General features: G+C 55.5%; 1 long non-coding RNA gene across 1 annotated transcript; it reads right to left on the bottom strand.

Moving 5' to 3' along the window:
* Positions 1–36,837: 36,837 nt before the first annotated feature.
* On the bottom strand, positions 36,838–39,216 carry LOC147826030 (uncharacterized). The gene is made up of 3 exons (XR_015439780.1): positions 38,952–39,216; positions 37,783–37,994; positions 36,838–37,018 (listed from the first exon to the last, which is right to left on the bottom strand). It is a non-coding gene; the product is annotated as an uncharacterized LOC147826030 (long non-coding RNA).
* Positions 39,217–70,415: the final 31,199 nt, after the last annotated feature.

Raw genomic sequence — 70,415 nt, 5'->3', positions numbered from 1 at the left:
ATGGAGATTGCACTGAATCTGCTTTTGGCAGTATGACCATTTTAACAGTATTAATTCTCCCAGTTTACAAAAATGGGATTCTTTCCATCTTCTAGTGTCTTTCCCACTTTCTTACTTTCGTGTTTTATAATTTTCATTGTAGAGGTCTTTCCTGTCCTCGGTTAAGTTTATTCTTGGATATTTTATTTTATTTTTTTGAGGCTGCTGTAAATGCCATTGTTTTCCTGATTTCATTCTTAGTGAGATCATTATTGGTATATAGGAAAGCTACCAATTTTTGTATGTTAATTTTGTATCTTGCTACTTTGCTGCATTTATTCTAAGAGATTCTAGTGGACTCTTTAGGGTTTTCTAAGTATAGACTCATCATCTGCAAATAGGGATAATTTAACTTCTTTTTTCTGTTTGCATTCCTTTTTCTTTCTTTCTCTTGGCTGATTGCTCTGGCTAAAGTTTCCAGGACTATATTGAATAAGTGTAGTGAGAATAGACACCTTTATTTCATTCCCTATTTTAGAGAAAATTCCTTCAGTTTTTCGGCATCTAATATGATATTAGTTATGGGTTTGTTACATATAGCCTTTATTATGTTGAGTTATCCTATTCTTATACCTATTTTACTCAGGGCTTTTATCATGCAGAGATACTGAATACTGTCAGAGACTTATGCTTCTTTTGAGATGCTAATGAGATCTTTTCCTTGATGCCATTTATGTGATGAATTACATTTATTGATTTGTATGTTGAACCAAACTTGCATCCCCAGAAGGACATTGACTCGATTATGGTGTATGATGTTTTTAATGTGATGTTGAATTTGACTTGCAAATATTTTTGCATTTACGTTCATCAAAGTTATTAGCCTATAGGTTTCTTTCCTCTTTTGTTGTGTACATATCAGGTTTTGGTAGGAGGGTAGAATGAGTTTGGAAGGGTTCTTCCTCTTCTGTTTGAGGAACATATGTATTAGTTCTTTAAAAGTCTGGTAAATTTCAGCAGTGAATCCGTTCAGCCCTGGACTTTTCTTTGGCACAGAGCTGTTTATTACTGCTTTAATCTCATTGCTTATTATTGCTCTATTTAGGGTTTTTTATAATCCTTTGGTTCAATTTTGGCGGTCATATGTGTGTAGAAATTCCTCCATTTCTTCTAGATTTTCCAATTTATTGTCATATAATTTTTCAAAATGTTTCCTAGCAATCTTATGGGCTTCAGAGGTATCTGTTATAATACTCCATTTTATGTCTCTAATTTTGTTGCTTTGTGTCTTCTCTTTCATTTGGTTAGTTTGTCTGAGGGTTCATCAAGTGTGTTTATCTTTTCAAAGAACCAATTCTTTGTTTTACTGATCCCATGTATTGCTCTTTTAGTCTCTATTTTATTTATGTCTGCCCTGATTTTATTATTTCCTTTCTTCTACTGACTTTGGGTTTAGTTTATTCTTGTCTTTCTAAGGCCTTGAGATGCATCACTAGATTATTTAATTTCAGATATCTGTTTTTCTGGCCCTGTATCTTCTGACTTTAGTAAATGCACTCACTTAATAACTCTCTCACTGCTTCATAGGTTGGAAAATCTAAGCTCGAGTGGCCAGATGGTGTCTGCTGAAAGCTCCTTTCTGCTTTGCAGATGTGCCTTGTCACTGTGCTCCCAGAATTCCCCTTTGATCTTTCCCCAGGTAGGTTTTTTTGGTATGGTTGTTTATTTATATATTTTATAGAGTTTATAGTTGCTATCAGTGAAGGGTTAGCTTATTAAGAGCTGAATGCTTCCATTCTGGAGGTGGAACTCTGGGTATCATTTAAACCTTTTCACTTCTTATTTGTTATTTATATTTGAAATACTACAGATTATTCATTTTTCAAGTGCATTTCCGGGAATCTTACTAAATGAATTTACTAGTTTAAAAACTTATCTGAAGACTAGTTTGGATTTTATATGTATACCTGTAAGATTTGTAAAAACAGTTAATATTGTTTATTTCTTTGTACACATTAATCATTTTTTTTCTGACTTTACTTTCTTCACTAGAAAGTGCGGTGTTGATTAGAAATTACAACAGATTTTCATGTCTTGTTCTTATATGTAGGACTTCATCATCAACTGGGGTGTTTGCTGAATTACTTTGTTTATTATTTACTTATTTTTTGGTACCTGACTTTCTATCTTTCCTTCATTTTCTTCACTATTATGTCTATAACATTTATTCCATTTTTGTGACTCCAAGCTATTAATATATTCAATGCTCACCATCAATGCTTTCTTAAGTTTCCCAGGCATCTATTGGTAAATTATAATTCACCCTCCAGTTGTTTCTTCAAGAAGCTTTGTGGGAAGCATTCTCCTTGAGTTCTCGAACTGCTTGTTTCCAAATTCATGGTCAAAACTGTCTCCAGCCTTTAGCATTTAAGAGAGTTGTGTTCATATCTATCATAGAGTCCCAGTTCCTTCCTGGAGGGTACTGTAAATACTTCTCTATGTCTTCTGATATTGATGTAGCTGTGCAGAAATATGAAACTAGCTTGGTTTATTTGTTTTATTCTACTAAGGAATTTGATCATTTTACCGGCCAAAGATAGTCTTCTTATTTTTCTTTCATTAGGTCTTAGTCCATTTGTGGTGCTATAAAAAAAATACTACAGACAGTAGTATTTGTAAAAATCAGAAACTCTCTCTCACAGCTGTGTAGGCTGGAAAATATAAGATCAAGCTGCCAGACTTACTTTCTACTGAGGGCTCCATTCTGCTTCCAAGATGGTACCTCATTGCTTTGTCCTCATGTAGTGGAAGGTAAAAAGGAAAATGGAGACAAAAGCTGTCTCCTCATATAGCAGAGAGTGGACTAGCAAAAGTGCCTGAGCTAGTTCTTAGGTCCCTTCTTTAAGGCACTCATCTATTCATGAGGCCTCAGGACTTACCCACTTCCCCTCCTCTTAATGCCACACAATAGGGATTAAATTTCAAATCATGAATTTTGGAGACTGCACATGCAAACCAGAGCTGATCTTTAAAACACGCCTTGTATTCATCTGTTTTCTATGGCTATAACAGAGCACATGAGGTGGGTGACTTACAGAGAAATGAGATTTATTTAGTTCACATATGGAAATTCAAGGGCCTGGTGTTATCATCTGCTCAGCTCTAGTGAGGGCCTTCTGGCTACATCACAGTGTGACAGATGGCAGGACAGGACTGTGTGTGTATGAGGGAGAGAGGACATTCTGAGAGAGAAAGCAAGGAGATTTGGGGGCCGGGTCTGATATTTTTATAACAGCTTGCTCTCATGGGACCTGACTAGGGTCCCTCTCAAGCTGCACTGATCCCTTTCACACCACTTGATCATGACCATACTGGGACCAAACTTCCAGCACATGAACTTTTGGAGGTCAGACCACAACCAAACCATAGCATGTCTCTCTGTCATCTTGCTTCCCTGTCTTGTGAAATCCTATAATACGTGCATTGAATCTTCTTTGTCTCATACATTGCCATCTTGCTCTTTAATGATTTAGAATGCTGTCATTAATCTTTTTAAATTTTTGCTCTAATTTCTATCCTCTGTATGATTTTCTGTATTTTCTTCAATATCCCTTTTCTTGTTCTTCAACTTTATTTCTGTAATGTTTTATTTTTCTCTGAATTCTGCCACCTCACATTTTCTTTCTTCCTACTATCTTGGCTGTGAAAACTTGTGTTTCTGTTTTATGGTCTGTATCATAGAGTTAAACGATTTTTTTTTAAAAAAAGAAAACACTTTAAACACTTATGGTGGAATCTCTGGTTTCAGTTTTCAACTGCTCCACTAGTGAGCATTCTCCTGTCATGGTGAATCCTCCCTTGATGCTCTTGCCCATATTTAGAACAGCATCCCTGTGCCATTGCCATTTTTGTTTCTCTGCTTTGCTAACCATCCATTGAGTTGGTTCTCCTGGGCCAGCCCTCTGGAGGAAGCTGCTCTGAGGGGAAGGGCTCAGTGAAGACTTCCAGCCTATAAAATACAGAGGCTCGCTTCTTTCCTGCTGCTGCCAAGGTGGGCAGCATCCTGCAAATACAGTTAGTCTGAGTCAGGATGCATGCCACTCTACCTTCTTTGCATTTCTGTGTCAGATTGCATCAAGATAGACATTTGAAGCCACCATAGCCTCTTCTGCTTCTGCCCTGTCCATACTTGTTGCAAGCAACTCCTTTTGTTTCAGAGTGAGCCCTGTCTTCTACCAGAGGTGCATTCTTCTGGGACCCCTAAGCCCTGCCATTCTGTCCTCACCCCACTCAGAGCCACTTGTCTGTATTTTCTTCTCAAGACTGCTGCATAACCTTGCTGCCCCTTCCTATCCCTTTTGTCCATTTTCAAAGTTTTTCAGGTTATACTTATCTTCTAATTTTTCTGAAAGTACAATGAAAAGGACTCCCCTAGTTGTTTCTACATGATTTCTAAGTGACATAAATTCTGATCATCACATCTGATTTCACACCCAAAAACCACAATTCAAACTTCTCAGGCAAATCTGAAAAGATTTCAAAGACTACACAGACCTCCTATGGGGACTCAGTACTGCTTTATTTTTTTCAGTCAAAGCCAACAATCACTTCTCCTGAAAGAAATTTTAGGGGTCATCTTGGTTTTAGGAATTTATGTTAGAGCATTTTATCTTTTAAAAACAGTACATATTTGGGGTAGGAGAAATGGAGAAGTGTTGGTCAAAGGGTCTGTCATAATTTCAATAATAAAGAGAGACTCTCCAAACATAATGAGTTTATTCAAGGATGGACAGTGTGGTGGGAACATGTGATATTGTTTAGGGAGTTTGAGGCAAGGGAAGCTGTAAAACAAAATGAGGACTGAATACATTTCTTGGAATCCTTGCCCACAAATATCATTGACACAGGTGGCACCAATTTAGGGTGAAACAGGCAATTACTGGACAGCCATTCTCCAAAGCCTGTTCTGTCCCAGACTGTGGACCTGGCAGAGTCTGTTTGTGACCTTCTCATTGTCAGAGAGTGGTACATGAGATCCTCTCCTTCCCAACCTCCTGGCTTGCTTTGTTTGTTTGTTCGTTTATTATTTTGCAGTGGTCTGGCATATACACCAGTCAACTGCTCTACTACTGAGCTATACCCTCAGCCTTATTTTACCTGTTTATTTATTTTTTACAGTTGACACAAGTGTCTCCATTTTGATTCTGACAAATTCCACAGGCACAAACTTTCTGTTATAAGGTGAATAATTGCTGTGGATCTCATGTATACCATGAGGACTTGTGGTACCATACTGAGCTGTTTATTTGAAATTTGCTAAGAAAGTAGATCCTAACTGCCTAACTGTCCTTACAATGTGAGCGCGAGTGCGCACGCGCACACACACACACACACACATACACACTAAAATGGTGGATGTGCTGAGTAATTTGTGGCAAATATATATCAAATGGTCACATTGCAAACCTTGGCTATAGACCATTGTGATTCATCAGTTATATTCCAATAATGCTAAGGAAACTACATCTTATGATGACTTATTGTTATGGTTTCTATTTAGAGGTCTCCCAAAGCCTCATGCACTCGTAGGTGGGGCTTTTGCAAGGTGTCTGGATCAGGGGCCATGATGCTCATCAGTGGTTTAGTCCACGATGAGTTTATAGCTCACTGTGCTGTTGGGAGGCAAAGCCTGCTCAGAGGATGGGGGTCATTGGGGTCTGGCCTGGGAGGGTCTGTCTCCCCCTCCTCACTTGATCGCTCTCTGCTTCCCACGGCCACGCCATAAGCAGTTCTCTCCCATGCCCCTCTGCCATGCTGTCCTGCCTTGGAACCAGGTGATGATGGACTGAAACCGCTACAAACTGAGCTAAAAAAAATCTCCCCTCCTTACAGGTGTGGGTGACTGGCGCTGTGCCTCAGCAGTGAGAAAGTAGCCAAGACATTTATTAAGTTCAAATGATGCATACAAGCCCCTGCAGTGGAATAAACTAAGCTGGCAAATACCACAGATCTCTCTTTTAACAAAGTGATGTGAGCTGGGTCTTTCTTATTTCATTTCCTGCTGCCTGGTTTTACAATATTTGTATAAAAGCTGTGAGGAAGAAAGCATCTTTTATTGATGCTGACACTTCCCAGGGAAGAAGTGGGCAAGGCCATCCTTCCTTGTCAGAGAAGCCCAGGCCAGTGTGGATGCTGCCCAGGCCCGCACGGTGTGGGTGTGAAGGACGCCACCCAGAGGAAAGCTGGGTCGGGAGGCTACAGAGCTGTCAGAGGAGCAGAGCCTCTGTTAGGCGGCAGCATTTAGGAGAGGGGCTGCTCCCCAGCCCCAGGGAGCATCCCTTTTTGAGGCAATTACACTCTCTGTCTTTCTCGAGGCTTGCTCTGATAGGAGTGATCCATTCCTGTTACGGTCTAGATGAAAGGCTCTGGGTTAAAATTTTCCTCACAGGAAATTTATTCACACCGTGTTTAGTGGAAGAGGCTGTCGAAAATGTGTCAAGAATACAAAGCTTAGTCAAAAACAGAAACCTGAAATGGAACTTCTAATAATCCTGGGGAAGTGAGGGCCTCCATGGGAGGGAGAGGCGGGCCGTCAGAAGATGCCACTGGGAAATTTCTGTGAAAAAAAATGTCCTTTGTGGGCCTCCCCTCTGAAGAAAGTGTTCTTGGTTGGATGATTTACAAAGGCCTTCTCCATCGCTTATAAGTGGAACTCATACTTTTCAAGAAAAAGAAGGAGGAGGAAGAGGAGAAGTGGCCAAAATGGAAGGCAATTATTCTCTCTGAATAAGTGGTTCTTGGTGACACGTGAGACAGATGATATGAACTCCAAGAGCACTCATGGCAGCAGCTAAGAACATTTGCGCTCTCACCTTGGGGTGGGGGTTGTTGGCATCTGGTGGGTGGAGGCCAGGATGCTGCTTACTTTACACCCTGCAATGCCCGGGAAGGTAAGTTTTGTATTTGGGTGTAAAACTTCGGAGAAGAGCCCCCCCTCAGAACACTGTCTCTCAGGCAAACATTTGCAATTGCTTTTCCATCGTGATTGATTTAGGCAACCAGAGAATTAATTGGTTTCCATGTTCCAACTTGAAGGCAAGCTTCCCTGGACAGATACACATGTCGGGCACAGGGGACAATCGATACTCATTTGTGGAATAAATAAAAGAGGGAAGTGCTGGCTGGGGTGGGGAGAGACAGAGAAGGTGGCAGGGAGCTCAGCATTGGCCTCCCACTGCCCGGGCCCTCATAGTGCTGCCCCGTCCAAGCTGCAGACAGCTGCAGATGGAAGGGTACCCGGATGTGGTCTAGAATGTTCCCCAGAAAGCACCTTGAGGCCTGGGTGCTCACTGATGGGCTTTTATGGAGCTGACTGGGTCATGAGGAATCTAACTTCATCAGTGGGTTTTAATCCACTATGGACATAATTTGCTGGCATTATTGGTTACTGGGGTGATGGAAACGGGAGCTGGGCCTCATTGAAGGAGAGGGTCATGGGGTGACCTGGGGACTGTATTTGGCCTCCTACCCTTTCTCTGGCTCTCCTGCTCTCTCTGCTTCCTGGCTGCCATGAGGTGAGCAGCTTTTCTCCTCCACACCCTTCAGCCATGATGCTCCTGTCTCACCACAGACCTAAAATTAATAGACCCACCTGACCATGGACTGCAACCTTTGAAACCATGAGCCCCAAAAAGCCTTTCCTCCCTAAGTTGTTTGTGTGAGGTATTTTGTCACAGCACCTGAAAGCTGAGTCACACAGGGGTTCTGTTGTTTCCAGCACGGTTGACTGGAGAAGACCCGAGGATCCTGCTGGCCAGGCAGGGAAGAGGGATGATTTCCATAGGAAACAACAAAACTCCTGCCACTCACAGCCCTCAGATGCTTCCAGCCTCAAAGCAGTCATTAAGAATGCTCTTTGGAGCAGCAAGTTTTACCTCTCATTGCAAATAGTCCTTCTATCTGATGTCTTTTTTAAATAACCTGTCTGCTTTCCTTGTAGAAGGTGTCATTGGAAAGAGATAGGGGGTCAGGGGGGTGTGAGTCAGTGCTGAGCACTCGCTGGGCTGCAGGGGGCCTTGGGTGCTGCATCCCCAGCATCACAGTACAAACACAAATGAAACCGACAGTCAGGATGCATGCTGCGATCGTAAAATTCTGTGGGTACGGGGAGCTGGGCCAGAGCACTGGGAGGAGAGAGGAGGACTGGCAGCTAAGGAGTTGGCAGCGGAAGGTCCTGGGCCAGTTGTACATATGCAAGCCTGTGCGAGGCGTGTCTGCACAGGCGTGGGAGATTTCCTCTGGAAAAGCGTTCTCACCTCAGACAGCACCCGTCCAGTTCTGTGGCCTGTCTGGGAGGGAGGGTGGGCGGGTGGTGGCCGCGATGCTGGGGTGGGCCATGACCCTGGGCTGCAGCCGAGGCAGCGCCTGCAGGGACGAGGGCTCCCGCCTGCTCCCCAGCACGCTGCAGCTGCACCCTTCACATAGCGCCAGGCACCTCAGCCTCGGGGAGGACGCGTGGGCTCCGGGAGAGGTGGCGGCACTCTCTTCAGCCCGTCCCTCTTCGGGGCCCATGCCACGCTGCCCAGGGGCCATGGGTGAGCACCAGGCCCAGGGAGGCTGGAGAGCCGGGCATCCTGCATCCGGGCGCGGAGGGCAGGCAGGCTCGTCCCCTGCGAGGAGGGTACAGGTCTCGGGGTCCCTGCCCCTCCTCCCAGGGCTCCACAGCTAGGGAGGGAATCAGTGCCCGACTGGGGCAAGCAACTTCCTCTCCCTACTCGGAAATTACTACTTTCCGGTCCACCATTTGGAAAGTAAAACTCTCCTCATCGGCCTTACAGACATCGGAGGGGGGCGGGTCAGGCGGCAGCTCCGGAGCACCAGGTTCTGGCCCCCCTCGCCAGGCTGCAGGCGGGAGGAGGGCAATCCTGCGGCCAGCGGGGCATTTGCGGGGTGCGCTGAGCGCGCTTGCTGCTCGGGGCACCCCTCGGGGCCAGGACACTTCCAAGAGGGGCTTCCAGAGTCGGACCATGTGGAGCCAGGTGAGGCTGCCTGCCTTCGCTGACCACACAGCCCCACTGCCACCCCCAGCTGGTGGACGCTGCCGCGGCCCACCCAGTTCCCCAGAGGTACTTAACGAAGCTGTACGAGCACCGCCTCCATCCAGTCCATAGCGTTGCTTTCGGGCCAAACAGAATCCTGAACCCAGCAAGCAGAGGCTCCTGTTCGTCCTCCCTGACCCCTGACAACCTCGAGTCTGCTTCCTCTCTCTGGGGATTTGCTTTTCTGGGCATTTCATATAAAAACAAATCACTCAGTGTTGTTTCAACTTGCGAATTTCCCTAAAGGCCAAAGGTGCTGAACATTCTCTGGTGCACTTATTGGCCATTTGTACCTCTTTTGAGGAGCGTGAGTTCATTTCAGTTGACCATGTTTTGATTGGATCTTTTACTCTTTGGGGTTTAAGTTTTTGGGTACTTTATAGGTTCTAAATATTAGCCATCTCACTGAGGAGTAGCTGGCAAATTTTTTTTTTTCCTCTCTGAATTCCATCTTACTCCACTAAGAATGGCTATTATCAAGGACTCAAAACAAAAAACAGAACAGAACAAAACAAAAGAAATCCCCAAAGCTGGTGAGGTTGTGGGGTGGGGGAGAAGGAACCCTACATTGTTGGAAATGGAAAATGGTACCACTGTAGAAATCAGTATGGTGATTCCTCAAAGAACTAATAAAAAAAATTCTATTTGACCCAGCTATTCCCCTTCTAGGCATCTTTCAGAAAGAGTGAAAGACATCATATTTCAGTGATCCATGCACACCGATGTTGATAGCAGCACAATTCACAATGGCTAAATTGTGGAAGTGGCCTATATGTCCATCAACAGGTAAATGGATAAGGAAAATGAGGTGTTTGCATGCAATGGAGTATAAATAAATCTGACGATAAATGAAGGATAAATTTGAGTCATTTGTAGGAGAATGGATCTTGAGGTCATAATGCTAAGTGAAAAAAATCAAACACTGAAGGATAAATATTATGTGGTTTCTTTAATATAAGAAACCAAAAATATAAATAATTTAAAGAGCAAAATAAAAGAGAAATGAGAGGAAATCGGAAGGTAGACTTTGTGGAGATGGGAAAGGGGTCTGGAGAAAGGGAGAGGGGAGGGAGGTGGAGAGAGAGGAATAAAAATGACCAAGATGCAACATGTGCGTGAGCCAGTCACACACGGAGACTGAATACTATGTACGGCAGACATAGACCAATAAAAAAGAAAGAAATCAACCAACCAATGGGTTCCTTCTGTGCCTGGCCTCCTTCATGGAGCTCATTTTTCAGAGCTTAGAACTTGGCTCCTTTCTGAGGCAGCTCATACCCTGTTATACTTTGGGCCTGGATGTCCCCCAGAGCCTCATGTGGTCAGAGGTGGCTGATTCTAGAGTGTGTGGCGCTAGCATTAAGGGAGTGTGATTATAGACCACTACATGTGAGTGAGTGGTTGGCACCACCCTAATCCCTGTCGTCTGGATGGGAGAAAAGAGGCAGAAAGACTCCCGGAAGGTCCCTATTGGCTTTGCTACCTTGTGGGCGCCATGTTGTTTTTACTGTGAGAGGCCTGTTTGCCATCCCTGCCTTGCAACCAGCTGACTATTGCCTGAAACCTCTATGAACTATAAGCCAGATAAATTCCCTTTTAACTTGGGGTATTGGGTATTTTGTCTCAGCAACGGGAGAAAAGTGACTAACACAGACCCGGCCATGTGGACGGACACACTCAGCCACCAACTCTCCCGCTGCGGGCCACATGGGTGTTTCTAGGGTTTGTTGTGAATGAGGCTGCAGTGGACGTCTGTGTATGTTTCTGTTTCAGCACCCATGTTCAGTTCTTTTGGCTTTGGCTTTTTATTTTTTAAACATAGCTGTACTCACTCTACCAGACCCAGTGCTCTGCAGGGAGCGGCCGAGGTCCTTGCTGAGTCCAGAGGAGCCCTGTGGCCCTGAGCTGGGAGGTGGCCGTGGTCCACTGCCTGGGAGAGGCAGAGAGGCGTGGTGTGGGTCACCGGGCCCCGACCTCCCTGAGCCCGTGTCTGTGGGCTGGAAGCACGGGCAGCTCATGAGTGTCAGGGGAGCCAGGGGAGGTGGCTCCTCCCCAGCCACTCTGCAGACCCCACTGCAAAGGGAGCCCAGAGGCTGCTTGAGTGCAGGTCCCTGCGCCCTGGACTGTTTTTGGGGAAGGGTTTTAAGGGTGTTTGGGAGTCTGAAGTGTGGGCCCGCTCAGAGAGCAGTGTCCTGATAAGAAGAGGAATGGAGACCAGCATGCTCTCCCTGCAGGAGCCCAGGAAAATGCCATGAAAGGGCAGCACCCATGTGAGTCCGGCCGGGTGCGGGGACAGAGCTGGGTGGTCGGCTGACACCTGGCTGGCACCTGGGTCTAGAAGGCTGAATCCCACCTTGTAAGCCTCTCGTCTGCATCACTTTGTTACAGCAGCCCGAGGTCATCTTCCAGAAAGGACCTCAGGCATCTGAAAGAGTCCTGGAGGGATTGCCTCAGTTTCCCCACAGACAAGAATGATCTCACCCCTACCCCCAGCACCAGGGCCATGAAAAGTGAGGGTCAAATCCTGTCTTCATTGAACATTTTACATTTTGTTCACCATAGCTATCTGTGCGTTAATTCTGATTTTGTTTTGTTTTGTTTTGAGACAAGGCTTCACTATATAGTCCAGGCTAGCCTTGAACTCACCAGGTAGCCCAGGCTGGCCTTAAACTTGAAGCCATCTTCCAGCCTCAGCCTCACAGAGTTGTGGGATTACGGGCGTGCACCACCACATCCGGCTACTTCTGATTTTTAAAAAACAAGGGCGTTGAGTATTTTGTTAATCTTGGAGATGAGATTTCTGGCTTCCCCCTCCACTTACCCGGTGTCCAAGGCAATCAACTCCTTGGGCTGTCTAGTCCAGGCCTGTCGCTAGGGGTCCCCTTCTCCCCAGCCCTGCAGCCAGACGCGGGCCCTGCAGAGATGCCGGCGCTGTCCGCCAGGTGGTAGGCTTCCCCCGCGGATGGAGCCGGCAGGGGCGCAGGTTCTCCTCGTTCCTACTGGGAGTCAGCCAGAGGGCGCTACCCTCCGAGTGAGCGCCCAGGCCCCTCTGTCTCCGCGCGCGCACTGGCCTTCAGTCTCCTCTGCTTCTCCACCATCCCAGGGCGAGGGGAGCTACTCTGCCCACGTCTTCTCTATGCCTTTGTGCACAGTGGGCAGCGGCCATGTGTCTCCCTGGAGCCCCGGAAAGGCCAAATCTGGGTGCGAAGTCCACGCTCCATTCTGCATGCTGTGTAAGGAAACAAATGCAGAGATCCCCGCCACTGATGTGCCTGTTAGCCTCTCAGGGACACTGGGACGCTCTGCGGGTCCTGAGCTCCCCCTCTGCCTCCCGAAGCAGCAGTGAAGTTGACTGTCCCAATGGACAGTTTATGCATCTGCAGAGCCCCACCCAAGCGCCAGGGACTGGGGACTGTGAGACAGATGGCAGCCCGGGGTGGCCTGATGGGTAAACACGGAGGCACAGGCCGAGGGCTCAGGATGGAAGCAGGTAGGCAGCCTGGCTGTCTCTGGAGTCAGAGCCATATCTGTCATGGTCGGAAGGATGCAGAGGGTGACCTGGAACCAGAAACCCAGGCTGAACTGACAGCACAGGTGGAGGTCCTAAGGTAGGTCCAAAGGCCAGGTGATCGCTGGGTGTGGCCAGCCATGGGCCGGGGAGTTGGAGGGTGAGCTTTGTAGCTTCGGATGCAGCCTGTGCATGCTGCCAGGAGACCTCTGGAGTCACCGCCCGTGTCTTGTCTTTCCTGCTGTCACAGCCACACTGAGGCCAGAAGAGCAGCATCACATCCCGGCTCTGCAGCCACAAGCCGCATGGCCAGGATGAGTTCTCTCCTGTCTCGGTCTCCGCTCCAACCAGGGGGAGCACCGGGTCCCTGTGTGGGCTCAGCAAGTCGCTCAGCACAGCGCCGGACACGGGGGCTCTACTCGGGGTCACGGGGGAAATGAGGACCCCGGGTCTGAGGCTGGCCCAGCCTGAGGGTCCCGCTGCCACCCTCACCAGGGACAGTGAGGACGCCTCCCTCCTCTCCTCTGTTCTTCAGGGGACGCAAAGGGGACCCCGTCATTGTCTGAGCCGCATGGGCGTCCGCTTCCTTGGGACATGGTGTGAAGGTCAGGGCCTGCTCGCTGCTGAAGGCCCCGCGAGCAGCTGGTTCCACCGTCTCAGGGAGGAAGCAGTTGTGCTTTCCCCATTTTGCTAGGAAAACCCCAGGCTTCCTTCGCCGGCTCTGGCAGGTGTCTGTGGCTCATGCTCACCGGCATCCTGTTATCTTTAGGAGAAAGCGAATCCCTTTCTAGCTGAGCTTCACAGGGCTCTTCCTCCTCAGCCCTCAAGGTGCTGCAGTGCAGGGTGGGGACCTGGAGGCAGCAGGGATGAAGGAGGCAGACTCCACGCCCTGCCAGGCCAGGAGACGGCGACAGCAAAAGGTGAGCACCCCAGGGTGGAGGGAAACTGAGGCAGACACAGGGTGGGTGCCCAGCGAGGCTGGGGGCTGTGTCAAGTTACAGGGTGACCTGGGTCTCTGCTCAGGGACATCCAGGTCATCAGGAAGGGGCCAGGCAGGTGGGGAGGGCTCTCAAGTGGTTAGGGGAGCAGGTGGTACAGGTGGGTGTGCAGTGGAGGAGCCACGCCCAGGGGCATCCTGGGGGCTTCCTGCAGCTCCACGCCGTGCCCAGAAGGAGGTTCCGGCCCAGAGCAGCTCACTACTGGCTCAGCCTCCAGCCCGTCATCTCTGGCAGGATAAGAAGACCCCACCCCAGGCCTCTCCTTGAGTTTCCTGAGGCTCCCGGGCTTCTGCCGGGCCAGGGAGCAGGGTGCCCTTGCTTCTGGGCTCAATGCCTCACCCACCGCTGCAGCTCCTCCAGCCCCCTTTCTGAGCCCCGAGTTTTGGCCAGCTCCTCACCCCAGGATTCCTGACCAGCGGCGTCCTTGGCTCAGTGCTGGGGGTGCTGCTAGGCACAGACACACACTGGGCCCATGTGGATTTGTGGGCTCCCCTGACCTCAGAGCCAGGCTGACTCCACCCATTGTGTCTCACTGTCTACTTCCTCCAACAGTCTGGGGCCCCCCAACTGGATGTGCATCACCCCTGCACCCCATCCTGGCACACAGCCTGCATGGCCAAGACAGGCTCCTCTCCCAGGCCGAGCCGCCTTCCTGAGCCTCACTTCGAATGCTGTAGGGAACAGGGGAAGGGGACATTACTAGAACCTCTGCAGTTAAGTCCTAGTCTCCTCCTTCGAGCCACGGCAGTACAAGGCAAATTACAAGAAAGGTAGACAAGTGAGACAGAGAAGAAGCTGAGCTTTGGGTCTGATCAGTGCTGCTCTGGGCGGCAATAAAGGAAAGCGGCCCCCCCCCCCGCACCGCACCGCACCGCACCGCACCGCACCGCACTTTTTATTCAGTACTCAGTACATCGGGAGAAACAAAGTTAACAAATGACTTGCAGAGAGTTCAGTACATCCTGCGTAAATAAGATGTAACAGTCCACGAACAAGGAGGAACTGAGTAGATGTTTGTTCCCCCCAGGATGTTTTCAGCTCCCAGGATGTTTCTTGTCCTGGAGAATCACAGACAGCATCACCGGATCATTGAGGTCTCAGTTGTGACCGGAGGCCAAAATGCAGTTATGTCTCGGAATTCCATAGCTGAGCTGTAGGCAGGAGAGCTAGGCTAACCAAATGATTTTTCCCTAAAATTATGCAGCATTGCTCCCGACAGAATGTGGGCTGAATAAATACGTGGAGGTGACCTGGAGGTGACATGGTCACGACCACACCCACCATGAGTGTCTGCCCATCTGCCCCTTCCCTCAGGGGCTGCACCTGGCCCACGCTCAGCCCAAGTCTGGATCCTGTAGCCCGGGACCCAGAGTTGTGGGCAAGCCTGAAACCGTCCACCAGGGGGCGCTGTGAGCCCGCTGATGGCGGCCAGGGCCGGCGGGAAGGAGAGCCAGGCATGGGGCAGGGCAGTGCGAGGCTTTGGCGGGCACTCAGCCTCCCGGGCCGGGGTCGGGCTCTGTCCCCTCTGTGGCCCATGGCGCTTGGTGGCCACAGGGTTTCTGGGCCCCACAGTGCTGCCTGGGTTGGGGTTTGTCCGGGGTGCAGCCTCTGTGGAAGGGCCCGGCTGGCGCAGGCAGGAAGGTGGGCGGTGGAGAGCGAGGAGCAGAGAGGCGGGGCAGGGGCCTCTCCCCAAGGTCCGAGTCCCCAGGGAGGAGGGAAATGCGGGTGCGGAGTCCACTCGAGGGGAGAGCAGGCGGCCACGGGCAGGTGCTGGCCTGTGAGGGGAGAGACAGGCACAGTAGGGCCCTCCGGGGAACAGTGTGGGGCACCTGGGGTGGGGACGCCGTCACTCTGGGCAGCTCAGTCCCCGCAGAGCTAGGCTCCCGGACCAGCTGGGGGACGGGGACTGGGTCCAGGGGAGCGGTGGGAGAGACAGGAGACAGAGCTGGGGGCAGAGGAGCGGGGAGCCCCGCGTTCTCTAGTGAGGGCTGGGGCGCTGGGTTCCTGTGGCCAGCCCGCCCTGCGTGTGCCCGTGTGCGTCTTCTTCCCTGAGGCCACACTGTGACCGAGGGAGTCCGGTGCCCCTCTGAGGACCCTGATCCCACGTCCCTCCTCACGCAGCCCTCAGCCCCTTCTGTGCCCAACGGGAGACCCTGTGGCCGGGGCCCTCTCCACCCTGCCCAGAGAAACCCGCAGGGCCTCCCACGGCGCTCTTCCCGCCCTCTCCCAGGCCAGGTGGCTTCGAGGGCTGCTGGGCTGCAGCTGAGCAATCGCTTCCCAGTCCACGCGGCTTCTGCCCTGGTCCACTCGCCTTGCCACGCGGGGGTCTCGCCCGCAGTCACAGAGCTCTTGTTACCCGTGAGTCTTGTGCCACTGTCCCAGGATATGAGGGGGCCTCAGTCCATCCACCCCCGCCCGGTCGCGGCTCACATGGGTGCACACAGAGGCTTGCTGACTGCATGGATGAAACAGCTGGCCCACGCTGGTGTGGTCTGCTCCGCTGAGCCTCAGTGTCCCTGTCTGAACATGTTGGGAAAGGCACACGCAGGGCTCCACCCTGAGCCTGCACACAGCTAACAATGTGTGTGGATGACCTTGTTGTGGTTACCATGACTGGAGCCACCTGGGCCAGGTGCTCATGGGGCTGTCACCTCCCCAGGATGGGAGACCACCCAGGGGCACACTGGGAGGGCAGCTCAAGCCCAGGTCAGCATCGCTGTGGACCAAGGGCCTCCCCGAGGGCAGAGACGGGAAGCTGAGGGCCCAGCTGGGGACCCACCACAGCACCCGCCCCGAGTGCCCGCTGCTGTCCCAGGGCCAGAAGTGTGCGGCTCCCGGCAAATTAACTTGGCACTGAGCACACCAGAATGAGATCGCTCCTAGCTTCCCTGCTGGGCTAGACACCTTCCGAGTGGAAGACAGATGCATTTTAATTTGTTCTAACTTAACACAAAAATCCCCCCTTGAGAAATTGGGTCACCAAGCAAAGAATCCCTTAGCTGGCTCAAATCCAGCCCTTCCCCATTCAGCGGCCCTTGTTCTGCCCTGTCATGGCAAAGGCTCCAGGGCTGTCCCCCTGGCCACCTGGTGCCGTGCCCAGAATCCCAGAAGGGATCGGAGCTTGCAGAGCTGCAGAATTTCCCATCCTTGTTGGGGGTCCAGAGGGGGTGCCCCTCCACTCCTCCCCATAGGGAAGATGAAGATGGGGCCCAGGGAGGGCAAGGACCCTGTGCAGGGCCCCCCAGTGCTGAGATGGGCACTGAGGCCCAGCTGAGTCCTTGTGTACTAGGCGGGCTGCCCACCAGGTGCCCGGGTCTCAGTCCTCCAGGCAGATGCAGATGCTCTGGGCTGGGCTCCCTCGCCTGCAAAATGGGGTGACCACCCCTACCTCCCAGGGGTATGTATTGGAGGGCCACGTATCCAGGTGCCAAGGGCACCTGCAGAGGGACTAGGGGTCCACTGTCGCCCTGCCACCTCCTGGATGCCCAGAGCACGCAGGGCCTAAGACTTGGAGCATTGGCTTTCATCAGGTGGGCGTTCTGCTAGCTCCAGTCGGTGTGCAGAGCCCCAGCAGGTATAGCCAGTGAGGGGACATCATCAGCTGCCTCAGTGGGCCTGCAATTGGGGTCAACTTTGCTACCCCATCCTCAACACCCTGGGCTATGCACTTCCGAGGCAGTTGCCTCCCCTCACTGAGCCTCAGTTTCTCCATCTGGAAACTGAGGCGGGGGCGATCTGAAGAACAGTCTTTTGTGGGACGGAAATGAGTGGGAATGCCGGGGAGAGTGAAGGATGTGGGATGTACAGACTCCATCTGGATGCTAGGAAGGAGAGACAGGGAGGCTGGGGCACGGTGACCAGCTGAGCCTGGCCAGCATGGTTCCGGGCAGCCCCGAGTTGGGTGCTTTGGAAAATTTTTGGTGTCTGCATCCTTGAATTCTCCTTGCATTCTTGGAGGAGGGAGGAGATGTACAGGGGCCTCAGAGGGTCCCGGGGATCATGACCTGCCCTGGGCTGCAGGTTTCTTCCCTCTCAAGGACTCTAGGCAGGACCACCCAGGGCTGTGCTGAGTCTGGGAGACACTTCATCAGCAGGGCGGCAGCGCCAGGGCTGGAAACCGCTCAAACCTCCATTTCTATTTCTGATGAGATTTCCCTGGTCAGCGCCTTAATGAAGACAGGGCTGCTGGGGCTCCAGGGATGTGCACACAAGCTTAATTACTCCTGGCTCCTGGCTCTACTTGGAAAACAGTCCTGCTTCTCTGGGCTTGCTATGCTCAGGCTTCCAGCATTGGATCCAAGTCCAAGCTCTGCCTCTGGTCCACTTCCTGTTCTTCTCCACCATACATTATCCCTCTACTCATGTGCTGAGCATGACCTTCTGTCTCTCCATACACCTGCCTGTACATCCCATCATGCATCAGCCTTCTATCCACCCATCTCGTATTCACCCATCCATGCATGCTCTATCCACCCATCCACCCATCCATACAACCATCCATGGACCTAACCCCTCATCTGCACACTTCTCTTGAAGGACTCAAATGTGCCCATCTAGGGCTGAGGGTGGCAGGAAGTGATCCAAAGGGGAAAAGCCAGATACAGTGTCAGTCCTCGCAAAGCCGTCATCTGCAGGGTGACAGACAGGTAGAACGGCCTTGTCCATCAGTGTGGGGCAGGGTGGGGTGTGGGCAGCACAGGGTGAAGGGAGCCACAGGGTCAGCCTGGTGGAGGAGGCGGCTCTCCTTGTAGCACCGAGCAAAGCCAAGGTTCTGGAGGCCTCGTCTCCTAGGCCAAGCCAGTTCTCTCCATGGTGTCCATGATGCGGTGCAGAGACAGCACCAAGAGAAGTCTGCGGCAACCGCCCACACGGGGGTGCTGCCACCAGCCTGCCCACCAGCCATCTGCCTCATGCCTTCCCTCCCCGCATGCCGGAGCCCGTGGGCTGCCTGGCTCTGGCAGTCGCCAGCTGTGCACGTGGGCCCTGGACTCCTGCCCTGGGAAGGGCCGGCACGCTCCTGTCCTGCTGGGGAAGGGCTGCCTGGGAGCTCGAGGGAAACACAGTTCCCCAGTGCTTCTGTCTGCAAGGTGCTTCCCCCGCCGGTGCTGTGTTGGTTCCTGAAACGTCCTGGCTCGATGAAGAGGGGCAGCCAGCTTGGCCCCGGGGCTAAGGACAACCCTCAGCTCAGGGATGGGTGGGACTTGCCCGGGGCACCCAGTGCCTCCTGGCTTCTTCACTCTGTTCCTTGTTCTCCCCAACCTCTGTAGGTATCTGCTCCAGCCGCTCTCAGGGGCTTGCGACAGCAGGCAGCAGAGCTGCTGGCCAGCGTGGCCTGCCCGTATGGTTCCCACACGTGGACACTGCAGGGGAGGCACTCAGCGGTCAGCCCCGGGGACAGGGAGGGGAGGCCCCACCAGGCTTCACGTCCCTGCTGAGGGACACTCCGGGCCCTGGGCAGCCTCCTCCAGCTTGGGGGCCATCTCCCACTCTTGGCCCCCAGCCCTGGGGGTCCCGATGCCCCGGCTCTAAGGGCTGTGTGGGTGGAGAGAGAATGGGCTCAGAGGACTGAGCTGTTAGTTCTGAGACACTGGGGACAGATGGAAGACCCAAATCCTGCGGTGTGACGGAACAGGGTCTCCTCACATGCGTGGACCCCGCGTCTCCACCCAGGGTGACCCGTGAGCTCCCCCTGCTGCTGGGTGTTTGGGGCCTGGTGAGCTGGTGGAGAGAAGGCAGAGTGGGGGAAGCGCTGGTGTGGGGCGTGACTCCCTGTGTCCCCCTGGGGCGGGCAGAGTGACAGCCAGCTGGACAACGAGGCAGGGCACTTACAGAGCGGAGGGCAGATGGGGCAACCCTGGACTCAAGGGCCGTGTTGGGGTGCAGAGGGCTCAGGGCCCTGGGACATCTGTGGGTCATGGGAGGAAGCAGGACAAAGGGTCTTACGAAACATCCCTGTACTCACGATGGAACCGTTTGGTCTTTTTCAAGACGTCTACCTGAAGACCAGGACTGCTAATGGATTGACTTTGGTTGTTGGACGCTGGATCTTGGGCTTGGGCCTGGCAGAGAGGCTGGGCTGTCTTGGACCCTCACGTACTGAACAAATAAAGAACACACAGCCAAGAGAAAGCCTGGGATCTGATGGTGGCCCCAGCGCACTCCAGGAGGTCCTGCCCACCCTGTGCCTGGTCCTGATGCCCACAGAGCTCCCATGGTGCCATCCTTTCCAGACCCATCCCGCCTGCACTCCTGAGGCTCCCCATTCTCGTACCACACTGGCACCTCCTGCCTCTGGTCATGCTGTGTGTCCCTCACTTCCTGTCCTTTGAGCCACAGCCATGCCCTCTGCCTGGAGAAGGCCCCACCTCCACCCCCCTGGGGCTCCTCTCCAGTCCCCTGTGCCAGGCCAGGTGCCCATGGTTATGAGACATCAGGAAGCTGCACCCCGAGTGGGGTGTCCCTTCTTCCCCTCTGGCAGGCCGATGTCCTCTGGGACAGAGCGCAGTCTCTAGCCTCTCCCTTGAGGTCCAGCCTCAGGGAGAAGGGGGGCAGCACTAGCCCTCCCTCCCTGGGGCCAGGGCAGCTAGGTCCGTGCAGGCCGCCTGTAGAGGAGAATACAGGCCCTCTGTTTGGAAGTTATGGTGTCCTAACAAGAAGCAAGCAGAACCTGAAGCCGCCCTGCCAGGGACATATGATATTCACGGGGAATCATCCATCCTTAGCATGTTGCTGGGGTCTTTTCTGGGAGCAGGGCTTTTGTGGTCAGTGCATGCTGAAACCCCTGGTAGTCTTGGTTCCCTCGAGCTCAGGCCTGTCTCCACCAAGTCGTGGGAATTGGAGACATCCTCAGAGCTCTGGGGACACCAGGACGTGGTTTTCACCAGCTGTGGGCGCGAAGATGTCCTCGGGCTCCCTTCTGCAGGCGGTGGACATTGCAAGCGGCCTCCGGCCCTCCCTGCTCCATGTGAGCACTTTCCTGGACAGAACTCACTCGCGCGCCCATCGCTGGTCGTATTTATTTTATTCTTTTGCTTTGAGCTATAAAATGCCTGGAAAATCCTTTCTCAGAAGGTGCTGGCTTCTGCCTCACTTTTTAGTAGTAAAATATGGTGTTTAAACATTTCATAGCCTGGCAGTGAATTTTTTATTAAGGAGACCCGTTGGCTGGAGATTGGTGACTCGACTTGGCTCGGCTCTCCTGGGGCCATGGACGCCAAGGAGCGCAGGAACTGGAGGGGCGTGGCCTGGTCCTGGTGCTGCCACCTGGCAGGAGTGGCTCTGGCACTCGTGGGCGGGGCCTGCCCTTCTGCTGTCCAGTGCAACAGTGGGGTCCAACTGTGAGCGCCCCAGCTGCGGGGAGCAGCCTTTCTCCTCCTACCTGGGCAGACTTCCCCTCCTTCCCACTTGGGGTCCCCTCCTGGGCCCTGACCTGCCAGGCCGCTGGGGCACAGGGTGAATCCATCCCCCTGGGGAGCTCATCCTTCTGATGGCTCCATGCCTGCCTGCCTGGAGCCCCTCGCCCGGTTGTCTCAGAGCTGAGGTCCAGTTGATGCAGGATGCTCTCGAGGGTACCAGGAAGCAAGGACCAGGCTTCCCTGCTAATGGGAGAGAGGCTGAGTTTAAAAGACCAGACCCTGTGGGCGTGGGACCTCCCACTTCGGGCCACCTTCATCTTCCCTTAAAACATGAGTGAGGAGGACAGGAAGGCTGATGGGTTGATGCTACAGTCCAGATGTGGACATCTGGTGGCTCTGGGGCCTCACTCTCTGGGATCATGGCCACTTGGGGTTCCGGGAGGAATCTGGCCCAAAGCTTCAGTGACCCCCCCCCATTAGACAAAATTTGCTGAGAGTATGGTTTTAGCACAGTTGTCATTGGCTGGTGAAGGACAAGGACCCCGAGAGGTGAGCCCCACCTCCTCCAGCTCACTGCCTTGGGGGTTCCAGGCTGTGACATGCAGAGTGGAACCCTGGGGAGCTGGCAGACACCCTGAGTAGGGGAGATGGGCCTGGGGATGGGGCCCACAGGGCAGCATTGGACAGACAGCTGGGCAGAGGGCACACAGGAGCTCAGCGGAGGGCCCGGAGGCTCCATGAGGGGGCTGTCACCGCCCCAGTTCGAGGACAGAAGCAGCCTTCGGAAGGATCAGAGGAAACCATGCTCAGCGCTCCCGCCTCCAGACCTCGACCTTGGCCGCCTGGGGCTCGCTCTGCTCTGAGGGATAACTAAACCAACACGAAGCACATCCTGTTCCCAAATAATGAACCCTAAAAGCAAAGCCATTTCTAAGTTAATTCATCCTCAAACCAAGTCCAAGTGTATTTACGTGGCTAAAAAAAAATTCAGCATCCAACCACCGTGAACTTCACAGTGTTGGGAATTCAATAAAAAATTCAACAAAAGGCAGGAAAACCTGCCCCATAAGGAGAAAAACAATCAATCAGTTGAAGCCATCTGAGAACAACTGCGGCAGTTACGCTTAGCAGACAGCAGTGTTAAATCAGCTGTTAGGACTGCACCTCCCATGTCCAAAAGGCTCCTGGAAAGATTGGACAAATCGGGGAGAGGTGTGGAGACTCAGACCCAAGCCAAAGTCCTGGAGACGAGGACTTTATTCTCGAAGATGAAGATTATGCTGGATGTGACTAAGCACTGCACAAAAACAGACTGATGGACTTGAAGACACAGCAGTTGCAGACCTCCAAAGTGAGACCTGGACCAAAAAGACCTCTAAACTCATTCTTGCGTCCGGGAACCCTGGGACAGAGGGAGCGGGGCAGCTGTCTTCCTGCAGAAATTGCAGCTGGTACAAGCATCCAGACCGGATAAGGCTGCAAACCCTGGCTCCGGGAAGCTTGGCCAACCCCAAGCTTGCAGGTATTTGACGCTGGAAGAAGGACCACCGGAGGCTGCACTGTGAAGATGCTAAAAGACGTCTTTCAGGAAGAAAGGCATGCTCCAAGGAACAAGACCGGCAGGAAAGGTAATCTGTGGACAAATATATGCACACTTCCGCACACTGGTACAAAGTTTTGTTTTTATCATGTAACTCTCTTTACAAACAATAATCGTGCTAACCACCATTTATTGAATGCTTGCGTGTGCCCAGGACTTTATGTATCCTATCATGGTCCATTGTGCAGACCTGATAGACCAGGTATGATTTCTATCCCCATCTCCTGGGCTTACATGACTTGGATGATATAACACACCTTGCCAAGCCCAGAGTTGCAATCAGTTACTTTCCCTCCCTAAACTGTGCTGCTAACCACATTTTGTCCCAAACCTACCCCTCTGTCCTCTATAAACCTGGGTCTCACCTGGCCATGTGTACACTGTGCTCGGAGCTCCGGGGTCGTGGCAGCACAAGGCCAGGTGGCTAATGCCCCTTCCCTTCCAGCCTGGCCTTCTGCAGTATCGCTGGAGCTTGCCTGGATCTCCAGGAGATGAAATATGGGCTGGGGCTGTTGCTACGGCAACTGCTTATCATTTATTGATGGCCTGAGAGTCCACTTGCTCAAACATCCAGGAGGGATTTTGCCTGTGCTGCTCTGCTGCCTACAGGCTCTGGGCCGGGAGTGGGAAGAGTAGGTGGTAGCCGAGGGCCAGAGGGACCTGCATGTTGTCCCTCACTGTCCCCTGTGACACCAGGAGGTATCTTTTCTGCTTCTTCCCCAAGTGCTCAGTCACATGCTGGATGGCTCAAGGCAGCACAGACCCTGGCCTTGGACCATGGCCTGTATGTGGGGCAGCTCCTGATATCCCTCTCGGAGTCCCCCAGGTGTCCCGGCCCCCTTGTGCCCACCTATCTGCCCACAGCTGGCCAGCAGCGTACCCTTGGGTGTTTACAACTCTGTGTTTGTGTGGAAAACTCAGCGGCAAATGCAGGAAGGAATCGAGGAGTCATCACAGCTAGCTGTCAGCACCGCCCTTGTTCAACATAAGCTCTGCCAGCAGATTTCGATAAAAAAGAGACACATGTTATCGTGGTTAAACACACCCATCACAGACTTACCATCCTAACATGTGCAAGTGCACGTCCGGGGTGTGCAGCACACACTGCTACCTACCTCCCAGCCATCGCCACCCCTGTCCATAGAGCTCTCATTCTCGAAACTGAACCCTGTCCCCAGTACATCCGATGCTGCCAGCACCCAGCGCTTCACTTCCTGCCCCAGCCCCCACGCCCACCCCTCTACTTCCTGTCTGTACGAATTTGTTCAATCCAGGGACCTCCCATAAGCGGAATTGTCTTTCTTTTACTGGTTTATTGCACCCAGCACTATGTCCTCAAGGTTCATCCGCGTTGCCTTGGCTGTAAGAATTCCCTTCTTTTAAGACTCATTAATATTTCATGGTATGGATGGACCATGTTTAATTTATAATTTATCCTTCACCGGGCAATGGGTAATGGGATCAATGAAAGGGCGTGGCCAGGTGTGGCTCAGCACTTGCCCAGGGTGCGCCAGGCCCTGAGTTCCATCCCTGGCACCACACACACACACACACACACACACACACACACACACACGCACATGCACAGAGCTGACCACTGTGTGCGTGAGTGTTTGGTTCCTTCCTGCCCAGGACGGCCTCTGGGGCAGCCCTATGTTGCTTGTCCCTGATGATAATCAGCAACAGCTGGTCTGACCCAAAGCCAGGCGCCTCTGTGACCTTCCAGCTGTGTTGGAGGCAGCCTCCTCCATCACACAGTGGGGCTGGGGGCCCCTGGAACTTCGAGAAGTGCGTTTGTGTCCTCTGGAAGTTTCCAGTCTCAGGTTTTAGGTGATAGCAGCAAAAGGGACTGAGGCCGCATGGGTGCAGGAGACCCATCTCTGGGACCTCTGACCTGAGGCAGACACCTAGCATCGTCCTCCTGGGTCACCCGGCCACTCTACCTGGTCCTCCCGGGAGGGGCCTCTCACCGTGCCTGGAGCCCAGCTGCCCTGCAGAATGGCCTGGGGCCTGACCCTTCCTGGCAGCCCTGATTAGAAGTAGGAGAGGTGTCCTCATGTGCTGGGGGGATTGGAGGGATGCATGCTGCAGCCCCAGGGGACTGGGTCAGCCGAGGGGAGTCAGAGTCTCCAGAGAACTGGTAGTTTTTGCAAGGAAAGAGCCCTAAGTCAGGGATGAAGCTGGAACTCTCCATGTCCAGGTGCCATGAACACTGCATCGGGCAGCGTCGGGCAGTGAGCAGAGGTTCTGCTCCTGCTGCCAGGGACGAGCTTGTGGCCTAGTGTGAGCCTTCAAGGAAAGATGGGAATCTCCAGCAGTCTCCACAGAGTGGGTAGGGCCCCTGCTGAGTGGAGCCAAAGGTCAGGGGCTCAGGCTGAGGAGCATACAGCGCCACACTGGCCCCCACACCCACAGGACCTGAGTGCTCCCCAGCCCTGCAGCCTCAAGTGATGATGCTGTGTTCCAGGCAGGGAGGACCTGTGCCTCCCCCGGCCCTGAGCAGCAGCGAAGGCTCAGCCCCCAGTGACCTGGAGGGGTCCTGCCTCCAGGATGACCATGGCTGTGGAGTGGCCCCACCTGACTCTGCTCCTGTCCTCAGGTCCCTGTCACCTCCCCGTGGAGAGGTGGAGTCCCTCCAAAACGCAGATGCTGAGGCTTACAGGAGGTGGGGCTCTGTGATGGGGGGCTCCTGCTTTAGGATAGAGATTAGGGGCCTCAGGGAGGGATCCAGGCCGGGTGCCCCTCACCTGCCTTCCGCTTTCTGCCATGAGAACCCAGTGCAAGGCCCCCTCAGGAGCAGCCTGCCCGCACCTGGCTGCCGTGGCCTCCTGAGCTGAAATGAATGCGTTCCTGTTCTGTATCAGTCACCCAGTCTCACACATTCTTCATAGCAGCACAAAGGGGCTAAGACGGTCCCAGGTACCCCTGGCTGCTCCCTTGCCCTGTTGAACCTGTAAATGGACAGGGACAGTGGCCTAGCCCCAGGGAGCCAGGGCAGGGGATCTTGCAGGGCTGCTCTCCCAGGTCCATTCTTGTGAGTGACTGAGGAGTGGCCCCCTGGAAGCATGGAGACCCCTGAGGGGGACAATGGTCCCAGTGCCCAGTGCAGCCCTCAGACGGGCCCAGGCCCCAGCCCAGCAGTGGCTTCAGCACCAACAGTGGCCTTGTTGGCCACACAGCTCCTGGGGCATCTCTGGGGACTGACGGAGGGTGACAAAGGCCCAGCCACTTCAGACAACAGGGTCACTGATAGACCACACTAGCCAGGCCCAGGCCTCAGTTTCCCCTCTGCTGGATGCTGCCCCTCCCTGTCCCAGGGTGCTGGTCCCCAGTGCACCCCAGCACCCTGAACTTCTTTGGGCCTCCACTCTGGAGAACTGATTGTCAACCTTCACCCATCTGGGCCCAGGGCTGCCCTCCACTCACTCTTGATTCCCCTTGCTGACGGAAGCCCTGGGGCTGTGCTGGGCAGGGGTGGGAAGAAGGCTTCCCACTGTATAGGCCTCCTGTGCCTGGCTCCCCAGGCAGGAACTCTGGACACCATGGGGTCGTCTGGGGCCTCCCTCCAGAACTCCGTGAAATAACAAGACCTGCAAACCTGACTGCTTCGGAGCATTTTCTGTGGATTGCATGCTGTGGAAGTATTTTCTGTCTGTCGTCCTTCTAGTCTTCCAGTCAGCCAGTGAGGCCTGCAGCAGGTGCAGGACAGGCTGGAGAGCCCCAAGGTCACAGGGAGGCACCACAGGCCTGAGCCTCAGCACAGCTGGACAAGCTCTGGGTCCAGGAGGAGCAGAGAGAGGCCAGGTCCTGCTCCAAGGTGTTCCCTGCTGGCCTGAGTGGCTGGTCCCAGACAGCAGGCCCTGTCCGGGCTTGGGGAACTTCCTCCCTGAGCTGGCGAAGGGGCTTTCAATTGATATGACATGGGTATGCTTAATCGGAATAAAGAGAATTACCTTTAAAGTCAGACTAACCAGCGGGCAGTGAGCAGGATGGACCTGCCTCCCAGCACAGGACCACGGCCTGGGACAGACAGAGGTGTGGGCTTTGGACCCCATGCATGTACCCCACAGGTGCAACTCCACGGTCAGCAGTTCTGGGGTTCACAGCACCACCCCCTTGTGTCCACATTGGGCAGTCAGCACTGGCACATGGCACGTGCCAGCAAGTCCCTGTGACGTGGATGATCATGGCCAGAAACAGGGTCGTGGGTGCCACAGGGTGGGGGAGAGTAACCCAAGGGCCATAGACAGCGACACTCCACAGCAAGAGGCAAGGGGCTGAGGTGGCCATGACCAGCATTAGGGACTGAGCCTCATGGGTCACTGATGCCCCTGTAAGCACGAAAGTGGTCTGAGGCCATCCCCACAGGCTCCTGTGTTGAAACTGAATCATCTTTGTGAGGCATTAACAGGTGCGGCCTCAGGGAGCAGACTTGGACTGGACGAGGTCCCAGGGGTTAAGTGCTGGTGGGGACAAGATGCTTGCCAGGATGGCTGCTGCTGAGGAGCAGGGCATCATGGGGTTGCAGTGCTCAGCCTGGTGGCTGGGCACTGTGGCTGGGAGATACCAGCCTGAGCCTCTGCTCTCCAGCAGAAGCAAGGAGCTCACCCTGGGGTCTGAGAAGGCTTTGCTGCTGTCATTACTCACCAAGCCCCCTGGCTCCCCTCTTGGGGAGAAACGTCCAACTTTGGAGACACCACTGAACACATATCGCAGTAATGACCAGAGTTATGGGCCATTAGAGCCTGGCAATTGCATTATTAAAAAGAAATCTCTGTAGACATCTAAAATGCATCAAACTACTCAATAGTCTACATTTGATCATAATTAAAAGTAAAAAATACGACCAGGAGGGGGCTGGTTGTGACAGATTTGCTGCACCGGGCTAATGGAAGCGATAGTAGCGGGAGGGAGGTTACAGAGATGCCTTGGCACGGGGCCCAGATAAGTGTGCTGTGGAGGGCGATTGTGGCCATGGGGGTCGACACCCCCAGCCCCAGTCAGGGCAGGGAAATGGCTGTGACCCCCAGGCTGTGCCCTGGCCCCACTCCGGGGTCTGATCTCTCCTGAGTGTGGGATCCACGTTGGTGGGCCTGGCAGAAGCGTGGGGAAGGGGGAAGAAGATGCACACTGGGTGGTGGTGAGCCAGCTGCAGCCTCCGCCAGGGCGGAGTCCAGCCCAGCAGCTCTGCACCCACTCTTCTTCCTCAGCTGCCCGCAGAGAGGGGCACACCCACCCAGCTTCCGGGGGCGCTGACTCCAGATGCTAGGGGCAGGCCAGCCGTCCCTGCCCGGGCCTCAGAGACAGCTAGGGGCAGCAGGATGGGGAGACCCGGGACGAGAGTCCCTGCTAGACCTCAAGTCCCCTTTGCTGCAACACGCCCAGGGCCAGCAGGCAGCTGGGATGCTGCTCTGACCTCGCCGCCCTCCCTGCCTGCCCCACCCTGACTCACAGGGAGCCAACAGCACAGCTGCGGGCACCATGGGCCCTTAGGGGCTCTCCTTACAGTGAAGACGTCAGGCTTGCAGCTGTGTGCAAAAGGGTCCCGGGAGGGAGCAGGTCTGGCCCAGTGGCTCCAGGATTGGATTCCAGAGACCAGAGCCTCACACTCACATCTCACCCCAGTAACTTGCTAGTTACGAGGCTGGGCCAAGTTACTTGATTTCTGCCTCCGTTTCCCCGTCAGGTGATGGCATGGCTCCCATGGGATATTATGGCGAAGGCTAGCCAGGCAAGGTGATCTCAGCACTCTGGGCGTCTGAGGCAGGAGGATCCCAAGTTCCAGCTCAGCCTGGGCAACTCAGCGAGACTCTGTCCCCTTGGGACGCCCAGCTGAACTGAGTCAGCGTGGTCTGGGCGTGGAAGACCCACCTGAGGGTTGTTGCCAATAGCATAAAGAAAGAACTAGAGAGGAAGACCAGGGCTGTTGATTTTCCAGGAGAAGCTTGCCGTGGCTGGTTTTCCTGATTCGAACTCGGCCGTTCTCCTCGTCAGAGGAGCTTGAGCTGCTCTGTCACCAGGGCTGGCTGCTGTTCTCATCAGGGGAGCGCTGATCTTTGCCATGAGCATCGCTTCCTGGCTCCAGTGCAGACCCCTCAGCCTGGTGGCACAGAGCCTTCACCTTTCTGGTTCACCTCGCTAGTCTCCACCTTGGCCCTTCCTGGAGCAGATCCTCCATATGGATTTGCGTGAGACATTGCCTTGGATCTGGGCCTCTGGCTGGACTCAGGGAGGACATTACCTTGGACTGTGGACCTTCAGCTGGACTTGTGCGGGACATTGCTGGGGGATCCAGGTGCTTAGCTGGATTCTTCGGGCCTCTAGTGCGTGGACAGATCTCTTGCACGCCCCTGCATTTGACTTTTTGGGTGAATATTATAAAATGATCTTATAAATTATGTGTCCTGTGATAAATCTACTCCCTTGCAAACCCTGACTACAATACTGGCCAAGTCCCTTTCGGTCACATTCACAGGAAGTGACACACAGGAAGTCTGGGGTGGGACCTGTGACTGTCCCTAAGAAGACCCTGTGTGGCATGGATGTGCAGCCCTAGAAGCCACAGCCTGCAAGTCTTGGAGGCGCCTGCTGCCTGGCGTGGAGCAGAGCCCCTGGGGAAACCTCAGAGGAGGAGATGGGTCACCTGCCCAGGAAGGGGCAGCAGGGCCGGGTGAGAGCAGGGCATCTCGGAACCCGAAGGGCTCCTGAGCGTCCCCTGCTGTCCGTCCCCCAAGTCTGTTTCTGGCCATGTGCCACTCTGTGCGGAGAGCCCGGGCTGGGGACCTCGGCAGTGGGAATAAAATGCAAACACACCACGTGGAACTGCAGCCTCTAAAATTACTAAGAGATGATTTATTGCAACATCTTTCCTGGTGGCTCATGTCTTTGCAGAGGATCCTGTAAGTGGATAAACAGGAAGGAGATTTAATTAGGTGCGTGGAGCGGAGGAGTGGTGATTAGCAAACGGATCCTCTGATGCCCTGTGCTACATGCAGTTAATTACACAGATTGCGGGGGAATTAATGTCGGGCACTGCTAATGGTTTTTTGGGGAAGAATAATTTTATTTACACAACATGGGCTGCAAGGATTATTGAAATGAGAAAAATGGAAGCCGCAAAGAGCTGAGGGCTCTCCATGCAGGAGGATTCTGCTGTCCTTGGACGCTGACGGCTGTAAGGAGCCAGGTGTCCCCTCCAGCCCTGTCACACCAGGCGGACATGTGTGAGTGACCTGGGAGGACAGGAGGGTCAGGCTGCCCCTGGAGTGACACTGCCCGATTCTCCAGGTGCCGCCGGGTTACTTTTCCACCACAGCCCCTTCTGCGCTCCTCTCCAGCGCCTCCCCTCCTCAGTCCCTCCTCCTCTCTTCCTCTCTCCCTTCCGCAACTGCAGGCTGCTGGGGAGACAGCACTGGGCAGATATAGCCCTGCTCTTGGGGACAAAGGCACACAAAGGCCTGCACCATGGTCAACTCCGGGGCCTGTGGGGAGGGGTGTAGCGTGCAGGGCAAGGGCGTAGGCGTGGGCTGGAGCCTGGGGGCTGCACCTGCAGCCCGGGGGTGCCCACGAGGACAGCAGAGCCGCTTCCTGCACGCCAGTCCTCAGGAACTCTGTCAACCCTGCCCTTTCCCAGTGCAGACAGCAGTGAAAAGGCCACTGCTGTCCTCCGTGTCCCCAGCGCCTGTGTTCACGGGAGGGAGATCTGTCCCAGCACCTCCCATACTTGGAGCATCTGCTTCCTAAGGGCCGAGGCACCATGGTACGTGGGTTCCAGGAAGCAGTGGGCGTAGGCGGGAACCCCAGTGGTGCTCCTGGGTTCAGAGAAGGGTGTAGGGGTAGAGGGGAGACCGAGGCCAAGACTAAGACAGAGATAGATCTCCCATGTGCCAAGCAGGGGGGCGCATCAAGGTGTGAATGGCGGTGTTCCCCGCATGGACGCAGACACGCCAAGCCCTGGCTCTCTGACACTTGGTTTGCTCCTCATCTGAGACCCCACTACTGTGACTCCTGGAGTGTTCATCTGAGGTGCCCGAGCTTGGAGTGAGCGGTGGGTGGCTCACGGGCAAGACAGGAGCAGCCTTTGGCATGGCTAGGTGCATGGCTCAGGATGACAAAAGGGAGGCAGGGCCTAGGGAAGGTGGGGCCCTGGGAGTGGAGCCCTGGCCACTGGCCTTGCTGCGAGCACCTCCCAGCCTCCAGCATCTGGCTTCTGCCTTCCCCCAGACTCCCTTTCTCCCTTCGGTACACTCTGGACAAATCCTTAGTCCTAGGATGACCTAGGTGTTCACCTGGCTGCTGCTCCACGGACCGTGCTGCCTGGGTGTGCACTGAATTCATGCCCAGGGGTGTCAGGGGGTCCCCAGGTGCAGCCAGGCGCCGTTGGTCCTGGGACTCAATAGGGCTGTGGGATACCAGGTGTCCACGAAACACCAATGGCTCAGCTCCTCCGGGGGCACGGATCTCAGCCCGCCCGGTGCCATCCCGCGTCCACCAGGGGCGGGAGAGGACCATCCAGCCTTGGGAGAACAGAAGTTGTCCAGGCTCAGCAACGCTCTGCCCCTGGGGACTCCCGCCAGGTCCTGGATGGAGGACACAGCCTCCCTCGGGCAAAACCTCCAGGCTGCGACTTTCCCCAGGTCCTCTGTCACCCCAGGATGCTCTGGCTGTGGGCTGCCACAGGGCATGTGGGGGACTCTCGAGCAGGAGGATGGAGACCTGGGCAGAGTGTGGCGTGGGGCAGCCGTTCCCCTGTATCGTGGTCTTAGGGCTCCTAGACAAGGGCTGACCTGGATGCTTGTGGCAGTCTTTGGGGAGCAATGAGCTGGGTGCTCAGGAAGTGTACCCTGAGATGTGCCCTTCCCAAAACCGGGGGCACCCTGCTCTGCTCCCTCCCCTCCCCCCCGAGCGGAACAGGCAGGGGCTCCCAGGTGTTTGGCACTGGCTGCCGTTCTGTAACCTTCCATGGCTCCCACTGCCTGGCCCTCACTGTGGCCAGCAAGCCCTCAGCTGTCTGCCCTTGGGGCCACCCGCCCTGGCAACAGGACCTCTGGGCCTTAGTCTATATGATGCTGTCCCTTGTGCCCTCATGGCCCTCTCTGAGACCTCCACAGACCTCACAATTTACAAAGAAGGCTCCCTTGCTTGGCCCTGTCCTTCAAGGACCCTTGTACTGAGCAGAATCTGGCAGGACTAGAGGAGCGAGCTCGCGTCCAGTGGGTTCATCGCTCCTTTATTCTGAGGAAGAGGCGGGAGCTGCTCTCCTAGGTCTCTGGGTCCTGGTGATATAGGGGAAGAGATGCAACTCCCAAACCTACTAGGTATCCGAAACGCGAGTTGGTGTTCTCTAACATCGAAGAATGAACTCTAGGAACAATGGAGGTTAAGAGTAGGAAAAATTTATTGAGAGAAAGAAGCTTCTGTCTAAGAGACACAGAAGGAGGACCAGAAAGTGGGTTGCCCGCCCACCCCACTTTTCAAAGATGTTTTACACAGCAAAGTCACGTGGTGAGACAGGTACAAAGTGGGACAAAACTGTAAGAGCCAATGAAAACTTACAAGGTGGGCATGAGGTGGGGCAAAACCATGACCAAGCAGTAAGATTACAAGCATAGTCACCCAGGTAACACTGATTAATTGGGGATCCAATCAAGTCATGTAGCAAGCACACAAGGAATGAGCAAGGATTTTCGGTGGAAAGGGGCTGGTCAGGGATCTTTCTTGGAAGATCTTTGTCCCCCACCCAGGTGATTGACTCCTATTTAGAATATCAATGACTGTAATTCATCCTACATGGGTGTGGTAGTTTCTCTCCTTTCAGGATTCTGGTCTTCAGTGAATGTGTTTCACTGTCCTCCGTGTTGGCTCCTGGTGAGCCCGCCCTGTCTACAGGATATCTAATTAACTTTCCTAGCTGCAATACTGTTGATGGCCTCTCTTTTCCACCCACTGACCCTGGGGGCCTAGGTCATATTTCTGAGGTGTCACCACTGTGACCCAGGAGGAGCCCTCAGCCTCCAGGGCCTGGGGTCCTCCATAAAGGGGCTAACTGTGGGGCCTGGGGCTGCCCTGGGGCCTCTCGGGGTGAAACCCCTATAACCCCACCCAGACACCCTGCAGACTCCCCAAAGGAGAGACTCTTAACCAGCACACCCCAGGAGGCAGACCTGTGGGAGCTGCTGGCTTTTTAAAGGTCCTGGCGATCTTGTCTGGCTGCTAATTTGCAGTGTCTGTAGAGAAAGCAAATGTCAACTTCAGCCCGGCCAGGGAGGCTGATCACAAACCCCTAATTAGCGGTGTCTGAAATATTGAGGTTTTCCTGTGTTCTCATTCCATGGAAATCAGTTCCGAAGAGCAATCCGGAGGGGCACGGAGGTGGGCTGCAGCTCCTCCTGAGGGTGACAACCAGCAGCCAAGAGCACGCATCCAACTGGGAGGCTCTGGCTGGAAGCTGCAGGTGACCTTGACCCTACACAGGGAGGAGGCGGGACAGAGCTGAGTGGCCTGGGAGACCCCTTTCCTCCCGGAAGGGCAGAGGTGAGAGGTTGAGACAGGAGGTCCCTGGTATTTTCTGCTCACCTGAGGCAGCTGTTAGAGAACTAGCGGCTCACTGCCCAGCCAGAAGGAAGACAGGCGGGAGCACTTCCTGCCCTCCACTTAAAAGGATGCTTTCTGGCCAGCCTCAGGATGTCGTTAAAATTTCATGAGCTCCGCTGACGCAAAGGCCGCTGTCCGCTCCTCCAGCCAGCTCTGTGCCGCGTCCAGGTGTCTCCCACTGGCGAGGCTGTCTCCCGGCTGTCGCGGGAGTGGCGGATCACTCTATGTCTGGTGGGACAGGCTGGCTGAGCTCACTGGCCTGGACGCTGTCAGGCTGCATTCAGTTCCACGTGAAGCATTGTTAACAACTATTAAATGCCTGGCGACTCTTTTTTCTTCTCCAGATGACGAGTCAGGGCCAGGCTTTGCCAGCAGCTGTGCAGATTTCATTGTGCAGCAAGCTCTCACTGTGCTGGCGATGGTGAGGATGTCACTGGGCACTTCGAGGCCACACCAGGCCAAAGTGACCCACTGCAAGGGCCCAGGACCCTCAGCCTGTGCGATTCCAGCCGGGATGACCAAGAGGCCTTCCACAAGCGTGCTGAGGACAGCTGTCAGGGTGACCTCCACCACCCACATGCTCGGGGTGTCTGGTGCCTGCCACAAGGTGACTGGCTTGATCAGGAAATGAGTTCATCCCAAAGCCGCTCAGCTCACAGCAGAGGCCCAGTGTGCAAATGGCTGCATGAGTGAGTGGTGAATATGAATTGGTTCATTAAAATGCTCGGATGAGCACCTGCCGCTCCCATGTCCTTTGTAGACAGTGGCCACCTGTAAGCACAAGCTGAAGTCCCGGATGCACGCCTACTGTCCGGGGTGGTGACTCTCATGGCTGCCTGGCTCTCTCAGTCCTGCTGACAGATTGTTTCCTGGCCATCGATCGGGTCCTGGCCCCACTGCCCCATACAGTGTTCATGCTCCTGTGCACCCAGGGAAATGAGGAGGGTCCCCTGCTGCAGGCTGCCTGTGTCACACATGCTTCCCTGTGTGTCCCTCTGTGTAAGAGGCTCCTGCCTGGCATGAGGTAGCCCTGCTACAGTGCCCCGGGCCGCTCTTCTGCCATGATTTCCATGGGGATGAGAACCCCAGGAAACCCCGCCAGGCCAGTCCCAGCAGTGCTGATTAGGGGCTGTGCAGGGCTGGCAGGAATGGAGTCTGCAGTTTGCTTTCTTTCCAGACAAAGAGAGGGACTGAGGAGGGAAGGAGCCCAGTGGTGGCATGAGGGCCTGGGCATTATGAGCAAGTGGAGATGTACGTGAGCCCCAGGGCTGGAGCCCTGTGTGGCGGGGGTAGTACTGCTGGATCTCCCTGCCCCTCTGTGGCCCTGGACAGAGCCGCCCACGCTATGACTTGGATGCGGTTGTCCCCACGCAAACCCATGTGGAAATTTGGTTGCTGGTACGATGGTGTTGGCAGGTGATGAAGACTTGGGATCAGGCGGTTCCGCTGTGAATGGAGCCCCGTCCCCTCGAGTGTGGGTGAGGCCCGAGGCAGTGAGTTGGGTCTTGGGGGACTGGATCAGTCACTCCAGGAAGCTTGTTGTGAAGCCAGGTGAGCACGGTGCTCTGGCGCCTTCCACACTGCCCCACTGGCTGCTCCCCCACACTCCCGCCCACTGCGAAGCCCTCACCAAAAGTCAGCGCTAGCCACGCTCTCAGACCCCAGAACTGTGAGCTCAATAAGTATCCTTTCCTGTGCTTGCTTCGGCAGCACATATAATAATAAGCATCCTTTCCTTACTAATCACCCAGTGCTGGGTATTTTGTGATAGCACCGAAAACAGACGAAAGCAGCCCGCTGTGGCAGAGGTGACCTTGGCCCGGAGCAAGCCGGGCTGCCCTCCACTGCGAGGACCATTGGGAAGGGTCCGGCTGTCCGAATGTCACTCTCTGGCTTCCCTTTTTGAATTTACATTAATGGGGGAGCAGTTTGGGGTTTACAGAAAAATGAGGCGGAATTGAATGCAGCTAGCTCGTTGCATCACACAAGGGATGGGTCCAGGTAAAGGTACAGAGTGTGTTCCCCATTGAGGGCCCCCAGGTCCTCCGTGCTCCCTCAGGATCGCTCCCCAGCCCCAGCCCTTACAAGGCTGATCTTTTCATTGCTGATGGAGCGGTTTATCCTTTGCTGAAGGACACTGTGTTTCTTCCAGTTTGGGCAATAACAGATACAGCTGCCGCTCTGTCCAGGATTCTGGGTGGAGAGAAGTTTTCAATGGGTTTGGAACGTACCAAGTACCAAGGAGCGCAATGGCTGGATCACGTGGAAAGAGGGTGTGTAGTTTTGTGAAGAGCTGCCTCACCCCATCACGCACCCGCGGGCAGTGAGGGGGGTATTCTGTGCTCCACGCCAATCAGCACGTGGCACTGCCTGGGACCCGGGCACGTGTGGTGTGGAAGTGCATATTGGTGTGCATGAGTGTAGCTGTGTATGCAAGTGTCCATGTGCACGGGTATGTCAGTGTGTACCAGTGTTGTATTTATCAGTCTGTACACGTACGTCAGTGTGTATCTGTGTGTGCATGTATGTATGTGCTCACCCGTCTATATGTGTATCAGTGAGTATGTATGTGTATTGGTGTGCACGTGCGTATCATGTGTGTACCAGTGCGCATGCATGTGCCATGGTGTATGCGTTAGTGTGTGTATCAGTGTGTATGCATGTATTGTGCATGTAGTCACTATGTGTGTATCCATGCATACACATGTGTCCGCATGTGTGCATCCATGTTTATACATGTGCCGGTGTGTGCATGTGCATGCCCACATGTATCCATATGTGTGTGCATTTGTGTGTATCAGTTTGCAGATCCCTGATAACGTTTGACTTAGAGAGTCTTTTGAGGATTAGTTTCCATCTGCATCCTTCCCTGTGAGGTGGCTGTTCAGGTCTTTTGTCCGTTTTTAACCGGGGTGGTGTTTTTCTTAGTATTGAGTTTTAGGAGTTCTTTGTTTAGAGTAGACAGCATCCATTTAGCAGCTATATGTTCTGTAAATATTCCCCCAGTCTGCAGCTTGTCTTTTCCTTCACTTCACAGTAACTTTCACAGAACAGAAGTTGTTAATTTTAATGAAGTTCAAGGTATTGGTCTTTTCATACCTGTTGTGCCTGTGGTGTTGTAGATAAGAGGCCATCGCCAAGGTCAGCTGGACTCTGTCCTATGTCATCGTCCAGGTGTCTCATGGTTTCCAGTGTAGGACTGGGAGGGCTGGAAGCTGCTTAGATCTGAACACCCTGAGGCTCAGAAGCCAGGCAGAGGCCAGCTTTATTCCAGGTAGAGCCGGGCCTGGGGCCCCTGAACCCCCAGAACAGAGACCACCTGAGGCTGGGCTTCTGCCTGTTGGTGGAGGAGAAACCAGTGTCCCCTGGGGCCTGTGCACCTGCAGCTAACTGAGGCCTCTGCCCAGAGCCAGGCACCGAGGCTCCCCGGGTCCTTCAGACTTCTGCTCCTCTACCTTTTAACTTATCCTTAATTTCTCATTTCAAGTTTTAAAAAACCCTCAGTCCAAATAGGCTGCAGTTCACTGGCCTAACTGATGTGGAGTCGGGGGTGTGCACACTCCTGCGGAGGGAGGCAGACCCCCTCAGCCCTGGTAACCGCTGGTGATCTGGGCCTTGGACCAGCAGCAGAGGGTCCCAGACGGCTGCCAGTGCCCTCCCACCCTCCCCAATTCACCCCTTCCCTCCGCCCCTCCCTCCCGTCCGCCTTTGTCTAGGGTGGGTGCAGAATGGAATCACATTACTGACCTTGCCTGTGTCTCTCGTCCCTTTCTCCTCCCTCACAAGGAAGCCGGCAGGGTTTCTCCATTTTACAGATGAAGTCACTGAGGCTCACGAGGCCATGCGTGGCTCAGCGCTGGGACACGCGTGCGCCCTCTGAGTTGTCCCTGGAAACAGTGACGGAGGGCACCTCGTCCATCCAGAACCTGTGCTTGAGGAGCCTCCTGGAGAAGCCAATTCACTCTGCCCCAGACCCACTGGAGGAAGCAGGCAGGGGCTAGGGCTGCTGGGGAATGGAGGAGAGGCTGCCCGCTTCTGTGCCTGGCAGGGGCTCCCTCCAATTAGCAGAAATGAGCAGGTGCTGCCCACTAGAGCACCCGGTGATTAGAAGGTCATCACCAAGTTCGTTCTCTTAATTACATTTGGGTGTCACTGCAGCAGGCACAGCCGGGAGCATGCCCCGGCCCCTAGGGAAGTGCATCCTCCTGGAAGGACAGAGGTCCTTGGGCTCTGATGCGGGGATCGCACCACCTGTGCTGCAGGCTGCATGTCCACCTGGGGATGGTGCATCCACCCGAAAGCTGCACCAACGCTGAACCAGCGTAGTGTAACCAGCACTTCAGGGCTACCTCAGGGCCTCCTGGAGGCGGCTCTGCACCCCCTGGCCAGAGCCATGGCCTACTGAGGCCTCAGTGCTGTTTCTGTCCCCTTAATTCTTTTTCTTTGAGCTCCTCTGACGTCAGTTCCCTCCCCTGCTCTGAGAGGGCAGGACATTGGTCTCCACCCTCTCAGCAGACCTGTACCCGGGCACGGGCATGGCCTGGCACACACACAGCGCCAATCGTGTGGGGACCCGGGGCTGAGCAAGCGTGGTCCCCACTCCCGCTGGAGTGTGAAGGCCCTGGCAGGGCTGGGATTCCGGGGCTCATACCTGCTGTGGCAGCTGCACCTGGCCGAAGCTGAGCTTTGCCGTGGTCCATTAGTTCTGTTCTCTCCTGGCCCCTCTGTGGGCATCGCAGAGACGACTTAGCAAACAGCACACCCAACAGCCCTCCAGAGTCGGAAACTCCAATAGCATTTCTTTCAAGTGTCATAGCTGATCGGCAGCAGAGGCCTCTGATGGCTTCTGGGGGAAAAAGTAATCTGGAGGAGAGAAACAGCTATTGACTGAGGCAAGAAGCAATGGCAGCTGGACGTCTTGAGGTCTGGGGCCCCGGCTCCCTCTTGCCCTCTGGAGGCTCCTGGGGCTTTGCCATTTAGCAGACACTTCCGGCTGGGAGCTGGCAGAGCCATGGCAGCCCCGCTTCCAGGCCAAGGAAGCAAGGCCCAGGGCTTGATGCATTAGCTGTAGGCCCCACCGGAACTGCCGTGCAGTCCAGCGCTCCGTCCCCTGCCCCTGGAGGGCCACCTCCCCCAGGTGTGACCACGTGGTGTTCTTGGAAAAGCTGACCGCCCATGGGCCCAGAGGACGGGCTGCTGCTGGTGAAGCCGGTGCAGCCCCGTGCTCCTGAGGGAACCCTCCCTGCAGACGGCTCCAGGAAGCCCTCCCTTCCAAGTTGCAGTGGCTGCTCTGGGCTGGGAAGTTGGGGACACTGACTCTACTCCTCACTTCAAAAAGCGCCAGGTCCGGACTGTGAGCAGGGAGAGGCGGGGAGCCCTAGGGTTGGCCACTGCGACTCCTGCAGTGAACGTGTCCTTGGGTGCCCGCAGGGCTCCTCTGCAGACTCCTGCCCTGGGAAGAGGCCCGCAGCAGGAAGGCGGGAGACCAGAGGTCTGCCTTGGGCCTCGAGGTAGACAGGACCCTGGAGAGCTGGCCTTGCAGCCTCTCTGAGCAGGATGGGGGTGCCTCGGGCCCTGCTAGTTCTCTCCCAGCCCCCCAGGCGGCTTGGCTGCTGGCTGAGGCTGCAGTGACCCAAGCCCTCCCCCTTGCTGCCCTCCGTGGTTCTCCCAGAAAGCCCCCCAGGCCCTTCCCAGGACCTGCATAGGACCCTGTCCCCCCCAGAGTCTCTTCCCTGGGGACCCAAGTGGCAGGCCCCTCGTGCTGGTGGGTGGCCCGCACCCGCCTGTTCTCCAGGCCAGACCCAGCCCTTCCAGCCTCACCTGCTGCCCATTCTGGGACCTTCCAGGGCCCTCCGCCCTCTGCCTCCCTGGTGGGCACACAGCCGCCTCCCACAGGAGGCCAAGCGTGTCTCTGGGCGTTCAGCCGAGAGCACAGCACCCCGGGCGGGCAGTAGGAACTCACTGGCCCGGGCACCCCGTCTGTACCGGGCTGGAGGTAATGCGCTTCCTGTGAGAGCCCTGCTCCTCTCAGAGGCAGCGGCTCTCCCTGGGGCTGCTGACACTGTCCCTCTGCACCTGACCTCTGTGCCCATCCGGATTGGCATCCGGCCCAGGTCCTGTTCTCGGCCTCCCTCCCCAGGCAGGACCATGGCAGAAGCCCGCCTGGCCGCTGCCCACCCTCCCTGGCTGGCCCGAGGTTGCAGGATCCCTGCCTGCCAGGAGCACTCACTGCTCAGAAGGAGACAGATGGGACTGTCAGCTCCGCTTACGCCCTGCCTCACCAAGCCCAGCCAAGCGTGCCCGGAACGGGTGCGGCTCCTCCGAGCAGCTGGTGGCACACGGGACCAGTGTCCCTCGGGGCCAAGTGACACTGATTAGCAGGAAATAATGTGCAGGCCACGGGAGCAGGCCCAGCAGCGACCTCCGGCCGTGTCCCTGGAGACAGCATGACTCGCTGACCCCCCATGCCCACGGCTGGGCTCCCGGAGGCAGGGTTCAGCACCGACAGTTGGCAGAGCGAAGAGGCCCTGAGCGGAGCCTGTCCACTCCATGGCATTCCCTGTCCAGACCAGGCTGCCCACTTGGTGCTGCACATTCTCTGCATCTCCCCAGAGTAACCGGTGATGGTTTAGTATGCAAAGGACAGGCCACGCGAGGCGCACAGACAACCCTGAGAGCCAAGGACAGGAGATGGGAGGAGAATGCCCCATCCCACCACCCCCAAGCCCTCCCCCTTTATAAAATGCGGACGATTCCTCTTGAACACGAGGCACCTGTCACCGCGCAATATCCACGGCGCTGTTTGTATCCCATCAGCCTCACTCCACAATTTACTGGGAGCACTCGGACACATCCCAAATGCGCGTCCACCCCGTGTTGTTACCCTGGGGCAGTGTGGGCTGCAAGCACATAGGGTTTACTCAGGCCTCTAGCTGGACAGCTGCAGTGTTCACACACGCACAAGCTCAAATATCGCATGGTTTCACTTATGGGAGAAGCTCAGAGCATAAACAAATTAAACAGCAAAGTAATAGGAAACAGGGAGGAAGGAAAGGGCATGAAGAGGTGGAGGGAGGGGAGGCAGGAAAGGGGAAGGGACAAGCAAAGACTCAGAATGGGTCCTGAGTGTGCACCAACCCCAGCCAAGGGTGTGGACATCGCCTGCTGCACCCACGCACTAATAGAAATAAAAATGTAAAAATAAAGTGTGTGTGTTTCTAGAATATTCACATGTCTGTGTACACATTCAATTATCTCCTTAGGCTAAATTCCCAGCGGTGGTCGGGATGAGGGTGTGTGTGTGTGTGTGTGTGTGTGTGTGTGTGTGTGTATTTCAGAATAAACATATTATTATTGTGGAGCGGTCTTTCCACAAAAGCTTTATTGAGATATGACTCACTGGACACGCAATGCATCCACTTGAAGTATGCAGTTGGGAGACTTTTAGTGCATGCACAGCGCTGTGCAGTCACCTCCCAGGGGGGCCCAGGCTCTCAGCGCTCACCCCGCCTCCCTCCCCGCCCCAGCCCCTCTGGGTCGCTGTTCCTGTGGCTGAGCCACTCTGGATGTTTGTGCTGAGGGACAAAGCATTTGGCAGCTGTGTCCCCGGTTCCTGCTTCCTGTTTCCTCGGGCCCTGCTGGAGGTGCCCTGGGGACTGGGGAGGTGGTCAGTAGGTGCGGCCACACAGGCCCTTTGCAGGCTGCTCCACTCCCACACAGAGGTGAGAGAGGCGCCTTGGCCTCTCGCGTAGGGTGGGCTGGTCTCGGTGGAGTGGGACAGTCTGTCTGGTGGGGACATCTGCATCGGGGACAGAGGGGGCAGACGCAGTCGGCATCACAGCAGGGTCGGACGGAACCTTGGGAGGACACTCACCCATTCCAGGCTGTCACAGCAGGCTTCGAAAGGCCTATCAGACCCGAGGAATCTAACTCACCGTAACTAGAAACTGCCATGGCCTTGGGTGTTAGGGGTGGTGGTTCAGGAATTGACATCAGTCTCACAAAATCTAACACACCACGGAGGGTTGGTACTTCTTAAAAGTGTGGTTGCTATGACAATATGAGAAGAGGCCACTCATCTTCATCACATGGGGTGGACTCAGAGCCTGCACTCGTCCCTTTGGGGGTGCCCTGTGTCCAGCAGCGCGGGGCAATCGGGCTGCTTCCTCTAGTTCCACAGTCCTAGGGGCCTGGGACCCTCCGCCTGTCCTCTCTGGTGAAGCATGGCCCTCAGCCAGCCTTTCTCTGGCACAGGAACCTGGTCTCCCTTCCCTGGCCTGGAAGTCCAGCTTCCTTTGGACTGGTGGGGTGGTGGCTCCTACATCCAGGGGTCCATGTAGGCTCTGCTGAGAATTAATGCTGAGAATGAAAATCCCAGCTCTGGCCACCTGCTCTGAGCTGGAAGTTTCCGCACGTCCCCCCACCTGCTCGAGTCACCCTATGCTAGGCAGGAAGCGAGGCCAGAGGGAGGACAGGTGCGTGTCCACCCAGAAGGCTGGACTCACCTGGGGTCCTCCTCACCTGGTCACTCTCGCCCAAGGAAGACAGGCTCCTGGTCTCCACGGAGCTTCTAGTTTGGTGAAGAGGAGCGACCAGTACAGCGCCAGCCTCTGAAGGATGGTCCACCAGACCTGGGCTGGAGGAGGGACCCTTGAGCTGCAGCTGGCACACAGGGAGAAGGGTGCGGTGGCCCGGGGTTGCTCTGGGGTCTGGAGGGCTTGTCCAGGCTGCGGACCAGTGCACTTCCAGGTAGGTTCCAAGTCTCTGAAAGAATGAAGCTGATATCCGTATAGAAAGGTGGCCTGAATCCCACCAGACCTCAAACCACTCCCTGCCCCAGCGGAGCCTGCAGTCACAGGACTCTCCCCTCTCCTGAGGTGGATGACAGTGCAGGTGCCTGTGAGCAGTGGCCCTGGCTTCCCCTCCAGAGAGGGGCCCCAATGACTTTTGGCCATAGAAGAAAAGGTTCCAAGCTACATCTACCTTCCAGTCCCAGCTTGGCTGCAATTAGTATTTCATACCCAAAGAAGGTGCTGGCATTTTGCTGGATGGCTTCAATTAGCTTTGGAGCCTCGCTCTCGTGCTAATAATCAGCCTGCTTATCATAATGGTTTATTAATCTACTTCACAGTGTGAAGCCAGGCGGTGGGCACGCTGCCTCCTGCTGGGGCTTTGATTGGATGAAAATGACTTGAGCCTGCGATTGCTCGTTAAGGGGGTTTAGTTCCGAGGTCTGGGGCGTGGGGCAGGAGGCGCAGCATTTGGGGTGTTTCTCTGTCCCTGGGAGGCTGGGAGGGCTCTTCCGGTCTGAGCACAAGGAGGGGGCCCTTGGGGCTTTTTCAGATTTCTCTTTTTGCTGTTGATGTTTTCCCTTGACTGAATTCCCCCGAGCTGGCTGGGAAGCAAACGGGAAGTTCTTTAGAAGAAATTTCTGGGTAGAAATTTTGACACAGGTTTGGGTAGCAGGGGAGACAGTGGATGGTAGAATCGCTTGAGTGGGTGATTATTTATTTTTCATTCGTAAGTCTGCCATATTTGTTTCCCGTGATCCACCAGGGGACTTGCCAGCGGCTATGAGTTGGCCTGGTGCTATAGCACTGCCTGCCATTGACCTGTCCACCGCAGCCATGGTCCTTAGAGGGCCGTCGTGTGCAGAGCCAGATGCTGCTGCTGGGCAGAAGCTGCGGACATGGAGAGAGGTGGCTCCCAGGGACAATGGCATCAGGACCGGGAGCAGCTGACCATTGACCAAAGCAGCCCAGCATGACAACCGGATGCTCTGTCTCACCTGGATCTCGTACAGACAGAAGCTGCTCCTGGCCACCGTCCTATACTCCTGTCTTCAAAGGACACTCTGGTGGCCGAGGGACACTGGACAGCATGCATCAAATAAATCTGCTGTCTCACCAGCATCTCCCCAACCACGTCTTCTCATTTCAAACACTCTCTGAGCAAGGCCTGCTGGGTTCTCCTGGCTGCTCGCACCACCCTAAGGTGACAGGTGGGGGCCACCCAGGGGCTCTCCCCCAACTCCCTGGGTGTCACCCTCTGAACTGGGAACAGGCACGACCCTTCAAAGGCAGGGCGTTGAGGTCTGGGCAGGGCTGGATGTGGTCCATAACCTCGGACCACCCCCTGCTTCTCCTCAAAGCAAGTGCCGGCCCTGAGGTTTGGCTTTTGGGGGCATTTAAGGGCCTTCCCATGGGCCACTTGGGAGAGTACGTGTGAAGAGGGTTCTTTTTGCTTCTCTGCTTCCTCCAGGGGATATCTCTCCATGCTGCTTGAGGGAGGGAAGGGCATCAAGGCTTCCTAGGATCCCCACCTGTATGCCCAGCCCTTTTCTTAAGTTTTTTATTTTGAGCCAGGGTCTTGCTAAGTGGATGAGTTCCTTTGGCTCAGCTTGAACTTGCAATCCTCCTGCCTCAGCCTCCCAGAATGTTGGGATGACAGGCACTATTGTACCTAGGGAAGACGTCTTTTTAACTTGAGTTGATTTCAGAGTAGAAATAGAAGTTGCACATAGGGCAGAGATCTCCCGTGTACCCTCCACCCACCCGCTCTGATGTCAGTGCCCTGTGTAGTCCACCAGCGCTTAGGAACCGGACCAAGGTGTCACCAGGTTGCAGTTGGATTTCAGCCCCACTCCCCGCATCCAGATGCCACTCTGAAGTTTGGCATGGCGTCCCTCACCTCCACCTGTGGCATCTCATTCGTCCCTTGCCCCTTTCTCCAGGACAGTGCGGGCCTGTAGGTCACAGGAGGTCCCTTGGTTGAGGCTGATCAGTGGGCTTTGCCTGCATACAGGAGAGGATGCACTTGGGCAGGAACTGAAAGAAGAGCAAACTTGGAGGCACAGGCGGGACGGGTCTGCGGTGACACCAGCCTGGATGGTGGAGTAGGCTGGCATCTGCTTCCTTTCTCTTGTGGAAAGTTACTATTTTTCTCTTTGAAATTGATAAATACCTGGAGGGCGATGCATCAGGACTATGCAAATACCCTGCTCCTCCTCAACCTTGCCTTCATTAATTTGAGCACCCATCGGTGGATGTTGCTGGCAGCGATGATTTCTGCGGTGTTCTACCAGCGATATTTCATCTCCTTCAGGCCTACAGTTATTAATTAGGGTTCTTCTCAGGAAGACCTCCTTCTCCCTCACTTAATTACGCATTCAGTTGCTTGTGTACACAGCGTGCATGGGGATGTTTCTTTGTATTCCCGGTTGTTGCTGTTTCCTCCTCTGGCCCTGGGAAGCCCTTCCACTTGGCCCCTGTGCCTGTCGCTGAGGTGTTGGAGGCCTTCCCTCCTGACATCGCAGGCCAGCCTCTGCTCCCTGGGGCTTTGGAAAGTGCAGTTGTGGCTTTGTGTCCTCTCCGTTAAGCCATCGAGGCCTGTCTGCCACCCAGCGTCACCCTGGTCACCAGGGAAGGGGCCCTGCAGGGTGGGGACAGAGAGGGGAGAAGGAGGCAGCCTCGGGTCAGGAAGAGGACATGGTGGTGCTGGGGGACAGGGGTGGGGTGACCGAGAGGGCCTGGGCTGACCTTCAGCTGCAAGTCGCTGGCTCCCTGGAAATTCCCCATCCTGCGTGCATCCACGTCACCTTGTGGCTTCGCTTTGCGTGCCAGCTCCCCGCTGAGTTCTGCCCCCAGCATCTGAGTGTGTATAGCCGTGGCTCCGCCCTGAGGGACCCCAGCTACTGAGCGCTGGACACCGGGCCGGGCGGCCTTGCCCCACTGCTTGGCTCCGCGTCAGCCTGCATCCAGTCCCTGCCCCTCACTCTGGCCGCAGCCTAGGTTCTTGGCTCAGACGGTCTTTTATCTGTGATGGGGGGGGGGGCCAAGCACCAGTCCCAGGCCCTTCCCTTCTACACCTGGGGACGCACACCGTTACCACACCCCCGTAGGCACACTCCCGTGCACACACCCCGCCCCCAGCACGCTCCTGTGAATGTTGTCCCCAGGGGCCTGAAGCTCTGCACCCTCCGACTCCTCTTTGGTCTGTCAGGTGCCCGCTCACGCCTGTCCCTGCAGCCAGCTCCTGGGCTTTCTGCTTATCACCTCATTCTCACAGATGCCGCTAGACCGCCCTCCCCCACTCCCTTTTGGCGGGCTGGGGTCCCCTCCGGGAGCCATCATGCCTCCACCTTCTTTGCTCAGAAAAGGTGGTGCCAGGCTGCAGAGCTTGGCAAAGGCCACCCATAAGCTACCAATGCCCATCCCAGTGGCCCAGTGGCCATGCCCTGGAGACGGAGCCAGGGCTGGGCTGTCTGAAGGAAGCAGCTTGGCACAGTGGCCTGTCCCCAGGCCGGACTGAGGACCCCAGGACCTGGTGCACACACCGGATACCGGAGTGTGGGAGTGGGAAGGGAGGACTAGGGTTTGGATGGCCCAGGAGCCCATGTGGGGAGTGACTGGGAGGTTCTTGAGGAACATGGGCAGCGTCCCTGGGGGTGCCCTGCCTGGTCCCAGGGGGACATGCAGGACTGAGGCCAGGGGGAGCTCAGGGCCAGGTGAGTGACGCTGGGAGGTGTCCCCAGGTGTTCTGAGGGGCTGGAGCAGACAAGCCTGACACACAGCAGGCAGACCACGGCCACCTCCTACATGGATCTCACGGAGACCCCTGCATTCCTCCTGCTTCCTCCCCGCCCTCTGCTCCTGTGTGTGGTCACGTGGCCTGGTAAGCTTGCTTCAGCCTGGGGGTCTCGCTGTGAGGTCCCTGGAGCAGCAGCCTCAGCAGCTCCTGTGCTTGCTGGAAATTCACGTTCTGCTGGATCAGAACCGGGTTTGGCCTGGGGTGGACAGTAGAGGCTCACGCTGGTTTGAGAGCTGCCGCTGCCCTGGCCTAAGTCATATCAGCCTATTACGGCTCCCCGTGGGCTCCTGCCATGGCAGTAGGGGCTGCAGGGCATTTATGAGAGTTTACAGGTGCCGGCATCTGGCCCTGCAAGTCGCATGGAGCGTGTACCAAATGGACATTATATATGGCCCTGTTTTCCCAGAGGTGAGGGCCGAGGCTGAATCACTAAAGCCCTTGTTCTAAGGTGACAGCTGGGGGCCCCAGGGAAGGTGGCATCCTCCCATCTGCAAGGGCAGCTGGCCCTCCCCTCTGCTGCCCCAGTGCCGACCTGCGCCCGTGTGGCTCAGGAAGACGCTTTAGGGCTGCATCTGTCTCCCCACGCAGCCCGCAGAGACAGCCCCATGCCACCTCCTTGGTGTCACAGGCATTTAAATTGCCATTTTATTTAAATTTATGTCCAAAGATACAGGCGGAGAAAGGGCCATTTCAAAGTCAGTTTCTGCTTTATGGCTTTATGGGGGAATCGCATCGGGCAACTGTCGGAAATATCTTCTGTTCTCAGCACAGCAGAGGGTCATGTGGGTTGATGGCCTCCGCTGTTTTTGAAAGGCCTCCTCTGCTTGGCCAGCTGGGGCTCTTGCTTTGTACCCCAAGGCTAGATAGAGTGCTGACCCCTCCTCCAGGCTGAGCCCAGCTCCCACCTCTAGCTGAGACCTGATCCCCCCTCCTGGTTGAGCCCTGATTTCTAGGCTAAGTCCTTATCCCAGGCCCAGACTGGCCTGGCCCTGGCTTCAGGCTGAGCCCTGGGAAGCCTGACCCTGGCTGTTGCCTGCAGGGGTGGTAGGCACAGCTGGTCCTTTTGCCATCGCCCTGAATGTTTGGGCTGACACACCATGCAGAAGAGACAGCTCCCAGCACTCTGCTGCTCCCAGCTCTGCTCTCCACAGCTGCAGGAACACCAGCCCACGCACCCTGAGCTGATGAGGGTGGGAGTGGCTGGTGGCTCTCCCACCCCTTTCCTTGTCAGGAAAAGCGGCTGTGGGCAAGACCACCTTCAGAGTGGTCCCTGGGGAGCCTAGAAAAGCCCAGCTCCGCCCCCCCCAGCCCCCTGTGACCTGGGCCAGTCTCCCAATTCCCCTGGGTGTCTTCTCTAAGATTACGCTGGGATGCTCTGCCAAGCAATATGGTTGTGTAGGTCAAGTGGGACTTTGCAAAACTCATTGCTAGGGCTCTGGGGGCCTAGCACACTGAGGCAGGAGCCCACACTGGAGCCCTGCTTCTTGGTGTCCCTGGGCTTGGACCTTGGGCCCTCCTGAAACCCAGCTTGGCGGCCGCACCAAGCATCTGAAAAGCGTTAGGCCCAGACCCAGGCTGGAGCAGGCTGGTGGGGAAGGCCTGGCTGAGCTGGTGTGAGGCAGAAATCAACAGAAATGCTACCGGGCAGCAGGCCCTGCAGGGAGGGATGCAGGGCTTGTCCTGTCCCTACAGGGCAGAAGGCCCTGTGTGTTAGTTACTTTTCTGTCACTGCTGAGACAAAATACCCAGCACTAAAAGTTAAAACGGGGAAAGGTTTATTTGGCTTACAGTTCCTAGAGGTCCCCACCCTGGAACTCAGCAGACTCTGGTCATGCTTGGAGAAGGGGAGATTCGAGGGCTCACCCCACAGAGCCCCATCTTGTCTCACCAAGCACAGGAGAGGGTTGTCTTTGAGCTTCCTTTCCATCTTTCCTTCAGTCATTCAACAAACATTGATTGTCTACTTGGTACAAGACCCCAACTGCTTGCCCATATGGAGCAGACATTGTAGAAGGATGAAGGGTGATAAAAAGTAACTCAGTAGCCAGGTGTGGTGGCACACACCTGGAATCCCAGCACTCTAGGAGGCTGAGGCAGGAGGATCATGAGTTTGAACTCAGCCTGGCCAACTTAGCAAATTAGCAAGATCCTGTGTCTAGATAAAAAATTAAGAAAAGGCTTGGGAATATAGCTCAGTGCAAAGGCAGGCCCTGGGTTCAATCCCCAGTGCTGCCAAAAAAAAAAGAAAAAAGAAAAACTCAACAAAGAAGACAGTGGAAGGTTCAGCACACTGAGCAAGATTCAAGATTTCTGGGTGCTGCCCTCCCCTGTCCGCCCCTCCCTGTAGCCGGAATTGGGGCTCCCTGGCCCTGGGGTGCTGGGACTGTGGAGGGAGGCGTGGCCTAGGGCGCATAAGCAGGCAGCGCATTCCTGCCCTGGGGTCCGAGCCTCCGGGCTGCCTTCTCTGCCTTGTCTTGTCCAGTACAGAGCACCCCGTGGGTGGGGAGGGGACCCCTCCACCAGCGGCCAGGCACTGTTCAGGGTGCTGCGGGGGGCGCAGATGTTCACCCCCACCCGTGCCAGGAGCATCCAGCTGATTGTAAGGTCCGGGTCCCCTCCAGGGTGGCGGGGAGGGGAGGACCCAGGCAGTGGTAGCACTGCGTGGGGGGCGCGGGGTGACTGGGCACAGACATGGAGGTGCTGGCCCTGTGAGGTGTGTGCAGGAGGCTCGGGGCGTCCTGGCTCTGTCCTCGAGGACAGCATGGGGTGGGGGCTGAGGCCAGGGGTGACAAGCCAGCGGGGGAGGAGGGCCGGGACCCCGAGTGCCAGCCTGTCTGCAATGAGCCCGCATGCTAACGGCGGGGTCCCCGGCCTAGCAGTGTCCAGAGGCGGGGCTCTGGAGGTGAGGCCCGCCGGGGCTCTGACCTTGTTTGGATTAATCCGCTGCTGAGTGGTTGGCCTAATGGGCCCTGGGGGCTCTAGGAGTGGACGTGGTTGGAGGAAGTGGGTCATGGGCCGTGGGCAGCAGTCAGTGAAGGGTGCTCTCTGTCTCCACTCCCTTTCCTTTCCCTGTCTGTCTGTCTGTCTGTCTCTCACTCTGTCCCCCGCCACGCTCCAGGCCACAGTGTCCCCTTGCCCAGACCAAAGCAAGCCCGGGGACCCTGGGCTGAGACCTCTGAGCCCGCTGCCCTCTCTCCTCCTTGACGCTGGCTTCCTGGCATGTCTGGTCCCAGCTGGGCCGTCAGGCCCACAGCGGAGCTGCTGCTCCCAGGAGCGGCCGGGGCTGTGCTGGGCCCGCGGGGGCTTGGGCAGGATGCCCCCTGGCTGCGGTGGTCCCGGAGAGGGGCGCTGCAGCGGTGGGAGCACTTTGGGTCTGGATGCCAGGTTGGAGTGGGCTGCAGAGCTGGTGGGCGGTCAGAAACTGGGAGAGTGGGTGCTGCCAGCTCTTCCAATTTTTTCTTCGTTTTAGTTTTATTTACACAACCCATGCTGGGCATGTTCTAGAATGCAAGCTCAGATCCGCCTCAGACATCATCCCTGTAAGTCATGGTGAAGGAGCAAAGGAGCCTCGGGCATCATGCCAGCCACCAAGGCCGCCTTTGGGCAGTGGGGACCTCAGGGAAGCACCCGGGCCGTGGCACCAGAATCTGGAGCCACCTGCACTTGCTGGGTGTCAGCACTGCCACAGGAAGTGCCAGGCCCCCTCTTCCTGCCACCACGAGGAAGACGGCAGCCCCGGAAGCCCGAGGGGACCCGGAACAGGACTGGCGGCTGTTTTCCCTGTAACACTGTCGGATTGCTCACAGGGAAGGGGAAGGGGCAGGAGCAGAAGGTGATTTCGGAGTACAGGAGATTTTTCTCTTTCTGATGGTAGAAGGCTGAAGGTGTCTAGAGGCCAGTGGGAAGGGTACCATGGCATGAGAGAGTGCGCTGCCTGCAGGAGAGGGCTGAGCACAAGAGCCAGTTGCCGGGAGAGGCCAGAACAGCTTCCCAAGCAGACTCGATGCCCACGTGGCCTGGGTGTCTGGCTCAGGGTAGGGTCCCTGGCAAGGCACATGGGCCTAGCTGGCCCTGAGCCTGAAGCCCAGCTTGGGCCCAGGAGCCGAGTTTGTGGGTCCAATGTTCACCTGGGGCCTGAATCTGGCCCGGGGTGGGGAGCATGCTGGTCCTCATGGGCTCAAACATCCCCTTCCCATTTGGGGCTGCTCAGGCCTTCACACTCATGTGCACAAACAGGCACACACGTGCACAAATGCCCACAGTGTACTCATATGCACACGTATGTATTCAGGCATATGAGGATGCACATGTGTGTGTACAACTATGCGTGCTAATGCACACGTGGACGTGCACACACATGCACAGGCCCTCGGTCCCTGAGCCCCACGACTTGCAGAGGGACAGTGGGGAGCCCACATCCAGCCCTCCTCTCTTCTGGGACCACACAGGGGCTGGGTACGGAGCAGAAGCCCTAACTAAGCATGTGACACACAACAGCCTGTCCCATGTGGCCCCCAGTAGAGATCAGATCCAAGAGGAAAAAGAGCGAATTCAGCTTCCTCTGCGCGAAAGGGCATCACCCCTCTGGGCCCGAGTGGGGTGTCAGACAAAGAGGGGCCCAGGCGCCGAGCAGGCTCCTGGCAGACAGCTGTCTCTTGCGTGCGATGTGTCACTGTCTTGTCACCATCAGCACAGCCCCCCAGGTTTCGGGAGCTGACAGCAGACAGCGGCCCCACCCCTCATCTTCCTGCTGGCCCCCTGGATGGGGGCTTTGCTTTTCTCCTTCCCCCCCAGTACCGCTGAGGTTCCCGCTGATCGCTGGGCCCTGGAACGGAGACCCCAGCAGCACTACAGGAAGGTGGCTTAAATTGACAGAGGGGTGAGGAAGAGTCCAGGAAGCGCAGGACTGGGCTTTGGGGTGAAGATGGGGCCTGTGCCCAAGCTCTGCTGGTTTGGGGGCACCTGGCTGCCACAGCCCTGCGTTCCTGGGCCACCAGCCGGGGAGTGACCGTCCCTCGGGAGGATGTCCTTGTCAGCACGGCCGCTCTGGGTGCCACGCTGCGAATGGACTTCCTCGAGGTGCCAAAGAACAGCTTTGCAGGACCCTGGCTCAGAGAGACAGCGCTGGCCTCCAGCTGTTCTGAGGGCAGCTGCTCAGCTGCCCCACCAGTCCTGGTCTGTCCTGTCCCACGACAGCCCTGCTGCCCAGTAGATGGCGCTGCCTCCCACCTGTGTCCTGCCTGTCCTGCGTCCCAGGAGGACCTGGGGAGGTTGTCACCGCTGGGTAGAGGACACTAAGCAGAAGTTTTGCTCACACACTGCAAAAGTGGTGGTGGGTTACAGGAAACACTGCCCCTCTGCAGAGCCCGCTGCATGCAGGTGTGCCTTGTGTATTTTGTGTGCGTGTGCAGGTGTGAGCTCCCCCATCTTGGGGAGCAGCTTGGTCCACCCCTCAGGCCAGGCCTGGCAATGTGGGCTGGACCCAAGGTGTAACGTGGCCTGAGCCTCGCCCTGCAACCTTGCTGAGCCTGTTTACTCACCTGGAAGCGGAGGTATCTGCCTCTGGGTGGTGAGGGCCCCTGAGGCCACAGGCCCCCCTGTAAGCCATGACGTGATGCAGGCTGGCATGTGACCGGAAGTGGCGCCTATGTGTGGTCACATGCCCAGGCAGCCGCCCCCGAGCCACACCAAGGCCCTCCCCACTGCAGGTTCGTTTGCTCCCCGTCATAGGGAACCGAGGCTCTGCAGGGGGAGATGTGCATCTCCAGATTAGCACAGCTGGTTGGAGCCCTGGCTCACAGCCCTGGGAGATGCCCTGGGAACCCAGGGCCCCTGCTTCCCATCCGGTCCCCACTAGGACACCATCTGGGTGGGGCCAGCTGCCACAGCAGATGGCAGATGACCCAGGTGGGCACTGGGCTTGGGGGGCCTTCCCACCCCGTTCCCAGCTGGCTGCCGTGCCTGGCACCCGACCCCTCTATACTGGCCACTGGGAAGATTTAGGGGCAGAAGGGGGGCAGCATCAAGGACCCACTTCACCTCGTCATTTGGCTTCCAGCCATCACTGTCACAGCCTCCAGAAGGAGGAAGCCTGTGAGAGAGCCATGAACCTGGACATTTCCCCAGCTGACGGGGTGGCCCTGTGGCTGACTCCTTCGAGAGCATCCCTTGGGGTGGCAGTGACTGCTGGTGGCCAGCTCTCCACACACCCAGCATCTCTCCGGGTTCTCAAGAGGCCTTGGATCACTTCCGGCATGTGCTTCAAAGCACTAAGGCCTCTGGAAGAGGCCAGGCCGAGGCAGGCAGGCTGCACTGAGTTGGCCTCAGACCTTGGCCACATTGGAAGAGACCCGATGTCCCCGTAAGCTGAGCTTGTTCTCAGACCAGTGTGCCCAGAGCCATCTTAGTCACTTTCCTGTCACTGAGACAAAATACCCCCTGACACCCGCAACCTAACGGAGGACAGGGTTGCTTGGCTCATATTTCGGGGGGTTCAGTCCATGGCCGGTTGGGTCTAAGGCAGGACGGGTGTGGTAGAGGAATCTGCTCACCCCATGGCAGGCAGGAAGCAGAGAGCGAGAGGAGGAACCGGGGACAAGAATCCACCTTCCAGGTCACTCCACAGCAACCTGCCTCTTCTTGCCAGTCCCCACCTTGGAACAAAAGACACATTTTAGATCTAAACCATAACAAGCACACAGCAGCCCAGGTGCTTTGCAAAATCACTGATGAAGGGCATGTGGAGTTGGGTTCAAAGCCTGCACTGGGCTCTCCGGCCAATGCAGTCCTTGGAGCAGCAAGGTGAAGGTCAACCTCTCGGAGCCACGGTCAGCATCTGAGGCTACACAGGGCCAGGTGGGCACCAGAGTCCAGGGGAGTCACAGGCTGGCTGGTGGGACCTCCCGACTTGCCAGTCCAGGCTTAACGCCCGAGGACGAGGCCCCTTTTTGACCCACACAAGAGTATCCTAGACCCTGAGAACGTGGAGACCTTGAGTCACAGTTGTCCTCTGCTCCAGCAGCCTGGGGGTCACCCTGTCCCCTGCTACAGAGGTGCAGCTCTTGAGGATGCTGGGAAACTGTGGTTGCTGAGCCCACGTCCTGTGTCCATGGCAGGGAAGAGGACAATAAGGTGACGGGACAGAGATAGCCATGGCTGCAGGGTGCCTGCCAGGGCACTGTCCACCTAAGTCTTGAGACAGCCCCCAAAGACCTCGGATGGTGCCCATCTTGGAGAGGAGTTAGCAGAGGCTGCAGCGACACCCTGACCGGGAGGTCTTGGTGACTGTTGCCAAGGGAACCAGCCTGGACAGGGGACTCTGCCCCACATGGCCGTCTCCAAGGCCTGTGAGCTCAGGAGCTCTGAGAGGAAGAGTCAGGTGAGTGAGGGCTTCGTGAGGGTCCACAGCAGGAGGCCGGGGCTCGGGGACCCCCAGATACTGTCCCTCAGTCTCTGGTGAGGCCTCCCCGCCGGGCTCTGTGCACTGTGTCCCTCCCATGGGCCATAGATCTTGGAGCAGGTTTGGCAGTTTGCAGAGTGCCCGGGGATGCCAGGGTCAGGGTGCAGACTCCTGCACGGCTCAGGGGGCCCCTGCAGGGCAGAGCCTGGGTTTGGCTCTGCCCTCTGGGACCCACACTGGCTCCTCCTTCTGCAGAATAGAGAGAGGCTTCCAGGATTTTGGCCAAACTGCCACAGCCTGGATGGGCAGAGGAACCCTGCGCAGGCCCGTTTCCCTTCGGGGGGCAGTCCTGCTGTATGAACACCAGCTCCCCAGGACACCCTGGGGCTCCAGCCCCGTGTGTGACACCCGTGTGGGTGCCTCTTGCTGTCAGCCCCAGTCACAGGCAGAGGAACCCAGGCCTGGCTTGTCTGTCAGTCTTCCCCTGAGGTCACCTGCACGGTTGCTGCCCAGCGTCCTGCTGGCTGGGGGACCCCTGAGTCTTGGGGTTCCACTGTGCCCAGCACTTGTCAGCCACTTTGTTAGGTTCTGGGGGCACTTTGGGGACCCCCATTCTGAGTATCTGTTGAGACACCGCTGGCCCTCATGTCCAGTGAGATTTCTTGGAAAATCATCCATCAGTAGCTAACGGGGTCTCTTCACTACTTAACCAAAAGCAATTGCACCAGAGGTTCCTGCTCATGAATTTTTAACCAGACACATCTGCATTTATTTGGCTTTATTTTATTTTTTGGTTTGTGTGCCTTCCTGTTTAGGGGCACTGCAGCTGCGGGCAAGGCTATGGCTGGAATATTCGGCTCAGGCTGTCTAAATATTTTATTCACCGGTTGCAAACAGGAAATGTAATTAGAGGCCGGGTTCCCAGCACCAGGGAGAGATAGCCGCCTGGCTGGGGGGCCGGGCTCCCTTTAATCTTTGGAATTTACAGTGTTTGGATTACAGAGCCACGAGGGACAACGTAGTAGGTTTTTATTTATTTATTTTTACCAGAAGGGAGGCCAGGGTTTCTGCAGAGGTGAAATTCGCTAACTGGAGCGACGCTCATTGAAATTTTAATAGCTATTAAAATCCAGCCCCTCAAAGCGTTGGCGGCCACTCTGTGCAGCAAGTCAGTGGGTTGGAAAAGACAGAGGATGTTGGAGAGAAAACAGGGTCTCAGCCACAGGAAGAGAAGCCACTCCCAGGGCTCCGTAGTCATAGCCCCAGACTGGAGCAGAGCTGTTTCCAAGCAGCACGGCAAAGCCTGTCCTTCCCCGCCCTTCATTTCCAGGCAAAGGGGCCACTGTGTCCGGGAGGGTCTTCCTGACAGCTGGCTGCAGCCGGGAGGACCCAGAGCCCCATGGGCGGCCTATTCAGGGCAGGCCCTGGTCCCTGGGGAGCTGAGGGAGTGGGGTGCTGGGAGGACCTGGTGTCACACGCCTGCATCTCGGCAGCCTGGAGCAAGCTGGTCACCGGCCCCAGCTCAGGGCCGGGTCCTCCAGACTGGGGCTGCCTGGGACCCACAGGCGTGGGGTGGGGTTGGGCTGCCACCTGGGAAGGAGCCGACCTAGGACTTCCAGGCTCAGCTGTGCAGGTTGTGCACTGCATCATCGGCTGAGATGTGGCATCCAGAGGGCTGCTGGGAATTGTGTGCCTCAGGGGTGCTGCTGAGCAAGGTGCCATTGTGAGCTGACCTCACCTCTGCCCCTGCCTTGGCAGCTGTGTTTTCTTTTCCCTGGTGGGGCTGGTGAGTCTGGGTGGCACGGGTGTGCAGCCTCAGGGCCACCCGGGGCCGCTGCCTCTCGTCTCCCCGGATGCTGAGGCTGAGGGACCCGGTGGCTATTGATGCAGAGTGGCTCTCAGCAGGGAGGGTGTGGCTGCTCCTGAGCCCACACCTCCAGCACCTCCTGCTCCCGCCCCCTGACATCGACCGCGTGAGGATGATGATGGGGCCACTGGGACAAGGGGCCAGGTCGCTGAGCCCAGGTCTCGGCCGAGATGCAGGGCCAGGACAGCCAGGATGGCCAGGACCACCGACTGGGTGGAGACAGCCAGGCTGCCCTCCTGGCGGGCTTGCCAGGACCCTGAGTGGGGAAGGACAGCCTCAGCTCGCTGCTCGCACCCTTGCCTGGCCTGCCACAGGCTGGACAGACCCTCTCTGCCCCTGCTCTGGTGGGGGCACAAGCGGCCAGATGGTAGGGCGGCTGGAGGGGCCCATGTCAGGGCAAAGCTCCCTCTCCCACGGCCCAAGGGAGGGCAGGACTCTGTCCTGGGGCCAGGTAGGCCGGGAGGAGGAGCTTGCTGCCCACCACCCAAGGCCACCAGGCCGAGCGCCCAGCGTGGAGGGCTGCCCCAGCTCCTCACCAGAGCCCAGGCCCTGCCTAGCCAAAGTGGCCCTGGGAAGCCTGCAGCCTGGCCGAAGCCCTCGGGCGGGGGAGATGTCCTCAGCTGGGCTTGGCTGGAGAGAGAAGCCCGGCTCCTGCTGGACTTTGACTGGTCACACAGGCATGTGCACACTGTGCACACTCACAAATGCACACACCCAGCCACAGCCTTCCATAGTCACGAGCGTGTGGTGGCTTCCGCTGTGGCCTTTCCAGCGGGGACAGTGCTCTGACCGGGAGCCGCGTCAGTCAGGCGCTAGCAGCACACTTTTAATGCACTCCGAGAAAGAGGAGGGGAAATAGGAATCATGAAAATCCTCCCTTCCAGATGTCCCCTGCTGCTTCCCTGGGGGCTCCAGTTGATTGATTTTTCCTCATTTTTCCTCAGTCTGAGCAGTTCTTTCCTTCCTTCCGTGAGGAGGCCGGTCAGTTAAATTTAAATCAAATTCAGGACATTGCTGGAGTGCTAGGCACGATGCCGAATTCTGCTGGTTTCAGGATGGAGAACACCCAGCTCCTGCCTTCCCGGGTCTTTGAAGTCCAGCGATAATGTGGATCATTGGCCCAGGACCATGCTGTAAGCACCATGTGCTGTTAGCACCATGTTCTGTGCTCGCTGCTGGGGCCTGGAGAAAAGCAGACTCTTTTGGCCTGCACAGCCTTGAAAGGGATGGAAATGAGGCCAACAACATCGCAAATAAAACATCATTAAAATATGTGTAAGTTCCAGAAGGAAAGCACAGATGCCACCAGTATCTGTCGAGTACTCCATGCCTGGCTGGCTTCCCCTGAGGTGGCAGGGAGGGACTCACCCGTTCAGCTTCCTGAAGGCCTCCGCCCCGCCCCACCGCCTCCCCAGCTCTGCGTCCCGAACCACTTGAGTCCCCCGTGGGTGCTGCTCTGTGCCTTGACTGGAGGGGCGGGGCCGGGTGGGTGGACAGGAAGAGGTGGGCAGGCCACACAGGCCCTGCTGAGCCCTCCCTCTGCCCCACGACCCTGCTCCTGGGGTTTCTCCGGCAAGTGAGGGGTTCCCTTCCCTGTCAGCAGCAAGAGGCGGGGAGGGAAGTTCCTGACCCAGAAGAGACCCATGGCACCATCTGGAGCAGGCATCTTCAGGTGCTTACCTAGTCACCCATGCATTCGCTCATTCATTGGCTCCAGCCTGCACTGAACTCTAATATGGCCCGGACAAGGGCAGCACAGCAGTAGCCACCCTGGTTAGCTGCCGACCTTCCTGACGGCAGCCCATCCTGTACCTGAGCAAGGTCCTGTGCCAGGCTTGTCACAGGTTCTGGCTGCGGGCTGCCCAGTGCCTCTTCCCTCCCTTGAGGGACACAGCCTGTGTCCACAGTGCAGGAAGACACTGTCTTTTCCTGGACAGCTGGCCTCCCCGTGACCATGCAAGAACTGCTTCCCGTTAGAAAATGTAAGCGCTAGCATGGCGCCTGCAAAAATATCTGCATATTTCATTGACATGACTGATCTTTGGCTGCATAGAAACATATATCATTGCTAACGATGCCCTATTAGGGCAGATGTGCAGAGCCATGAATCTTGGCCCAGGAACTTGTGCCTCCTGGTCTGTGGCACCACCAGCCTTGCCCACGGGGTCTCCCCTGCACTTCTCTGTGACCCAGGCAGGGATCTTGATGGGTCACCATCCATGATTCTATCCACCCACACTCTACCCATCCATCCATCCATCCATCCATCCATGCATTCTCCATCCATTCTCCATCCATCCACCTATCCATCTATACATTCATCCATCCATCATCCTTCTATCTATTCATCCATCCTCCATCCATCTATACATTCATCCACCCATATATTCATCATCCATCCATCCATCCATCCATCTGTTCACCCAATCCATTTTCCATCTTCCATCCGTCCGTCAGTCCATCTGTCCATCCATCCATCTGCATCCAGCATCCTCCATCCACCTATCCAGCCAGCCAGTCACCCATCTATCCATCTATGTGTTCATTCGTCTACTTATCCATTCATCTGTTTACCACCATCCATTCATCCTCCATTGGTATTTTTAAGCATTCAGTCACACTACTTCATTTCTTTGTCCTTAATTTTCTCATTTGTGATAGAGAAGGAAAGGCACCCATGTTACACTGTGGCTCTGAAGATCACTTGAGATGGTGTGGAGGACATGAAGGACCTGGAGCAGGGCATGGCCAGGCCAGTAGGCAGGAGACCTTGGGCCCTGCTGTGGAGGAATCTGGCACAGCGGCCATTGCTGCATGGTGGCAAGAGCCTGGGACTGGAGTCTGACATCTGGGTTTTTCTTGACCCTGGATTCTGGTCATTGATTTTTGACAAGCTCTGGGTTCTCTGAAGCCTCAGTTTCTCCATCTGGAAAGAGGGCTGTTAACATCTCTACAAGGTCTGCTTAGACAACTGAATGAGGTCCTGGAGCCCGGAGTCAGGTACAGGCTCTGCATCTGCTGAAGGTGGCCGTTTGTTGTCATCATTGTCAACATTTACTGACTGCCGCTATGGGACGCACTGTGTCCTCTTGTCTTAGTCACTTTCTCTGTTTCTAGGGCACAATACCTGACACTTGCAAAGTAGAGGAGGCGATGATTACAGTTTGCAGAGGCTGTGCCCATAGTTGGCTGGCTCCCAGGGTGGTGGCATGGTGGAGGAGAGGTGCTCATGGCATGGTGACTGGGAAGCAGAGAGAGAAAGAGAAAGTGGGAGCAAGGAAGAGCTGAACCCTTCCAGGCCACGCCCGGGTGACCCACCTATCCGAGCAGACCCCACCTCCTAACAGCACGTCAGCTAAAATCTCATCACGGGCTAATCCACCGAGGAGTATCATGCCCCATGGTCCAGTCACCTCCCCAAAGGTCCCACCTGAGAGCACATGAGGCTTTGAGGGACCTCTGGATAGGAACCATAACATCCCCCAAATTCCAAAGTGTCTTCGGTGTCAGAGTTCCCACTGTTAGAGATCTGTGAATGAGTGGTCTCCAGGGGTCCCCAAATCAAGTGACTTTTGGAGAATTTGCCACTGACCACACCCTCTCTTATGGCCAAGGAGCCGGTCAGACACAGGTGAAGGCCAGCACGGATGTGACGTTCTCCCTGGGCAGTTCCCCCAGTCCTCTGCTGGATGCTTCTTCATTTTCCAGTGTTCACCGAGGAGCTCAGAGCTTTGCTCATGGTCCCTGGAAAGTCCTGGTGGTCACTGTTGGCTGCCTTGGGACTCTGAGAGGGCCACCTACTTTGTTCTGTCAGCCACTAGATTCTCCGAGTTTCCCAAGTCCAGGGTCTAGGGGACTCCATGTGCTCTGAGCGGACAGCAGTCCTCAGTACTGTACAAGACAGAGACGGAGTGTCCTCAGCCAGGGGCTCTGCCTGTGGGGCCACAGAGAATGGACTGGGACAGGATGGTCCTTTCCAGGGGACAGCTTGGCCCAGGTGAGGGTGTACTGTCCTGTGGGGAAGTGCTGGGCAGACCACAGGGTCCCCAGGCAGAGCCTGGTCCTGTCACAGGTCATGCAGGCCTTCATTCCTCTCCAGCGGAGCCCTGTGGCCCCAGACTAGCTGTCCACCCCAGATCTATGGCCTCTTCCTGGGCCCCTGGTGTGCCCAGGTGGGGAGGGTGGGCACAGGCTGGTCCTCAGCAGAGCTGCATCCCTCCTCCCTTCCCCGATGAAGCCACCAGGGAGGCTATTCTGGTGGACGGCACAAGGTGGACACAGACCAAGCATCTGTGCAGGGGGCTGCCAGCTGCTGGGGGACACTTCTGGGCAGGAAGCCACAGGCCTCTTGTGACTTCAGCAGCCCATGCTATCCTGACCAACATGGTCGCATGGCTCCTGAAAGGCCAAGGCCAGGGGGTGAAGTGGCTGGAAGAGGAACCTCAGCTCAGGACTAAGGACCTAGGAGACCCAAGGCTGCCATGTGCCCCATCAGCCAGCACCCCTCCCAGGCTGTGGGCTTCTCGTCTGCAGGATGGGGCTGTCTCCCTGAGGACAAAGTTACACTGTGGGCTGGGCAGGTGACTAGGGACAGAGAAAGCACTGTGTAGGTGGAGAGGGGGCTGGGCCCAAGCAGACAGACAAGGCCTGGTGTCCTCTTCCTTCTTTGTCCATTGCCTACTCCCCTGTGTCCTTATGTCACCAGCCTTTCAACACTGCTGCAAAATATAGGATATACACGGCTCACGGTTTAAGAGGTGTTAGTCCATGGTCACCGGCTCCAAGGCAGAACCATCATGGCAGCAACCAGGATGCAGAGTGAAAGGGAAAGAGCTGGAAAGAAAGGCAATGGGGACAACACTTAACCCAAGCCACACCTCCAGGACCCCACTTCATCCAATGAAGCTCCACCTCCCAATAAACCATGCAGCTGCATGGATTAATCCACTTGACAAAGCTAGAGTCCTCAGGATCCAGTCACAGGAGCCACCACACCGTAATGCCACCCTTCACGCCTCCGTACTGAGAGGCCCTCCCCTCCCAGCCCTGCTCTTGGGGACCCGGAGAGAACTCGAGGGTCTTGAAGGACTGGCTTGTCCTCATGCAGAGCTTTCTCCTGAGCAGAGCCAAGGTACCATGGCCATCTCCCCCAGGCCATCAAGCCTTCACATGCACTCTGGGGTTTGAGAAATGGATCTTTTCCCCTCTTTATTAGAAACCCGAGCAACTGGCTCAAAATAATGAATAGAGCTTGCACTCCAAGGGCCTTGTTATCAGCAGAGACGGCAGGATTTAATGCTGTCTGCAGGCAAACCCACCGCCTTCATGATGGGTAATTTATCCCAGATTGGATTGGAGAGCAGTGCATATGTACACACACACACACACACACACACACACACGGGTGTGCACACACACACAGAGGCCCACAAGCTCAGATATTCACAGTGCTCCCCAGCTTGTGCACAAATGATAAATTATTCACCTGGCGAGAGGCACACAAAGCCCCCTCAGCAGGCAGCCCGGGAGCAGCTGGTGGGGTGGGCAGGCGCAGGCTGTGGCCCAGCGGGGAAGCAGAGGCCGGGGCACATCCCCTGTGCTCAGTCGCCCCTGCTCTGAGCACTTTTACAGGCTGGACACAAACTGCCAGTGACCTGGGCCTTTTCAAGCATGAGGTGAGACGTGATGCCTGAAGGAGGCTGGGAGCTCCAGTGCCTCGGGGACTCCCCAGGGCTTGGCGGATCGAGGAAGCCGCAGGCCTGGACCCGAGTCTTCACCCCACATGGCGGCATCGGGTTTGTAAAACCCTTTGGTCCTGCTTCATGGGCTCTGCCAGCCCTGCACTCTGCTCAAGCTCAGCCCCTGGGCTGCCCTCCCAGGCCACCTGCCTGGCGCCTGTCATCCCCACGTAGGTCAGCCTCGTGTCTCAGGTCAGGGCTGCATGTGGGGACCCTCACCACTCTGCCCTCTGTGCCTGGAGGTCCCGGGTGCTACCCAGAGCCAGGCTCTCTGGCCAGGGTGCGCACCGTGGGCACAGTCCACAGCCATAAGGGTGCAGAAGCCAGGTAGGAGTCACCAGGGGCCACCATGGCGTATCTGGGCGTCTTTATATCTCTACAAGCACCTGCATGTATAGGCGTGTGCACACATGTCCAAGCGCGTGGTTTTGTGTGTGTCTTTCTCTGTGAGTCTGTGTTGGTATCGCTGGTATGTGCATGTTTGTCTCCATGTGTGTTTGTGTCTGTGTCTGCATGTGTTCACGCCAGTGTGTGTGCTCTTACGTGTCTGTGTCACTGTGTCGCCGTGTGTCTGTGCATTTGTGTACGTGTATGCATGTGTGTGTAAGTGTGCACTACCTCTCACCCTGCCATTAGCACTCCAGCCAGGCCTGGCAGGGTCCACCCCGGGGGAAGGACAGCTGCACCCACGTCCAGTGTTCTTTGCTCCCCTAGCAGAGCTGGCTGAGTGTCCCCATAGCTGTCCATTGTCCCTAACTCTGAGGAGCAGTGCTCTGACTCAGTCATACCTGCTGGCCCTCGCTTACCCTCCCCCTCACCTCTGCCCCAAGGTCAGCAGCCAGAGAGCCAGCAAGGGCAGGCGAGCATTGGCCTCCAACAGGGGCGGGGCTGGCTTCTCCCTGGGGACACAGGGGACTTTCTGGGGGCCTCTTCTGGCCGGAAGGTGGGCCTGTCCTGGGGTCACTGCCGCAGCCTCCCTCCATCTCTCAGGGGAAGATGTTTGCTCTGGTTTTCACACTAGGAGCGCACACTTGGCAACAGGCATGAACTCATCCAAACCCAGTCTTTTATGGGTAGCAGACTGGAAGCTTGTCAGCCCTCTGCCATTCATCAGCAGGGCTGTCAGAAGCACCAGAAAGAGAAACACCAGCATAAAAGGGGTTTGTGCAACTGGGGTATGGTAGGGACCGCTGCCAGGGTTCTGGGGCCACTGCCTCCTTCAAGGTGTTTGCTGCAGTCGCGGGTGCCCAGGCAGGAGGGCCCAGTGCAGCAGCCCTTGCCAGGCCCAGGTGTGTGTGGCTGGGACCTGTCGCCTGTGTCCTGCTGGTCACTGGGTCTGAGGCCTTGGGGCAGCTGGGAGCAGTGAGGAACCGGTCAGGGAGTCCCAGCTGAGCCCGGAGTCCGGTCCTCCTGACTTGAGTGAGCCCCTCCTCGGACTAGGAGTGAGGGCCAGGAAGGCCGGTTAGTGAGGCTGGCCAGGCTCTTAGCTGCTGTTGGCCCGGGGGGAACTGCTCCTTGGGGTGTCTCCAGTGTCCGAGGAGATCTGAGACAGAGTGGGGTGCTAGGCCGTCGCTGGGGTTCTCCCAGCATGCTCTGTGCTGCCCATCACCCACTGCCTCAGGGTCCCCTCCGTGAGGAGACTGCAAAGAGGGGCAGGACCCCCCGGGGTGCTCAGCCTGTCAGGGAGGAGCCCGATTCACCTGCCTGTTGGCCACTCACTCCTCACACTGTCCTGCTTCTGCTCCATCTGCCGTCCCCAGAATCAGAGCTGGGTGGCCGGGCCCTGGTAAGGGTCTTGTGGGAGCTGAGCAGTTGGCCAGGGGGCTCCAGAGGGAGTCTGGGGATCCTGAGCGCCTCCTTACATCGTGTCACCTTTCAGCCCCTGGACAGCCTGGGAAGGGCCAGGAGCAGCCCCTGTCCTGCAGGTGAGGATGGGGTGCCCACTCGGCGAGGCCCTGGAGGAGGTGGGGATGATGCAAGTACCATGAAGGGAGTAAGTTAGGGTGGATTTAAACATTCTCTCACACTTACATGCATTACTTTTGCACATCGTGCTTCACGAAGTTCTACAACAGCAAGCACAGGACGAAGCCCAAGGTTCCCGGTTACACACTCATTGACATATCATCCTCATACCACACAATCTACCCTTTAGAGTGCCCAATTCGACTTTTGTCTGTTCATTCAGAATTGTGCATCTGTCGCAATAATCAATTGCTGGACATTTTATTACCTTGGAAAGAAAGCCCTTGCCCTTTAGCAGTTGATGACTCCTCCTCCCAATCCCTCTGTAAGCGGCTGCGGCTGAGCTTCTGTCCTGGGCATTCTCTGTAAACAGCCACGCACGCCATGGCCTTCCGTGTCTGCTTCTTCCTGCACTGTGATGTCCCACAGTCTCTACATGGGGGACACTTCACCTTGCTTATCCATTCTCTGTTCCCAGCCCCTGGGGCTAATCTCCCTTTTCGGTTCTTATAACGAAGCTGCTATGCACACAGGTATACAAACTTTTTTGTGCAAATCTGTTTTCAGTTTTCTGGGGTGTGTACCTGGGAGCATGGGTGCTGGCCATGTGGGAATTCGGGGTGTAGCTCTTTGAGGAACTGCCAGACTCTTTCCCTAAGTGGACACAGCACTTGCTATTCTGGCCAGCAGTGCATGAGGGTCCTGATTTTTCCCGATTGGATTCAGCCGACCCAGTGGCTCCTGCCTGGAGGAAACACTTCCTCTAGCCAAATGCATGGCCTGGGCCAGTGGTGGTGACCCTGTGGCACAGGGGCTGCAGCTGCCTGTTTGTTATCACTGAAAGCTGTAAAAGGTTCACCATCACAGGCCTGGGCCCTGGTCTTGGCCTTAGCTGTCTCCTACCTGCACCATCTTCTGCCCATCCGGCCACCTTCCACCTCCTTGTGGGTTCCACTCTCAGGGACCCCAGCCACCAGCTGCAGCCACACACACTGGGCACCCTGGTCCCCCAAAGCCCTGCCTTATTTGGTCCCCAGGTCCCATCCCCGAGCATGGGTGGAACTCTCTCCCACCCTGAGATAAGGCAGCACCAGCCCCAGGCCGGTGCGGGGAGGAGGGAGGCTGGTCCCCCTCCAGCCGGACTCAGCCCATGCTCTTCCTCCTCCTGCTGCAGGGGGGTTCCAGCCTCAGGGAGGCCCTGGAGAGCATTTAGCGCCATCCAGAAGGTAAGGACGGGACAGCCACTTATTTTTCCTCTCTCCCAGAGCAGCCCTGTGTCTGTCACAACTGAGCAGATTTACAGAAGCAGCTAAAGTGACAGAACACACATGGCATCGGGAACCCCACAAAGACTGCCCTCTGCATCGCTGTCAGCTGATTAATAAATTAAAGGAAGTCCGTAAATCCACCCTTGTGCTGTGCCAACTCCTTCCTCCTGCCTGGTGACATGCATGGCCCAGGGCCGGGCCACATGGGACTGGGTGTGGGGACCACGTGGGTGCTGGAGGCCAGCTGGGATATCAGCTGAGCCTTCTCCCTGCTGGCTGCAGAGCACCCTGGGGTGTGGGCCGAGAGGGGATCCTTAGCCCCTTCCCAGCAGGTGGGCATGGCCTGTCCAACCTCACAGGACTCAGGACTCTGGCCCTCTCTACCCGCATCCCAGGATGCTCTGCAGCCAGCAGGGAGAAGGCTCAGCTGACATCCAACCCTCTCTCTAGGCCCCACCTCTGAAAATTGCTGCACTGGGGATCAAACCCTCAAGATATGAGTCTTTGGGGACACTGAGCATCGAGGTCATAGCAGATACAGAGCTCTCATGTGCTCTACCCTGTTCTCCCAGTGGTGACCTATTGCAGAACTAGAGCTCGATATCACAGGCTGGCAGTAATGCCAATTCTGTCAGGACATGGGCATCCATCCCCACAGGGGTCCCTCATGGTGCCTTTCTGGCTACAGCTGCTTCCCACTTCCCACCTGCCCCCCACCCCCACTCCTGGTACCCACCCATCTGTCTGCCATCTCTGCCGATTTGCACTCCAGGATGTTATCCACATGGAGCCCACAGTGAGAAGCCTTTGGAATTGGCCCTGAGGCTCATCCAAAGTGCAGTGCGCATCCCGTTGGCTCCCTTTGCTCTGCAGGGTCCTGGCTGGCCCATGGGCTCTCCTGCTGCGGGCACTGGGTTGATTCTTGTTTGCTGCAATTACAAATAAAGCCCCTGCAAACACTTGTGTCTGGGTTTGGAGTGAGATGTTTTTGTTTCTCTAGGAAAGATGCCTGAGTGCAATTGCTGGAGAGAAGAGCATTGCATGTTCCTTTTTGTAGCAAGCAGCCAGCCTGTTCCCCACAGAGGTAGGATTTCACATTCTCGCCCTCCATCCAGGGACCCCAGTGCTCTGCATCCCTGCTAGGGTTTGATGTCACTGCCAGTTTTCGTGGTGGCTGTTCTGGAGGGCCGAAGGCTGTCGGGACAACTGGTCACCATTTTATGTTGTATTTTCTCATGGCTAATGTCGTTAGATGTCTACATACATCCATTCGCCATATCCTCTTCAGTGAAATATCTGTCCTGTTACTTGCCCATTTTATAATTGTTTTTTTGAAAATTAAGTTTGAGAAGTCTTTATATATTACAGGTACTGGTCCCTTAACAAGGGTGAGATTTGCAAATGATTCCCATCTTCCCTAGCTTGTTTTGCAAGGGACTTTTACATAAGAAACATGGTGAGATTCAGTCACTCAGTTTTCCCTTTTTGTGGATCATACTTTGTCAAGTCTAAAAACTCTGTCATAGGTCCTGAAGATTTCTCCTAGTTATTTTTCTCAAGGTTTTCTTTTCCTTCTATTAGCCCATGTTGCAGCACATGAAGTTGATATTCATCTTGGGGAGTGGGCACTCGTACATAACACCGTCTGTTTCTTTTTTAGTCCCTTACTTTCCCACTCCCCTCCCTCCACCTTCAAATATGTTTTCTCCATTTTTTATTCTTGTTGTTCTTATTATTCTTAGCTCATGTTTATGACATATCATGTTTACATTCATGGAAGTTACTAGGTTCTTGCATATGGCAAGCCTTAATTCTACTGATTTCCCCCTTCCCTTTCCTTCAGTCTCCTGGACCTCTTCCTATAGGGAAGAGGTCTATCTCGTTGCTTTCTTTGTTTTTACTTTGCCTTACTCAAATGAGAGATACCATACGGTATTTAAGCTTGCCTGGCTGATTTATTTCATTCAACATGGTATTTTCCAGAAGCATCCATTTTCCTACAAATGTCTCTAGTTTATCCTTCTTTATATCCAAGTAGTACTCCAGTATGTAAGAGACCACGTTTTCCTTATCCACTTGTCTTTTGGGTATACCAGCTGCTTCCAGGATATAGCAATTGTGAGTCGTGCTGCTATAAACATTGGTAAGCAAGTATCACTGTAGTATGATGTCTTTAGCTCTTTGAGGAAAATACCTAGAAGGGGAATAGCTGGGTTATATGGAATTTCTACTTTTAGTTCTTTGAGAAATCTCCACGCTGATTTCCATACTGGTCGTCCTAGTCTGCATTCCCACCAATGAGGCAGAGAGTTCCTTTCTCACCACAGTGTCACCAGAATTTGTTATTCTTTGACTTCTTGACAACTGCCTTTCTTTCTGGTGTAAGATGGAATCTTAACATTGTTTAATTTATTTATTGTTTTGGTATCGGGGATTGAACTTGGGACCTGGCGGTTGCGAGGCAGGCAGGAGAACCACTGAGCTAAATCCCCAGCCCAAGCATTGTTTAAATTTGCATGACTGTAATGGCCAGAGATGTTGGACATTTTTTTTCAGATTGAAAGTTTTATAATTTACAGTTTACACTTAACAAGTTTCATGATTTTGCCTGTGGGTGTCCAGTTGCTCCAGTCCGGTCGGTTGGAAATATACCCTGCCTGCTTTGAATTGCTTTTGCATCTGTCAATAATCAGGTGGGCAAAGTTGTGCAGATCTAGTTCCGGGTTCTGTTCTGGTCCACTGTCCATGTGTCTGTCCCTTGGCCAACACTGCACTGCCTTGACTACTACACAGTAACCTCAATAGCGTGCAGTATGATTCCTCCTCTTCAACTCTTTTTCAGACCTGTTTCAGCTTATGACAGACTCCAGCTCCAATCCTACGTAGCTTTTTGAAAAGGATCCTTTGCTTTCCATGTGCATTTTAGAATGAGCTTGTTGGTGCCTGCAAAACTCTGCTGGTGTCTTGACAGGGACTGGGCTAAATCTAAGTCATTCGGGGCAGAACTGACTGTGTCACTGTACTGGCTCTGCCAACCCACGAGTTCCACACAGTTCCTCCATTCATTTACAGTTCCTTTGATTGTGTCTCTACCTACCCAGCACGATGGGCCACCCCTGCCTGGTCTGGTTGGGGTGGATGGGGTGCAGGCATTGGATGGGAAGAGGGGTGCCTGAATGCTCAGTATTATCTGAGCCTCTTGTTAACATTTTCTGGGAGATGTGAGACTAGGGTGAGGCCCCCAAATCTGAGTGGTTACAAATCCCCAGGGTGCTTCTCTGGCCTGACCAAGGTGGGCTCCAGTGACAGGGCTCAGACTTTGTCTCTCCCAGCCTGTGAGGTGGCTACATGTGCACACTTGCTGGCATCTCCTCATGCCCAGCTGGTGGCCAAGCAGCACACTGGTCAATGGATCCAGGGTGGTGGCAGATTTCCTGAATGTGTGGTCTGCAGCAATCTGCTCCTATGAAGCTGTTCACATCGTGCTGCCTTGTTGCTGACCACTCTGTGCCGAGGGCTTGGTCTTTGTAGCGATTCAGCATGACCCCCACTGCACACCGCAGGACATGGACGTCCTGCAGACATTACTCAAGAGATCAGGCAAGCTTAGGGGAGCCCTGGTCTTCTTGCTCCCCAAGATGCACATGACCTCCACATACAGCCAGAGGATGCTCACTGGGACTCAAATTGAGGTCTTTGGAGTTGATTTCAAAGTTCAAACATCTGGTCCAGGAAACAGGGACAGCTGGAGCCTCCTTCAGAAATCCACCCTCGAGAGAAACCATGGACAGAGATCCACATATTCTCACTCCTCTTTAAAGCAAGTAATGGTGTGAATCCAGCATCCGACATCCCCTGATGGACCACTTGCCTTTCAATGACATTGACCAAACACCACGATGGGTCACCATCGTGCATTTGTCACCCAATGAGACAAGATCGCAGGGAGCTTCTTCTTTCACTAATGCAGCTTTTCAGGAAGGACTTATCTGTTGGGGAAGCTTCGATCTTTTCCCATACTGCACAACGCTCATGCACAGCACAAGTCATGATGCACTTTCATGGACTCAGATTTGCGGAAAATGTGTAAAATGGATCAGAACATCTAACCTGTTTACACAACTCATACTTCCTGCTCTGGAAATGATGTGAAGATAAACTGCGGAGAGTAGCAAACTGTTAAAAAAAAAAAAAAGGCTGACAATTTAAATAGTGGAGAAAACAACTGAAAAAAAGCAAAATCAACCTAGGAAACAGTGCACTGTGGGGAGGGATTCCGGGCAGCTAGTAGAGGTGTTGCCCAGAGCAGCTAGCTTTCCGGTTACTGACTGTAATCTGAAGCCTTACAGCACAATGAACAGCTGCTGTTTTCTTTTAGGGCCCAGCTGTGGTCAGAAGCCAGGTTCACGTTCATTTCCCAGGCAGTGCTGCCCTTTGAGATTCTTGTCCAATTCTACCTACTCCAGCACGGGCACTCTCTAGGAAGCCTCCCATCTTCTGGGCCTCACTTCTGCCCGACCTGGCTGGGGAATCCACTCCCAGGGGCTCAAGGACAGCCCTCGGGGGGACCATGACACTGTGGCCAAGTCTCCAGATCTTGGGACAGCCCGCGGTGGCTTGAACAGTCTGCATAGGGATGAACATAGTCCGAGAAGGGTCAGTACTGTCCACTGTACGGTGAGCATACACCGCAGAGCCACCAGGTCGTGGACCTTATGAGGGGCGAGGCCAGCGTGAGACCCAGGCTGTCCTCCATCAGGCGCGTGTCCTGCAGAGCCCAGCCTGTAGCCTGGATGCTCCTCCCACCCACTGGCCCTTGACCTTCCAGGAATGCGGGTGCCTTCCTGACAACACCTCGAAGCTTTCTTCCCAGAGCCCAGGTCCTCCTGGCCATGTGCAAGAGGGGCTGGACGAAGGGACGGACAGGAGCAAGATGGACAGCAGACGAGATGAGCCTTCAGCCCTGAAGTGCCCGGGTCCCATCACCCCATCCTCCCTCTGGGCAGTATTCCCTCGTCCTCTTGCTTTGTCTGTATCTTCACCATGTGCCGGATCTCCTAAAAGCGTGCCGTTAGATGTGCAAGCCTTTGAACTGTAAAGGGAACCGGCCCGTGTTCCTCACTCATGAATGTGCCCGTGACACTCATCTGAGCCACCGTGTGTCACCGTAATGTGTCCTCCTGTGTTTCTTTTCTGGGGTGCAATGATCCAATGCTGGGCTTGTCTGTTCCTTGGTGAGTGGCCATCGAGGTGGCTTCCAGGTTTTTGTAATTTTCGGCAGAGCCGATAAGAACATTCCGGAGCGCATCTCCGGGGGAGGGGCCGTGCGGTCCCAGATGTGGTTGTGTTGTCTTCCAGCTGCCTCGGTGAGGCAAAGTGGCAGGAGTGCATGAAACTCAGTGCTGTTCCACTCACCCCTGGCCACAGGTGAGGCGGTCAGACGTTGACGTTTTTACCTGTCGGACACAAGTGAAACAATGCATCATCGAGGATTTACTGTGTTTTGCTTTCTGCCATTTCCATTTTTATTCCATTTTATTTTATTTCCATTGTGCGCCGTTCTAGCCTCATTTATATGCAGCTAGATGAAGCTGCACGCAGGTATGTGGCCGTGTCACTGTCGTGGATCAGTGGGCCCTCCCACCCCTCCCAGGTGACAAGTGACAGGTGACGGGCTCCCCCAGCAAGGCTGCCGTCCCGACTTCTCTCTCCAAGGGTACATTTCCCTCTTCCACATCTGTGCTCCGGGGAGCACGGTGTAGTTTTCCTCTCTGGTTCCATCTTTGGGTGGCTTGGTGCCAGGGTAATGCTGCTATCTTGGGCTTCTCTAGAGGAATAAAACCATTAGGATTCATGCAGGAGGAAGTGTGCCATTGGATGGGTCACCAGCTGTGGAGGTGGAGAAATCCCACCATCTTCCACCCACAAGCTGTAGCCTGGGGAAGCCAGGCAACAGTGTGACTCAGGTCAAGATCAGGCCCAAGAGCCCGGCGCCTGGATGCCCGAGGGCAGGAGGAGCGGCTGAGCCAGCTCCAGCGGGAGGCAGAGAATTCCCCCTTCCCCTTCCTCTGAATTTTTGTGCATTCAGGTCTCAACAGATTGGATGCTGCCCACCCCAACGTGGGTGGAATTTATTTTCTGTCTGCTGGTTCAGTTGCTCATTTCCTCCTGAAACACCCTCCCTGACCACCCAGATGACACACCTCCCACCAGCTGCCCGGGCACCCCACGCCCCTTGAGCTGACACATCCTATCGTTTATCACAGCTGGCCTCACACTGTCAGGGCATGTCTCCACTGCTTCTGTTTTCTGGAAGAGGTTGTAGAGAATCAGTACACTTTCTTTCTCACATGTTGCGTAGGATTCTCCAGGGGACCCATCTGGGCCTGGGGCTTTCTGCTTCAGAAGGTTGTTAATTTATCGACTCAATTTATTTAATAGTACAGCTCTACGTGGTTA

The sequence above is a fragment of the Heterocephalus glaber genome, unplaced genomic scaffold (assembly GCF_053883595.1).
Source record: "Heterocephalus glaber isolate CG9 unplaced genomic scaffold, H.glaber_assembly_v1.0 deba00001479, whole genome shotgun sequence".
Lineage (NCBI taxonomy): Eukaryota > Metazoa > Chordata > Mammalia > Rodentia > Bathyergidae > Heterocephalus > Heterocephalus glaber.
This window is presented reverse-complemented; position numbering and strand designations above follow the sequence as displayed.